The 72,089-nt window shown below is 41.5% G+C and overlaps 1 protein-coding gene across 1 annotated transcript; it reads left to right on the top strand.

Moving 5' to 3' along the window:
* The first annotated feature begins 36,626 nt into the window (after positions 1 to 36,626).
* MTNR1B (melatonin receptor 1B) lies at positions 36,627 to 67,073 on the top strand. The gene is made up of 2 exons (XM_068425209.1): positions 36,627 to 36,837; positions 66,205 to 67,073. Exons 1-2 carry the CDS (start codon positions 36,627 to 36,629, stop codon positions 67,071 to 67,073), a joined length of 1,080 nt encoding a protein of 359 aa, XP_068281310.1.
* The last annotated feature ends 5,016 nt before the right edge of the window (positions 67,074 to 72,089 follow it).

Raw genomic sequence — 72,089 nt, 5'->3', positions numbered from 1 at the left:
CTATAGTAACAATGCTGCTTTTACAATTTTCCAATCTAACGGTTGCCAAATATTTCTTCCCTCAGGACCCGCACCCACAATCACCGGATATGCTTGTGGAATTATAACTCCTAATAACACATCTCGAATGACCCCTTTCCATTTTACTCCTCCCCCCCCCTCCCCTGTATACGCGGGCAGACGCTGACCCTCTCCGCTACCTCCCACATTACCAGATGGACGCAAACCTCCCCCCCCGCCCTGATCTAAAGGTGGAGTAGGGATTTGCAAAGGAGGTTGAGGTGGCCCTAATGCTTGTCCCGAACACAGAGGGGGGTTTGGGGGAGACATAGTCACGTGTCCCGAGGCGTTGGCTGAACGATGCTGCTGCAATTCCGTCTTTAATTCTTCCAGTCATCTACCAAGCTCTGTCACGTCAATTTCGTGTCCGTTTCGTGATGGTAACGGTCCTTTAAATCCTTGTGACTCTGGTACTGCTGACTCCTTAAATGGCAACTTTAACGGTGGTCATTTAGTGCCGGAATGGAAACTTTGTTCAACAGACTCAGGAAACAGCGAATCCGGTAAAGGTGGGTACAAAGCATGTTTACCCTCCTTCTTGTCCTCCTGCTCAGCCTCATCTGTAGAGAGATCAATGAGAGGGAGGGGGTTTCGGAGGGGGTTTCTGCCAAGTCTCCTGTTCAGCGTCTGAATCAATTAGTCCAAATCGAGCTCGTGTTTTAGGGCGCACTATCAGTCCTGATGGATCTGTATCTATTTTACTCGCTCCCCGCTCCTCAGCTTTTTTCGGAGCCGTCCGTACCCACGGTGATAAAGGAGCTGCCACCTGTACAGCCACCGGGGCCGTGGGAGGTGTTGGTCCCGCAAACAGTGAGGGGGTAGTAGACGTCTGCGGTCCTAAAGCCATAAAAGCTGAATGTGTGACTTCTCTCTCTACTTTTATTCCCTTTAACGCTTCACTAACCAGCTTCCATGTAGCAGACAATTTAAAGGCTTCCTTATCACCACTTGACACCGCATTCCAGAGAGAGTCACCAATCTTCTCCCATAAAGGCACTTCAAAGACATCATTAAAGGTTGTAAAATGTCCTTTGTCTTTTGCCCAAAGCAGTAACTGCTTTAACGCAGCTTCGTCATATTTAATTCCTCTCTCGGAGAGTATATGTTGGAGGAGTTTCACCACTGCCACTTCTGTCTTGGTCAGGGTAGACCCCATTCCTCCCCCAGCTGCCTGGGAAGCCCTACCCAGGTTTTCCTTTGCTAGCAACACTCAGGCTTACCGCATCCGTTCCTGCCGGTGCGAAAATCCAGTGCCGGGGCAGCACTCTACAGCTGGCTTCCTCTCACCCTTTCCTTTCGTGCCGTTGTCCGCTGCTTCTCTGCAGTCTCCGGCCGAAGGCCCCTGGTCCGGGGGAAAGTCCCTGTTCGGGCGCCACTTGTTGAGAGGGCGTGGAGTAAATGCACGCAGACCAATATGATCGTTAAGCAGATCTCGTTTATTTACGTATCTGAGGGTACATTTAGATTATTCTGTTTTTGTACACACTCTGTGTACATGTCATTTCTATTATGATTGGTTAGTATGCTTTGTTCACACGCCTCTATATTAGTTCTGATTGGTTTATGCTAAAAAGCTATATCTTGCAGGTGCAGCATTCTTTCTTATTTTTCAACTTCCCCATATCTTATTTTTCTCATAGCCAAAGTCCTTGTTCTTTATTATGATTGGCTAGTTCATTACCACCCCATTACCACCCCCTGGACATGCCTGGACATAGCTCGTTCAGTACCTCGTTCCCACCATTGTCTCGTGGGAATCCCACAGCAAATAAACGTTCATCATCACTTTTTGACTTTCACTGGCATATCTGTCCTACATTAGCATATCAACAGAGTCATAAAGTCTGCTTTGTAGTCCAGGTATTCATTGGCGTGTTCCCTTTTGAAAGTGCTATAATACTAATGAAATATAGCAAATTAAGCTGAAGCAGAAAGTTACAATGACATTTGTGTGGCAGCTTTGATGATCTGCCTCTTCCAGGTTTCAGTGAGTATTCATCTATTCTGACATTTCTCTTTGTAGTACGTAATTGTTAATGAAGTCTGGGAAATTATTTGTGTTGTTGCTTCAGCTGATCATGTCCTGTGGCTCCATTCCTGCCAAGAAGAAACAAAACCCACGGACAGTTCTATCCCACACGCTCTGACCTCTCAAAGGACACAGATGAGTCATAAGCTGATGATGTCTCACTTCCGAACTGCCCATTGTTGCAGCAATTGCATGGTAGATTTTTGATATTTTCCATCAGAATCAATATGTCCTGGCACTTATTTCTCTGAAACCTTTATTTCTGATAAGATTATTACTTTTTTTTTAGCTATTCTTCCGGGACATGTAATAGTTTTATTAGTAATATACAAGCCTCTCAGACTTTAGGAGAACTAGTTATTTTGATTATAGAAAGGCCAAGCACAACTAAGCTCCTCTTTAGTCCTGGAGTTAATACGTACACTTTGTAAAGCTGTATTTACTGGTTTAGGAACATACAGTACCCTTTTTAGTGTGTGTTATATCTCTGCTCTGATTTCACTGGGCCTCATAAGTGTCCTACACTTTCCTGGAAGGGATACTTACAAACTGCCTCTATTCCATAATCTAGTATTTCACAGTGACATTTCCTGGATCTAGTACCTTGTCATGCTAGAACAAATAAACAAATAATGATGACTGCGTACAGCACCAGGTGACTTTTCCAGAGCTGTATATGAATTTTCTTATACATCCTCATCTCCTGGACATGTCTTAATGCTCAGGAAATATTTTTGTGTTGTAGAATGTCTATTCAATTTTTATTTGGCTTGGAGTAGAGTCAGACTTGTTTTTACTTGTTTTCACATCTTTTAGCATCAGCTACACTCAAGGAAATGAGAGCGGAAAGTGCAAATTCAATCATGATTGTTACACTTTTTTATAGAATGTCATTTGAGAAAATAGTTTATCCTTTTTAAACCCACTGAGATGCACCACTTCTCACTTCTTTTCATAAATAAGAAAACATGTATTTTCCAAGAATCTGCACAGCTGTTTTTAAAGAGTAGCACAGGGTTGATTGACATAGGAATGCTACGATAATTTAGGGCATTAACGGTTGGCTGCAGCTTCTCACTGTTTCTCCTTGTTTCTTCAGTAATTAATGGCACTTACCATCAATGAAACCTTGCTAGAAGTCATGGCTCCACCTTTGGGTGTTCCCAATTCTTACATTTGGATCATCTGTGAAAGAAGAAAGATCAGAGATTACATAAAACACCTTTCCAGTTCCCCTCCCTCCAATCCTGGATGAATTTGAATTGCAATAATGTAGTTCTCATAGCTACTGTTCTCGGAAAGTTCCCTCAAGGTGGTATCTGTGGTGTGGACATGACTCCTTAATTGGACATGACTCCTTAAGACATCATGGCACCCTAATCCTCGGTAGTTTTGCAGCGCTGTTTTCCTGCCAGGAAGTAAAGCTCTCAAATATTCTCTTTCAGGAAGGAACACCTCATATCTTCATGCAGAAGCATAACACTATCTGGAAATTACATTTCCCAGGCCAACCTGTGTATGTGTGTGTTCAGCTAAATGTCTTTATGGAGCTGCAGCTGGGTACACTACTGCCTTCATGAGTCTGTTTTACTGCTTTTGTATTATTTTCCTGCTCTTTGTAGTAGCTGTTCCTTTGAAGCTCGTGCTTCTCAGAGTTGCTCTGGAGCTACTCCCTCATTTGCTGTCATTCTGCAGGTGCATTTTTTCCTTCATTGAATTCCTTTATTCTCCTTTATTTCAGCTTCTGCTGTGGCCAGTATATATATATCTTTCCTTCAAGATTGTATAGGAATGTGATTGTTACTCTTTGCTCTTCCAAAATCTTTTTTTTTCCTGTCTCTTATCTGACCGCTGCCATTTTCCCTGCTCTGATCACATTCTTTGTTCTCTTCCCACAGCTCTCCTCTCACTCCCAAGTGTTGTGTCATGAAGCCCAGAGGTGGCTGTCCCCTGCTACCTGCAATCAGATATGAGACAGCAATGTTCTGACCTCTCCAAACCTTTGCATTTTAATTAATGCAAATGTTAGGGGAGAAAGGCAGAGAGATCTTTCCCAATAAGCGACCTTAAAACAAGCTGTGATTCTTTCATCTTGACTAAGCACTGAATGACATTACCCTTCTGCAACCTGCGGTGAGAGAACAGTCATAGAATCACAGAATGGTTTGGGTTGGAAGGGACCTTAAAGATCATCTAGTTCCAATTCCCCTGCCATGGGCAGGCACAACTTCCACTAGACCAGGTTGCTCAAAGCCCCATCCAGCCTGGCCTTGAACACTGCCAGGGAGGGGACAGCCACAACTTCTCTGGGCCACCTGTGCCTCACCACCCTCACAGTCAAGAATTTCTTCCTAATTTCTAATCTAAATCTGCCCTCTTTCAGTTTAAAACCATTCTCCCTCATCCTATCACTCTATGCCCTTGTAAAAAGTCCCTCTCCAGCTTTCCTGTAGGTCCCTTTCAGGTACTGGAAGGCTACTAGAAGGTCTCCCTGGAGCCTTCTCTTCTCCAGGCTGCACAGCCACAACTCTCAGCCTGTCTTCATAGGAGAGGTAGGTTTGGTGACTGCCACTCCTGGGAATTTGCTTGCACACCTTACCTCACAAGAAAATCTTCAAAAGTAAAGGAAGATGAGAAAAACTAAATTGTGGGAAAGGCCTTTAGCAACCTCATTTGACTGTGAAGTCAGGCCTGCTGGGACTGGTGGGTCAGATCAGATGATCTCCAGAGGTCCTTTGCAACCTAAAATATTCTATCATTCTGTGATTCCCATGGCATCAAGCTTTTATCTGAATACCTCACATTTTAAAGCACTGAGCTGGAGTTCACTGCATGTGCCTTCAGCGAAGATGTCTACAGATGAACTAGACCTTCAGTAAGCAAATTTCAGTTATCTGGGAAAAACAGGCATTTTTAAGGTGTAATTTACCTCATCTGCTTTAAAAGACAACTTTAGAATAAGGATCACCCATGCTCTGACCCATTTTTCAGACTTGATCCCATGTTGTTTTGTTAGTACAAATGTGAGTACAAATCAGTACAAATTTTGTCACTACAATGGGGAGGCCATAGTCCACGTTTTACTATTCCCATTGCAAAAAGGTATATTAATCTGTAGAAAAAGACACCAGCAATGCTTTACGACTTATTGAGTAAAAAAAGAAAAGAAAGAGGAATGTGTGATATGATTAGAAAATAATTCAGAAGTATTGACAGAGATAGTATCCCAAGTGAAAATTACCTGCATACCTTATTTTCAGTTCATCAGAAAATGTTTAACTAGCAGAGATTTTGAGCATGTGACACCATACAAACAGGTAACATATCTGTGTTTTGGCTCCATTACCCAGGTTTCACAAAGCCCAGTTGTAGGTCACTGGTATTTCTTCTTAGCTTCCAGGGAGAAGTCCAGAGAGCTGACTACCACACTGAGGTCCACACTTCGTGGTTTCAGCACTCAGAGGGCATATGGTCTATAGGTCAGCCAGTTCCTGAGGTGCGCTGCTGAAATGTGGTTGGTTGGTGGCTGAGTTTTCATGTGTGTTAACATTAAGTTGACACAGGTCACAGAAAAGGGCTGTAGCAATCTAATGGCTGTTTTAACCAGGCAAGATATAATGTAGCAATACTTAAACTGTTGTCAATTTAATTATCCAAATAGAATTTTAGCACAGAAACAAACAGTATATTCTCACCCCAGTTCTGTTCAGGACATCAGTAATCTCGTAGCAGATATACCTGTATTTTGAAATAAAACAGGGAAAGAACTTTTTATTTCTTTTGATTTTGAGTACACAATTACTATGCTGAAAAAATAAAACATGGAGAAACACAAGTCCTATTTCAGTTATTCCTGTTCTTTGTAAATTTTTACTCTGTGTCATCAGTGTAATTTCTTAGTAGCTTCCCACCTGAGGCAATTCCAGCAGCTAAGGTGTGCAGAGATAATTGTTTTGGAGTGTGCTGTTCAGCGCTGCATGTTGCTGTCTGCTTTGTTAGAGAATGCCTGGTTGCAGAAATACCCCTTGCACTGACAGCAGAAGGGGCAGCAGTGTTTCCAAAGGTCATTTGCTTCGATGGGGGATCATTCCACAGCCTGATGGAGTCCCCAAAGAGGCCCTACACCTTGGTGCATGAGCATCCTCCATGGCAAAGGACTGAAGCTGACCACTGAGCAGGTATGAACAGCAGGACTCCACAGGTCATCTGGACTGCCTGGTTCTGGTTCTCCCAAAGCTGCTTCCTCTAGACCAGGAGGCATTCCCTGTGCCCTCCCAGGGCTGACCGCAACCTTTTCTCCTCCCCCCACCAAAGTTTCACTTAAAGGGTATCTGGTGATATATATCAGCCTCTTGATGCTGTCCTGTGCTAGTCGTTCCCACCAGCAGTAAGGGAACAGAAAATAGTTTCAACTCAAAATCTTCCATGTAAACCTTCACTGACTTTGATCAGACTGTTGTTCCTCCATCTACAGAGGAGTCAGCCATAACTGTGGTACAGATCTTACATCTAACTACCCCTATGATTCATAATAAGCCTATATAATTAAGCAGTTATCAACCAAACTTCAGAGCTCAGATTTTTAAGCAAGATTTTGTTAAGTACAGAAAATATCCTACAAGTTGCTCCAAAGACTTGAAGAAGACAGCATGAAGTTCATTGTGGAATATGGAAAGAGTCAACCCAGGGACATTTTACTGGGGAAGAGAGGGTATTCATGTGCCTTAGGTCTTCCTGGTGTCAGAGCTTTCCTGTTGACATGGCACGGAGCCATCCTCTTACCCTTTGCCTCCACCCAAGCCTGACTGCATTGTTTAATGATGGATTTGCATGTTGCTCTAAAATATGTTTCACACTGATACCACTGCACACAATAGTGTTCCTGAGCTCCCTTCCAATCTGAATTATCCTATGATCCTATGATTGCGTGATGACTTTGACTGTCATCAAGCAAAAGACTGCCTGTGGTAAGATTAACTTTGCATGTAACCTGGGGTATTGATAGAGGACAAGTCCCAGTGAAGTACAGCTGCCTCTGTGTGTGTGAGCTCTCCAATTCAGCTGCATTGGCTCATGGCACTTGTACATTTGCATAGGCAAATGGTACTGTCTGGTGCTGTCCCTTTTTACAGGGTTTCAAATATGAACAGCTGGGAAAGCCCATACTTAGTCATCTTTCTGGATGTCTCCTTCCAGGAACTCTACAAAATGGCCATATGTTACCCTGTCAAAAATGGCATTGCTGTTATTCACAGAGAGCAGAGAAATAGCAGGGGGGATGTTCAGAGACTTCAAAGTTGAACAAGATCTTGTTTAAGTAACTCAGGTCTCTCCTAATCTGTGCTATCACTAAATACATTTTTAGCCACTAAAGTGTGATTCAGTTATTTAACAAATGAAACACATACAGTCCTATGAGGCTGTTATGTATTTTTCTTAACAAACACATGCATCTGTTTAAATTTCCCCAAGTAACTGAGCAATATCATGTATCTTTCACACAGTGATTTATTTTCCAGTTATAATAACCAGCCAAGATGTAAATGCATGCCTTTATTTAGGCATAACAAAATGATATGAGCATTTAGATGAGCTAGAATCTGTAAATATTATTTTTACACACTTAGGCCAACAATGCTTACATATAAAGAGCATATAAACTGTAACACACCTAACTGTAAGTGAAAGGTTGTTGTGGCTTTTTAGTGATGCCTATCACTAAATATGAGAGAGAAATATGTTTTGTGTCAGCATCATTACAACCATGGAAGAACTATGAAACTAACTGAAGAACTCTCTGGATTACAGATCCTTTTTTTTCTTAATGGGAACTTTAATCTCCTTGACATCTGCTAGAAAAAAAACACAATGGGATGCAAGTAATCCACAAGATTTCTGGAGGCTGTCAGGTCTCTGGATGAGTCAGCCAGGATGATGAGCAGCTGGATCTGCTATTCACTATCAAGGAAGAACTGCTTGGGGATGTGATACTCAATGGCAATCCTGGCTGCAGTGACAACGAAATGGTGGGTTTCAAAGGCTTGAGGGGACTGAGGAAGGCAAGGAGCAGAGTACAGAGCCTGGACTTCTGGCAAGCAGACTTCAGTCTGTCAAGGAAGGTGGGAGGTGGGATCCCATGGGAGACAGCACTGAGGGGAAAATATGCTCAGGGAAGCTGCCAGGTCTCTAAACAGAGATGTAAACTAGATCAAGTCCAGCACAGGGCAACCAAAATGGTCAGAAGGTGGAGCACTTGACCCATGAGGAGAGGCTGAGCAAGCTGGGCTTGTTCAAGGTGGAGAAGAAACAGCTTCAGGGGGACCTAACAGCAGCCTGCCAGTATCTATGAGCAGGTTTTCAAGAAGATGGAGCCAGGCTCTTCACGTTTGTGTATAGCATGAGGGCAAGAAACAATGGTCATATTCTGCTCTCATATAACTGATTGGTATGATTCTCTATTGATTTTCAAGTCTTTAAAGACCTCTAATGCAATCATAACAATCTCTATATTTTTCTTCTTCAGTAGGATGGTTTGCTATGGCATATCTATTTCAGTAACAGAAGTAATCAATCAGCGGTGCAGTATAACTTGAGGCCTGATTAGAAGCAAATTACGGGAAAAAACTCTTACTGAATTCAGCTTTTTTATAAGCCAGGCCAACTCCTTTTATATTTAATTCAAAAGAGAGTTTATGAAAAAGATATTCACTTGTCAATTATGAAAGCTTGTTGCTATAATTTTCTACAGACCTGCAGGTTCAAAAAGAGGCAACAGATATAACTCCATTTAATGAACTAATATGAAACATCTGTGCCTTATTATACCTGAAGTTTAGAAAAGTTCTGCACCCAGTACATTTTTTTCCAAAGTTAATATCAATCCCTATTTTAAAATTTTGTCATTAATACATTGCTAATTTCTCCTATGGAGCCTAAGCTAACGAATATATCATTTTGTATGCATCCTACTCCCAGCTGATTTTGCATGATCCAACACAGAACATTTCTATGAGGTATGTTAATTTAATGATCTCATAACTGATTAAATGCTGGGACTGAAAGGCATCCTGCAACTCCCCTTGATAGAGTCCAGAGCACACAACACCTGGCTATCTTTTGGTGCTTAGGTATGTCAGTGATCTTAGTGAGTCCCTCAACCCATTCACACGTTCAGCTTTATCAACAAATTCTTTAGTTAAATGAAAGATTTTGGCACAACTTAGCATAGAAAGAGACCTAGAATAAAAAAGGGCTTGAATCTGGACATTTTTATTTCAGTTTCACCTTAATTTCCTTTCAGAATTGATCTTGCCAAGCCCAAGAGCTAAGTCCTTGTCTCAGCTCCTATAAAAATCAGTAGAGATTGTAAGGTTGTGCCATTTTTGTTTATTCAAGTTGTCTAGGACTGAGACATGAATACTCTAATCCTAAGCACTACAAACCAAAAATATTCGGCAAATCACCAGCTGGTATATAAGTCAATTAAGCTGCAACAGTTTTTGCCAGCAGAGGATCTAGCATTCCTCCTGAGATGATAAAAATTAAAGAAGTGGGATCATCTCATAGCTGTGAGTCTTATTATGAGTTTACAGCAGCTCCTGCTGTTTTGAATGCTAAGTGCTAAATGCCTTTAAGACCTCCACAACACTGTGGATTTTCATAATGCCAAATAGTCTAGAGAAGCCCACTAAGCACCAACACATAGTTCATCAGATAAGTGTTATTCGCCTGTTAGAGGGTAATTGCCATTTTAGATGATTGTTGATGGATTAAATGCTAAAAGCAATCTCCTCTCATATCCCTTTGGTAAATGCCTTCCAACACTCTCTTTTGGAAAAAGTATTAATTGTGATTAATTATAAGTTAAACTTTATGGATAAATCAGTTAAGAATAGCTGCAAACAAACATAGTGATTTTCAAAACAGCATTAAAATATGTGCCAGTCTATGAATATTCTATATGGCTTATTGCAGTTCTTTATTTGTGTCTTATTGCAGTTTCTGGAGTTTGAATCATTTTTTTGTGTTCTGGGAAATAACAACAAAAATGTTATCACGACCTCAAAGCACTTAGAAAGTCTAATTAAATCAACATTAAAAACAATTCCAGTGACTAATTCTGGTAACTATCCAGTCAATTTAATTTATTTTATCTAATATATTTATCCTAATATCATTAGGATATTTTAAAATTTAAGTGACATAAGGAAGATTTTTAACAGATTTATCTCATTGATCCTTGAGCAGTGTATTGTTATAGGAACAGCAGGCACATTGGAGAAAAAGTAATAAAAAACTGTACTGAAAAAGTTAAAACTTTGTTTTATTTTCCTAGTATGACCTGACTTAATGTCATAGCAAATGTCCAAATCACTGTGTTGGAGATGGGGAAGCCTGAAGGGGTGTTAGGTCTAGTAAAGTTGATGAATGGCATTCCTGTAGTGTGGGGCTGAATCCCCAGTGACATGAGAGGAAGAAGAGAGTATTCAAAACAGGTATGCAGTTGTCATAACTCACAAAACACTCCAGTGGCTTCAGCGCTGGCTTGGCACATGTTTCCAGCCTGCATCTTGCCTGGGTCGGTCTCTCCACACCCCAGCATGGGAGCGACCACAAGGCACAGCCTTGGCAAAGTGGCCTGGATAGGAGTATCTGATAAAATAGGAATGTGAGCGTAAAAAGTGTGTGCATGAATGGAATACCCATAACTGCTTGAGAGGGTGTTTGCCCAAAAACGGGTGATGCGAAAGAGAAAGGCAGCCATCCACTGAATTAAACAGTAACTGGGGAAGTAGAAAGAAACTTTTGAAACAAAGAAAGAATCAACATGAAAAGAAATATAAAAGAAGCACGATCTTCTTTTATAACAGGGGGAAAAAAATCTGAAACTTGGAGTGGGAACAGAGTAGCAGACAAAGCCTGGTCTGACACTGACAGAAGTCACCCCACTGGCATCACAACCTCTGTAAGGGCCTGAGAGCATCCTCCCCTTGGATGCTATGAGGAGCCTTCATCCAGCTGGTAGACTGACAGCGTGAGGTGCAACAAGTAGGGACCCACACCATGGATATGTCTCCTTGTGGGTTGCTTTCTCACCAGTGTGTGGGTGTGTGGGTTGATGGATTGTTGGGAGCATCACAGGTGCAGATTAAACTAGAGCATCACATCTCCACTAGGGCATCTAACTGTTAGAGGTGGCCAACTCCAGTGGGCTACAAGCCTCAGTGGGCTTCCTCCTGTCCTGGCAGTGTTGATTGATAGAAGTTGCTGCAGCTCTGTGTCCACACCTCACACACAAACACAGCTGGCCACACAGATCAACACAGACAGAATGCGCTGTCTTTGTCAGCCCCCATAGAAATGAACATCATGCTTACACAGACATGAACAGCCCTCGATGGCCCCATCCTCTTTCTCGTCTCTTGTTGACAACATTGAAGGTTTCCGCTGGGACAGACACACACATGCTGCAGGTCTCTCCAGGATCTGATCTGAGACCCTGGGTGTATCCAGGAGCTGCACCCAGCCCTGCTCTCTCCTGGCAGCTGGCACCCAGACCTTGGGGCCCTGCAGGTCCTCAGCATTTCCCCAGCACAGACAGCAAGACCTCTCACCTTCCTCACTCACATCCACACACACCAGTCCAGAATAGAGGGTGCCTCCACCGAGGAGATAGTTAGAGGATTTAATAAGAATGCAGGATACTCTGCAGTGACCAAGCACAAGACTTGGTCAGACAAGCATGCTGACCAGCCCCTGTTTACATCCAACCTTTTAGCTCCTTGTTTTGTCTTTCCCCATGATTTTTCCTCTCCAGTCCATCTTGATCCCTCCCTTTCCTTGTTTTTTATCCTTCCCCTAAACATCCCATAAGATGTTTCACACATTCCCACAATTCTTTTAGAACATCCCATAAGTTTTGCACAGTTCCACCCACATCCCATACTGAACCTTATACCCCTGTTGGCAATAATCCCCTTAGTCTACACAGCCGTGTGGGGAAAGACTTCCTTTGGCTGCCTTGGTTCATGGGATGATGGGCAGATCCTGCTCCTCCAATGGTCCCAGGGGAAGCCAGTTTGGGGTGACCTTCTCCGTGATAAGGTTATTAGGGTTCCTCTGCCTGTCATTCCTCCTCCCACGGTCTTTATGTCCACTGTGATTCCTCTATCATCCCCTAAACGTAGGGGACCCCACACTCCCAAAAAACGGGCTTGTGCTTGTAACCCACTGTTCCTTGTGAATGTGTGTGTCTGGAAAGGGTTAAAACTTCTTAGGATTAGTTATGGAAATATATAGAGAAAGGAGAGTTACCAACTGGATAAGGCAACAGTGGAGCAGAGATTTTGAAGATGACTATAACTTGGATAGATATAAGCATCTAGTGCCAGTTGAGATTTCCAAGTGCATCCTGCCTGGCCTCCAGCTGCCATACCCGCCAGCCCCAAGTACTGATATCTCAGACATCTAGGCCCCTCAAGTGGTACTCAATGCTTATATTTACAGAGCCCCTAAGTGCTAATATTATTTCCTAAATAGAAAGCTAAGTATTTGAGGATTTAGTTGTGTATTGGGTTTGTGTGGCAAGGTTTTGATAGCAGTGGGGCTACAGGGCTGGCTTCTGTGAGATGCTGCTAGAGGTTTCCCCCATGTCCAATAAAGCCAATGCCAGCTGGCTCCAAGACAGACCCGCCGCCGAGGACATCAGCGACAGTGGTAGTGCCTCTGGGATAACAGATTTAAGAAGGGGGGAAAAAAACTGCTGCACAACAGCAATTACAGCCAGAGAGAGGAGTGAGAATATGTGAGAGAAAGAACTCTGCAGACATCAAGGTCAGTGAAGAAGGAGGGGGGGAGGAGGTGCTCCAGGCACCAGAGCAGAGATTCCCCTGCAGCCCATGGTGAAGACCATGGTGAGGCAGGCTGTCCCACTGCAGCCCATGGAGGTTAATGGTGGAGCAGATATCCACCTGCAGCCCATGGAGGACTCCACATTGGAGCAGGTGGATGCCCAAACGAGGCTGTGACCCCATGGAGGGCCCATGCTGGAGCAGGCTCTTGGCAGGACCTGTGGCCTTGTGGAGAGAGAAGCCCACGCTGGAGCAGGTTTGCTGGCAGGACTTTTGACCCTGGGGGGGACCCATGCTGGAGCAGTCTGTTCCTGAAGGACTGCACCCCGTGGAAGGGACCCACTCTGGAGCAGTTTGTGAAGAACTGCAGCCCGTGGGAAGGACTCACGTTGGAGAAGTTCATGAAGGACTGTCGCCCGTGGGAGGGCCCCCATGCTGGAGCAGGGGAAGAGTGTGAGGACTCCTCCCCGTGAGGAGGAAGGAGCAGCAGAGACGTGTGATGAACTCCCACTGGCTCGGGAGGAGGAGGTAGAGAAATTGTAAGTGAAGTTAAGCCTGGTAAGAAGGGAGGAGTGGGGGGAAGGTGTTTTAAGATTTGGTTTTATTTCTCATTTCCCTGCTCTGAATTGTTTGGTAATAAATTAAGGTAATTTCCCCAAGTTGAGTCTGTTTTGCCTGTTACAGTAATTGCTGAGTGATCTCTCTGCCCTTATCTTGACCCACAAGCCTTTTGTTATACTTTCTCTCCCCTGTCCAGCTGAGGACAGGAGTGACAGAGTGGCTTGGTGGGCACCTGGCATCCAGCCAGGGTCAGCCCACCACAGTTAGTTGAGTGAAATCACAGGCTGACTTCCAATCTTAGACACTTCTGTGCATGTCTGCATACAAAGTAAGCTCCCTTTACAGTCTTTGGGCTCCCATGGCTAAAGTTGTTTGTATAAATATAAAGGTCTAGCGCTGTTGCAGATTCCCTGTGGTATTTAAGGGACCTGTGTGGGATTAGCTAATGTAACACAGAACCTGTGGAGAAGCTGTTTCATTCTGGACTGGTAGCTGGTACCAAGCCAGGATACCTTGGATACTCAAAGGAGGTGAGTTGTCTTACAACAACAGAACTGAAGTCCTAGTCAAGGCCATCAACAGTGCCTACTGAATGACTAGCCACTAGATGCCTGCTTTAGGATGAAATGAATTGCTCTATCCAGGCTGCCTTAACTATAATGAAAAGGGGTTCAATTCATCTGCCTAAGAAGATGTGTCTCGCGTCATTTGACGTGGTACAGGGTTCCTCTTTGGAGGTGCTACTCCAAAGGGGCACAGCTTTGCTGTATGACCATTGTCACATCTGCCAGCCCTGAGCAGATGTTTTAGGCAGCCTCATGGATCTCAAATATCACCATGTACTGAAGTGCAGGCAATTGAAAGGAGCCCTGGTTCTCTCCAAACTATCATTGAAGCCTAGAATCATAGCTCACATATAGACATCTACATGAAGACACCTGATTTAAAGAACTTAATTTCAAACTGAATCCTTCACAGTTTTGTCTTATCTCTGGTGTGTACTTTACCAAGCTTGGTGTGCTCAGATACCGTAGATGAGATCAGCCAACTTCAGAAAACTGTAGAATGACCTAAAACAGTCAATGATGCTTAAAGCAAGAGAAAGCAAAACTAGCAGGTGTGTAGGAGAGACAATGAGATTACACTCATGCTCATTATATCGTATAATGAGGAGCAGTGACACTCAATATAATGAGCAGTGGTGACTGCGGTACATGGTCACACTCGCTGACAGTCTGAGGAAGTGTGAAATACATGAACCCTGTGACCTAGTGATCTTGAGTTGAGTAATGTCTCACTCATCATTAACACCTAAATGAGTCATTAGACCATGGTGAAGATATTATATGAACTTTTATTCACTATCTGCTGCAAACTGCATTGTTTAGATATAAAACTCACTTCTACTAAAAGCTATGAAAAGGAGTACAAAAAAGAAAAAAGAGAGTGAGAAACATTTCTGTTTGTCAAGAATAAACTACCAGTCAGATGCCCTCTTCACTGTGATATATATCTGTCACCTTAGTTAATTAGCACATCATCAAAGAAAATAACTTTTCAGCTTCCATATAGCTTGAATTGTAACTATAATTTGACAGGATGGACTTCAGTCATATTTGTGATAAACCCAGTTATGCTGTGTGAGAGATCTTATCATCATTTCAAGGAGTAAATGTTACTGGAGCTCTAACTGCCAAAAATCACATGGATCATGGTTAAAATGCTTACTGGTTTGTGCCAGGTATATATTAACAAATAGTTCTTGCTCTGATGAATCATCCTGGACATACTGCATTTTTCTGGGCTTTTTGTCTACTAAAGGATTTTTGCACCGTGAGAGAGGAATTCTGTGGACAAACCGGGTGCTGTGGGATCTTTTGTGCTTAACAGAAGTTACATGATTGCCCTCAGTTACAGCGGATGGGATTTGATTTGATGACCCCAGTTCTGTGTTCCTACAGAGTCACAGGAAAACATGACTCAAGCTTCCCATGCCACGAGGTTTACATGTGTTCCTAGCTATAAAGCTGATTTAGGCAGATAGATATGCACAGCACAGGTTTTCACAGGAAATTCTCTCCCTTTGAAGTGGCACACTGTCTCATTATCATTATTATTATCACAGAATCACAGAATGGTTGGGGTTGGAAGGGACCTCTGGAGATCATCTAGTCCAACCCCCTGCCAAAGCAGGTTCACCCAGAGCACTTTGCACAGGGTCGTGTCCAGGAGGGTTTTGAATATCTCCAGAGAAGGAGACTCCACAACCTCCCTGGGCAGCCTGGTCCAGTGCTACACAACAGTAGAGCCCCTGCATATGCATTGATCAATGTTTGGGCACTGGCCACAACCTTTTTTAAAACTTCTTTTCTAACTCTTCAAGGTACGCCAGCAAAAACCCTAAATAACCCCTGGCGAGACTTGAGAAGTACGAACAGCCCCTGTGTGAGCACGCCTGAATGCCAGAGTACATGCCATCAGCCTGCCTAAGATACTCTAAGGTTGAGACAGTGGCTGTGGTCTTTAAAACGTGAAAGAGCTGAACTATGCAGAGCTGTGTTGCTGTTTTATTTTACAGAAAAAACCTATGTGGACAGTGACATTTTTCACATGCTGTATTATGTGAAAAAAGAGTCCTGTTTATACTGAGGCAAGATATGTCTGGCACAATATGTTTCCAGAAAGAAACTGCATTAAGAAAGAAGCAAGAAAAAGCCTCCTTGGTGGTGGCTATTTTGTCCTCACATCGGAGAAGGGCTGCAGCTAGAGCACTGGCCTGAGCAAAGGTACATGCATTTTTTTTTTACCCCACTCAGTGGACGTGTGCTTCCCCTCTCAGCCTGGCCAAATGCTGCCTTTCTCACCTCTTCTACTTCATGCCTGCCTTATCTAACTTGAATTTAATCTCTGCAGTCACACAGCTCTTACAAGTTTACAATAATCTCTTAGTACTCTCTGAGCCAGACTCATCTTGCCTAACTTTAGAACTAGGCTTTCCTTAAAGAGAGAAACTGAATTTTCAAGTGTACATGTCAATCTAGGCAAAATATTCTTCACCCTATATTTCTGCTCTATCAGAGACTGGCTATTCTGGGTTTCATATCTAGTACCTGCATAACACAGTTTAAAAGCAGTTAAATGCATATCATTCATTTTAGCAAGATCTGGTATGTAATTATTATTAAAAAGCCAGCCGACTTTCCAGTTTTCCCACTTCGCTGCTGCTGTGAAGGTCTGTGCTGTGGCCAGGATACCTCTTCTTGCATCCAGCTGGAGCAAGCAGTCGGGCATCACGAGGAAGCCATTAAGAATCTAATTCAACTCAACTGTAGAAGTCTATGGTGAAAGCACTCTTGAGATGTGGTTCACTTGAGTTATGTTAAATATCTGTTTCAGAAAAAAAAAAAGGAATTTCACCAAAGAAACGCCTGCTTCACTAGTTCACAGTTAATCGGATTATGAACAAGTAGTTCAAGAGTAGTTGAAAATATCAGTCAGATGAATCAGCCCTAAGTTTCTCTGACACATTGTTTTCAGTGCAGCAGACAGTTACCTGCTATGCTAAAGAATGAACTTATAAAAATGTAGACAAATGGAATTACACAGTTCTCTTAAGCTTTATCCTGGTTTCATTATATTTATGCATACGGCCCTCAAGAAAAGGGTCAGTAAAAGCTATTAGAAACGCATAATTAAGAATTGTGATCTTTTTTATTTTGGAGTTCCACATTGAGGTTGCACAGCGCATACCCTATTCCTTTAGAATTTTAATTTCTAACAGGAGGAACTACGTTTCATGTCTTAAACAACACTAAACACTGTCAGTGCTCAACAGATCCTGTGTAATATTGATAGCCTTTGCAAGACAATAGGGCAGCAAAGAAATTGTACAGTGTCCTTTGGAATAGTAGTGGAGTGGCTGTCATCAGCACATGATGATACAGCAAACTAATCTACTTCTGTCAGCTGTTTAGCATCATCATAATTACAACGAGTAAGACACCTTCTGCAAATATTCATAAATACTCCATATCACCTTGCAGATAGTCTGGAAGAAGAGCCACTCAAGGCATCAAAGAATTAGCATGAGCAAGAGTGCTGAATTAACACAAATACCTTCTGGCTTGGTCTCTATGCTTATGTACAGCCTGCCACCAGTTACCTGTACTTAGGTTAAAGCAGATGGAAAATAAAAAAAGAATGTAATGAAACTGAAGAATCATTCTGCTCCTCAGCTTAACTATTGTCCTGGTTTGGCCCAAACCAGGCCAATTAGTCTTAGAGAAACCAGGGTCACTGCTAAATTCCTCACTGCTTATGAGTGAAGAGCCGAAGCGGGGTCGCAGCTGCAGGGGGGAGCAGACAGGGCAGGTGACCCAAGATTGACCAACGAGGTATTCCATCCCACACACGTCATTCTCACTTTCCTATTTATCACTAACCCACTGCCTCCTGGAGGTGGGGCCCAGGAGGGAGGGGCCCTCCTGTCTCCCACTGATTGGTACCAGCTTTGCCAATTCTCCAGTTAAAAGCCTGCAGGTGTGATGGCAGGGGAGCTACTGCATTTTCCCCTCTGCCCATGCTGGGGGGAGCAACTCTGCCTGAGGAGGATTTCCAAGCTCTCAATCTTGGTTTTGTATATGTTTGTATATATTTGATTATTTCTATTATTATTGTTATTATACTCTTTTTCATTATTATAGTTTATTAAAACTGTTTTAACTTTCCAACCCATAAGTCTCTCTCCCTTTTCCCTTTCCCTTTCCCTTGGGGGGGGGAGAGGGTTAACAGAGAGCATCTGCCACCTGGTTAATAGCCAGCCCAGCTTTAAACTGTGACAACTATGAATTCATAAACTTATCCTTCAGGGAAAAGATTACTCACACTGACCTCAGATTTACTGGTCATCCATTCTGGATGCACGGGCACTCAAGCATGTTGACATTTGTAGATAGACTTCGGGACGTACAAACACACTGGCCTGTTGTAAACTTTCACTGAGATCACAAGGCCTCATCTTCACAGTATAATAAACGCCCCTTCTTAGCTTTTGTTGCCCTATTAATCGAGAAATTATCCATGAACTATTGCCCTCTGGACAAAGGTGTTGATACATCCATTAGAAGAGCAAAAAGGGGGAAAAACCCCACTTTGTTTTAAACACATTATTTCCTTTAGCAGCATAAATTATTTCATGAATTCACTGACAAAATTAGTTGGTTGATGGAGGGACTGAGTTCTGCAGTGCATGAAGATATACTACAATGTACTTTTCATTAAATGAGTAGTTTGGGTGTTTGATTTTTTTTTTGGAAAATGTAGAGATGTGAAATTATACACTCGATTCCCTGCTCTTTACAATAGTTCTTAATGCAGTCTACTCATCAAATAAAACACACTCATATGGATATGCACACCTATAGACACACAGACCAGCTTTAATTCTGGAGGAAATTTTCCTTTGAACGCATCAGAGGCAAGATTCCATAAACCCCGACAATTCTTCAAACAATAACTAAATCCTTTCTGCACATAAGATTCACGTACTTGACTCATGGGGATGTCAGCCTTCCTCATGTAAATCAGAGCTTGAGCTAATTGGTATTTTATCTGTTAGATTTACTTGTATGTCACATTTCACATTTCTGAAGACTCTTCAGGCATGGAGCTGCTCCCCACCGAGCATCAGAGGCCATTATCCATCCTTTTAGAATATTTCACAATACTGTAAACTTCACGCCTTAATTATCTTTTCCAACACCTGCTGTTCTGTTATTACCAAAACCAGCTAACTTTGGTAGACAGAGTGCCTGTCGCCTTCCTTCTTTGCTCCTAGATCCCTCCTTTCCTCAATAAACCCAGGCATCTTTTGTTACATAAACCTCCTTGATAGTAATATTTCTTCCCTACTGGCATTCATAGGCATGTGGAGTAACTACCGGGGGGCAACTTATTGAAACTAATTATTGAAGGCACACTTATTGAGAGTAAAGTTATATCCACATCCTATAGAACTAAGAAAGCATCTAGGGTGGGACCTTCTTTAATTTATACTCAAGAGCCTCCACAAATTCTGCTTTAGAGTACAAATCCACCTTGTTCTTAGGACCTAGCTCTCTGGTAGCAAACCTTAAGCCTTCTCTCTGAGCTTGATTTGCCTTTCTTAATCTAGATTTTTCATTGTCTCCACACAGAAAGTTGTCTCCAACCCCCAGTTAAAAACTTTTCTTAAAATATGAATTCAATTTTCTTTATTGTAATTAATCAGATTTCTTCTTCCTGTCTTTTCCAATCATAGTGAATGTGGAGAACAATTGCTCATTGTCTATTGTATAGCAACTTGTTACAACCAGAATGCTGTCTTTGTACTTTCTCTCATGTTTTCTTTTGTCACTAAACATACTCAATTTGTTTAGACCTTCCTCTTAGGTCATGTTGTCTAATCCTTTAATTACTCTTGGAGAGAGCTCTGACAGCAATCAGAACTTGTCTACATTTTGCTTAAATATGGTGTTCAGACTGTACACAGTATTTCAGTAAGGCTTAGCTTAGCTAAGTGCTTAGTAGATTGAAAAAATATCTGTTTTCATTTCTGCTTCTGCTAATTCATCACAGAACACAACTTGCATTTCTGGAAAAAAACATTGTACTGTGATTCAATTTCTGATTTGTTAACTTGTTGGGTTTGTTTCTGATTTATTGCACCCCTAAATCCTTTTTCTGCAGCTCTTCACCTGAGTTGCCATGTTTATATTTGTACATTTGATTTCCTCTTCCTAATGGTCATTCTCCACGATTGCCTCTATTGAATCTAATCTTGTTGATCTTAAATTTTGCTCTCTGCAGTCTACTGCAGAAATTTTTGCAGGTAACTTTTAATGGTTAAGTTCTTTAATTACTTCAGAATGAATTTCAGTAGATATGAAGAAATTGAATCCATCTAACTTACCCAAATGTCTTTAATGCCTCCCTGCTCTATCTTGCTCTGCACCTCTATACCGTCATTAAAATTAATTTAAGTACCTGGTGGTCGTTGACATTGCCCTTTTTGCGTTGTCTCAAATGAAGCACTGCACACCTCAGTCATTTCTGCAGTATCAAGCATATGTACCTCTTCACTGTTCCCTTTTTTTCACTGTTACCGTGGTGAAAATACAAGACAGGCAGCAAGCAAATGCTCAGACTGTCTTTCCCTTTAAAATGAAATCTAGTTCTGTTATCAAAATGAGACATGAGCCAGCTAAAACACATATTTCTCATGTCCAGCATGCTTAACATGTAACCAAGGTCAGACAAGAAGATATCTAATGTCACTTTCCTACTTAGCAGAGTTGTTCCTCCCATGTTTTTGAAGTGACAGAATACTTACTGGGCAGAAGATCTTCCTTTTCTAATTAAGCTGCATTGGTTCTGGTGTGCTAAGGAAGAAAGCACCACACACAGCTCTCCTAGATTGAAAGCAAAATTCTAATGAAACAATTTTTTTTTTTTGTCAAGATAATGAAATGGTCAAGAATAAAAGAGTCTCTTTTTTTTTTGTAGATTTTGAGTTTGTTGCTGGCTATAGGATACAGATTTTGACATCTGAAAAACATAGCAGAAATATGGAACATCATGCAACTATCATGTTAAATGTTTGGGCTTTTATGCTCATTGCTGTCCTGATTCTGCAATGGACTAATCATGGGTGTGTTTTTGTACTTGAAAAATTTTCATCACAGGGAAAGTAGCCACGGACTAGAACAACAAATCCAAGAATTATCTCTGAGAGGTTCAAAGATAAATGTATGAGAGCCTCATAGAATCACAGAATAATTCAAGTTGAAAGGGACCTCAGGAGGCCCCTTTAAAAAAAAAGGTATTAAAAATTCCAAATAGGAGGGAAAAAAATCAAGGGGTATCAACAGTGTCACACTTAATGCTATCTAGTAATCTTGACTTCATATATTACAACTTCCCAACCTCCCTGAGCTTCATCCAGTATCAGAACTGCTTTAGGAGGTGGGTTCATGGCTCTTTTGCACATCTTACTACGAAGCAGTGACTAGCAGTCATTTCATCTCATATTGTAAAGTACAGCAGGCCTACATTCCTCCATAGCTGCTCCAGACCATTCACTCATCTAATAAATTACCTGTTGGGGTGTCCAGCTGTTCACTGTAATCTTCGGTTCATGGAACGATGTTACCTTTGAACACTTCCATGATTTTACTATGTAAGGTGGCCTTCTTTGGTTTAGGATGATTCACTCTTGCTGATGAGCCTATGCACATTACAGCAGTGGTTCAGGCTCTGTGTAAGAACTGTCCGGCTCTTTGCCTCACATGTTCTGGACTGCACTTGTCTCCAGCCATTCATTCTTTTCTGCAGTTACGTTAAGCCTTTGACAGCTGCTGAATTTGGAAGTAGAGATCTTCATAAGCTCATGCCTTTCCAACTAGTGGCATAAAAGTTGTATCATAGGTGAGGTGTAAAAATTGCATGGTGGCAAAGGAGTGAGTGACAGTGAATACTGTTGAAGGAAGACAATTGAAAGGAGGTTAGAGTGAATAAATACAGACGTGAACACAAAATGAGCTTCTATTAGCAGTGTGGGAGATACCAAGGTATAGATGAACAACTAGGTGACTCTGAGTAACCAAAATAGGATGATCATTGAATGGTACAGAATGGATCTCTGGGTCCCAATCAACGAATGGCAATTTTGTCTGAAAGCTGAGAAGTCATCTACTGGAAGATAATGAAGGAGGTGAAGCTCTGGTTATTCCTCGGCCCCCAGAGGGCCTGAAGAGACTCGGCCCCCAGAGCCTGAAGTTAGGGACGGGGGGCTGTGTGAAACTCCCATGATCCAGGAGGAGACGGTTAGTGACCTGCTGTGCCAGCTGGACACCCACAAGGCTATGGGCCCGGATGGGATTCACCCCAGAGTAATGAAGGAACTGGCAAATGAACTTGCCAAACCACTCTCGATTATCTACCGGCAGTCCTGGTTAACTGGAGAAGTTCCAGCTGACTGGAAATTAGCAAACGTAACGCCCATCTACAAGAAGGGTCGGAAGGACGATCCAGGGAACTATAGGCCTGTCAGCCTGACCTCGGTGCCAGGCAAGGTGATGGAACAGATCATCCTGAGTGCCATTACACAGCACATGCAGGACAATCGGGGCATCGGGGCCAGCCAACATGGATTCATGAAAGGCAGGTCCTGCTTGACCAACCTGGTCTCCTTCTATGACAAAGTGACCCACTTAGTAGATGAGGGCAGGGCTGTGGATGTGGTCTATCTAGACTTCAGTAAGGCATTCGACACTGTCTCCCACAGCATCCTCCTGGACAAACTGGCTGCCCGGGGATTGGATGGGTGGACTCTTAAATGGGTTAAAAACTGGCTGGATGGCCAAGCCCAGAGAGTGGTGGTGAATGGGGCAAAGTCCAACTGGTGGCCGGTCACTAGAGGTGTTCCCCAGGGCTCAGTTCTGGGGCCAGTGCTGTTCAATATCTTTATAGGTGATCTAGACGTAGGGATTGAGTGCACCCTCAGCAAATTTGCAGATGACACCAAGCTGGGTGGGAGTGTCGGTCTGCTGGAGGGTAGGAAGGCCCTACAGAGGGATTTGGACAGGTTAGATAGATGGGCCGAGACCAACGGCATGAGGTTCAACAAGAACAAGTGCCGGGTCTTACACTTCGGCCACAACAACCCCATGCAGCTCTACAGGCTGGGGGAAGAGTGGTTAGAAAGCAGCCCAGTGGAAAGAGACCTGGGTGTGCTGATCGACAGCCGGCTAAACATGAGCCAGCAGTGTGCCCAGGTGCCCAAGAAGGCCAATGGCATCCTGGTCTCTATTAGGAATAGTGTAGCCAGCCGGTCTAGGGAAGTGATCGTCCCTCTGTACTCGGCACTGGTGAGGCCGCATCTTGAGTACTGTGTTCAGTTCTGGGCCCCACACTTCAAGAAAGATGTTGAGGTGCTGGAGCGAGGCCAGAGGAGGGCGACCAAGCTGGTGAAGGGTCTGGAGGGTCTGACCTATGAGGAACGGCTGAGGGAGCTGGGGTTGTTTAGCCTGGAGAAGAGGAGGCTCAGAGGTGACCTTATTGCAGTCTACAACTACCTGAAGGGAGGTTGTAGTGAAGTGGGAGTTGGCCTATTCTCCCGGGCAACTAGCGATAGGACAAGAGGGCACAGCCTCAGGCTTCACCAGGGGAGGTTCAGGTTGGACATCAGGAAGAATTTCTTTTCAGAAAGGGTTATTAGATATTGGAATGGGCTGCCCAGGGAGGTGGTGGAGTCACCATCTCTGGATGTGTTTAAGAAAAGACTGGACATGGCACTTAGTGCCATGGTCTATTTGACAGGGTGGTGTAAGGGCAACGGCTGGACTCGATGATCCCTGAGGTCTCTTCCAACCAGATTGATTCTGTGATTCTGTGATTCCTCAGGATAAACATAAACCACCAAAGTGGAAAAGGTTATCGTACAGTAAATCTGTCCATACAGAGCACGAAGCATTGCATAAGACATAGCTCACCTAGAATGCTGTATACAATCACTATTCACGTTCAAACATGAATCTAGACTTGAAGAGCTATAGTGAAAAGCTGAGATAACGGAGGAGATATGAGGACTCTCAAAAGTAGGTGCTGCGTGTGAAATGAGCTATTAAAGTGTGACTGTAGTGATACAAAAATGAGATTATTTTTGTTTGACTTCAGGTTTTTTCCTACTTTCATTTTCAATATTATGACATTCCCAGTATTAGGAATCACTAGAATTTTTAGTTTTCCAATAACCTGTGGAAAATTTCTTTGAAAGAAAGAAATCTCTGGAAACAATTAATCTTGACTACTCCTCTAAAGTGTTAAAAGGCAAGACAATAAGAAAAGGGGGACGTATATGCTGGGGTGGGAAATGACTAAAACAATTTTTTGCTTATTCAAATCTTTTTGTTATGTGGAGTGAGTGTTTAGTGTCTCCTACTTACTAGTAGTTGGTTGACTTTCTGTAAGAATGGAAATAACCTTTAGAGAAGTTCTTGAATGAAAAGAGATCTGTAGGCTGATAGATAAGCTCAGAAAAGCATTCCTAGGGCAGGAGAGGTAGCACTTTCCAACTGGCTCTGCAATATGAATAGAAAAGGCAAAACTTAGCAATCGAGGAGATGAAATATAAAGAAGTGACAAGATGATGCAAGATCCTAAAGGTATAAAGAAGAATGACAACCTTCATGTAATAAAAGGGAAGAAAGATAAAACAGGATTTCACACATAAAAAGGCAATTATAAATTAGAATATGACTTGTATAACTATCAACAACCACAGATCTGGAATCTGAAAATCACCCATGCTCTTTATTCTACTTCCCTTATTATCAGCAATGAAGATTCAGCACTTAAAATCCCATTGTTTCCTCACTGGCTGACGTGGATGATGAGGATGCAGCTCAGTCTTCCAAAACACTGAAGAGCCAATACAGCTTAACTGGAGTGGGTGATAAAAAGGACATTTGTAAAGTCATCTTTCTGTGTCTTGTTGTAGTCTTGAATTATTTTGTATGTATTTCCCTGTTAGCTACTTTTCCTGCCACCTCTCATCACTCGTGCTTTCTCATGTAAATAACACCAATTTATTAGATTCCAATTTTCTGGCATGTAAAAAATCTCACTACCTTGAATAGCATCTCTGAACCTAACTCTGTCTGACAACACAAAGTTAGGCACACTGCGGGTGGTGGAGACAATAAAAACATATGGCCATAACAGTGTGATATATCACATGGTGATAAAGGAGAGCTAAGAGCTGCTTGAACCCTTCACGACGAAAGCAGAGCTATGGCCTGTCAATTTTCAGGTGACCTTGGGAGCTGTTTTACAATCCATAATCTATATTCCTATAGAGGGCAAATTTTTATCAATTTGGTTTCCCACGGTTTTTGGAAAACCTGAAGCTGTAGAGTGTAGTCTAAGGAAGCCTACAAAACCATATTAAACAGTAAAGTTTATGGACCTGCTGTATGTTGCAATGCTGGGAGCTCACAAGAAAGTCTGAGGTGTCTTCTCAGCTGAGAGTTTGGCAACCACGACTGTAGAATACACAGTCACTCTAATGGAATCTGTACACCATGTGGTGTGAAATAGAAGGCAAGTTTCTTCACCCTATAAATACGAATGGTGTAAGGTGACTAAGTAAATCTCCTAGGATGTTCAATGAGAGGGAGCACAATGAGAGAAGAAGGAAAGACAGTACTAGGGGCCCAGGCTGTAAACATAAATCACAGTAGGCAATTATTGATCTCTGAAGGACTGCAAACTTGTGGGTCAGGCAAAACTGGTTTAGGAAAGAAAAAAAAAAAAATCAGATAAATAAGTTTAAGGTGGATCTGGGAATTAATGAGGGAAGTGCTAGCAGGCTGAGTGGATGTGTTGCACCGTACAAGCTTTAAATGGAAGATTGTAAACTGAATAATTGTATTTCCTGGATGAGCATAAGCCAAGTAAGAGCACAGAGGTATATGTGGGTTGAAAAAGTTGTTAGGCTCTGTCTGTGATCTTCTGAACATCAAGGCAGACAAGCCCCAAGTTATGACTAGGTCACATTTAAAACAACTGTCGTGGATGGCCTGTCCCCAGGGCTAAGGGTCTCCAACTTTAGGGTTTTTAATTGAAGAAGCCAGTATGGAATAAACCAAAAACTTGGTTAAGAGACACAGCAGTTGTATGGATGAAAGTAAATAATAGTAACTTAAGGAAAAAAATCTAGGGACAGGACTAATTTAGAAGCTATATGAACTGTTACCTTTGACAGTATAACTCCCTCAATACCCTTTCTCAGGTTAAGTGGTGAAAGTGTGGTGGTAGAGTGGCAGAATAGCAAAACCCCTAAGGTAATGCTAAGAAATAACACAGCAGAAGATACTCAGCAAGACCAGATATGTAGCAACTGCCTCAGAAGCATGGGGAGGATCTGAATTGCTGGGATAATGCCCCAACAAGCATTTTGCTGTATTGCTTGTAGGACAGGATAAGTGCAAGAAAAGAGGACAGTGGGCCCTGTATCCTCTCCCCCTAATGATAGTCTTGAGACTCCTGTCCCTTATGTTCCCATGGGTGATGGTCAAATTAGAACGGGATCACTGGAGAAGGCCCACCATTCTGGTGAAGCTAAGGAGTGATCAAAAGACAAACTGCCAAGTACTAGCACATCCATCAAAGTAACAAAGAAAGTTTGAATACCAGGGGCAGGCTGGGCCCAATGCAAACAAGACAGCTACTCTGATGGACTAAAAGCAAGAACTGAATGAGGTGCTGAAGGGTTGTTTGTGTTTTTTTTCGAGAAGGAGCATACAAAAGAGAAGTTGAATATTCCATTAGAATCAGCCAGGCTGCTGATCCCTGACATCCTCCTGCAGGGGCTGGCCAAACAGGACAGGATGACAGAAACACAAAGTGGCCCTGTAAGCACAGTTTCAAAGTCATAATGGGTTTGGCACAGCTCTTTGGGAGACCCAGAACACTAGGATGGAGAGAGACAGAGTGATCCAGACCCATCCAGACTAAGGACTGATAATAATAATTGTGCTGGGGAATATGGAAAAGAACATTTACTCACCAAAATATGTGCTATGGCAAAACCAGCTCTGCAATAGACAGCCATGCAGAGAAATACAACTGTTCTTTTAATCATCAAGACTGTGGTAAAAGAGAAGGGATAGAGATGTAAAAGCAAATTGCTATCACAAGGAACTGAAGTCCCAGATAGATTACAGCAATAACAAAAATGACAATGCTCTTAAACAGGGATACCTCTATGGAGTGATGAGTTCAATGAGAGAAAAACATTGGCACAGCAGCATGGGAACCTAGCCTCAGCAGCAGCACCCACTGAATCAGATTGCTATTTCTTTGATTGAATTAGCACAGAGGTTCCAACCAGCAAGGAAAATTTTGAGAGAACACAGAATCATTTTGGTTGGAAAGGACCTTTAAGATCATCGAGTCCAACCATTAATCTAACACTACCAAGTCCACCACTAAACCATATTGGCTTTGCCGATGCAAACATAAATTTTAGACAGACATACTTTATTTCAGGCCAACACTTGATTTTTTTTCCCAAACAAGTAAAGCTTTTAGCAATAGTTTTAAATTTACTATGGGATAATACCAGAAGTACAAACAGGGAGTACATAGCAAAGAGCAGGTTAAGGGTCATAGGCATTATCACTCTCTAAGTGCCTATGTTTTCTACACAGTAATGGTGTAGAAAACTATTAGTATTTCTGCAGGAGTTATAAAACCAGGAAAGTCGTATGATACTGCAGTACAGGAGAAAAGACAGAGGAGGCTTGTCATTTCAACGGTCTCTGAGGAAGCCTTTAAAACAGCTTTCTAAAATTATACTGGTGGGAAAAAAGAAAAACAAAAAAAAAAAAGAAAAGTTTTTATGTTTGGCCCGTGATCAGCTGCTATGCAGCAGAGGTGGCTTTGTGGTTTTCTGCTGTTACAGTTACAGCACCAGCATTGTCTATGGCAAGCTTGATGTTTACCCTCTCTGAAGTCTGGCTACTTTTAGGACAAATAATAAAAAAATAAAGGAAATCCCTGTGAAATTATGAAAGCTTCTTCAAGGATTGAGATGGAAAGTCAGGAATGGTGAAGCTCCCTACTATAAAAATATGGACAGAAAGAGAGTGAAGCCAAGAAAGGGTAATTATAGTTAATAAACTGGCTGAAGAAAAAAAAAAAAGGTCCAGTTTATTTCAAAGGGTAGCAAAAAAAAAAGAGCTTTAAGATGACAGACATAAAAGCACATATGGAAATAAGATTGTAGATCACAGACTATATGGATAGGCAAATATTGCTTCGGAGAGAATGTTCTGGAGCTGCTATTCACTTTCTACCTCCTTTTCCCAGAAGATGCAGTAAACTCAAGGCTCATTAACCCTTCTACTATAGACCCTCAGGAAGACATGCATTAACTGAACCCCACCTTGCCCCCACACCATAAAGAGCTGCTGACACATCCTGTGGAACTGAGCTGCTCAGGCCCAAATTTTAGGTTAATGTCATGCTGTCCCCAAAGTTACAGGGCAACCCTGTCTGTAGCTATTATTCTCCTTGAATATGTATGAGTTTTCTTCAAGTTCTAATGTTGACTAAAAAGTGAATCTCTCAAAACTTGCAGAGATTCTGCACTCTCCCCTCTCTCACTATTGCAAATGCCACCTCAACATATTGACTGAATGTGTTTCATTCCCTCCTGACCACTCACACTGCCCGTACTGTTCACAGCTCAACAGAAGGTTACAAGTTCTTCCAAAGGTCCCCCTTGAAAGCGAGCAGCCATGAAACTCAACAGCCTCAGACTGATTTAATGTTGATGAAAAAAAGAGAATGACAACTAACTGTGGCTAGTCATTATCTCATTAGTTTGAAGGGAAGAGATCTGTAGAGAAGATTTAAATATATAATGTTCACTATCAGTGACAGCCCATACAAAGGTCAATAAATCCTGAATGACAGAATATTCGATTTTCATTTTTCTTTCTTAAAAAAAAATCTAGGACATGACACATAAAAAATTCCAGAAAATTGCAGCTTAAGTTTGCAAGTGAAGAAAGTGTCAGACAAATAGCAAAATTAAGGTTGGTAAAATCTGAATTCAACCCTTTTTGTGTTACCGTATGACACAGCTTTGGACGACCACTTATTACCTGTAAGGGACAGTCTTGTTCCACAAGTGAGTCAAGTTTAGACCACGCCAACAGTGGGGGAAATAATTATTAGGCTTCTCCTGCAAAAAAAATCACTTATTGTCAATTTGCATTTCTCAGTGGCCTACTGGTTTTTTGAATGTGGCCCCTCTGAGATCCTAGACGAAAAAAGACTGTTTATATTCTATTTCTTTTTATATGCTACTTTAAGGACCTTAACTTTTAAAATTCAAATTGTTTTTGTTTTTTCGTCTGTGCTGTGAAACCTTAAATATCTAATAGTTCTAATTGCCTATCCCCTTACGATACTCTAAACCTGTTTACTCCTTCATATTAGCGCATTTTTCAAGTATCTTGTTTTCAGCAATGTACTAATTAAAATTCAAAACTAGAAAAAAGGACAGTCTTGTCATCTCTTCCTTTCCTAATTTTCATTCATGTCCTGTACCATTTCTCTATAACCCATGCAGCCCTCACTTACTGCCAGCCAAGCTTCAATTCATAAAGCTAGACACACTCACTTTCTTCCTTTCTGTTAGTTTTAAACATAGTGCCACCACAGCATGTTCCAAATTGCTTCCTGAATTCTTCACTCGATGTTCTGCTTTCAGTCATATCCTCCATGTCAGCAATACCAAGTCTGGCAGTATTTCATTTCTTATTGTTTGAGTTAATAATCATACTGAGTTAAAAAACAGTTCCGAGCCACTTCCACAAATATACCTCCAGGCATTTTGTCCAGTTAATGAATTCCAGTCAATGCATGAATAGTTAACATTTACCATAAATATAACTTTGTCCTCTAATATGATTTTGTCCTTTGTGCTAGGAGAGTGCCAGAAGAAAAGCGTGATTATTACTGCACCCTAGATGAAAAAGTAGTTGGAGATTCTTTTGAAACCTTTCTCAAACTGACACACTAAAATCCTAAACTAGATGTATAATTTCCACATTAATTAGAAGACTCTAGTGCAGTGAATGATTTAATACCCATAAAACTGCACTTCACCTCAAAGACTTTGATAGATGAAACTCACCTAGAATGAAGACCATCACAAGAGCACTAAAGTATTTCAGGTACCACAATAACGTTTCTCTCTTAAAACAGTATTACAGTAACTGAAGTGATGTTTAGACTTTCTGTTGACTGTCACTGAAGAGAGATACATGGCTCTAAACGTGTTACCCCCAAACAGCAGCTATATCGAGGCTGGCAGATAATTCAGTGGGTCAGCTTTTTTTATTCAGGAAAGGAAACAAGTCCAGACAATACATTCCCCCCCTTCCTCCTTCTTCTCCCATCTTTATATGCTGAGCATGACGCCATATGGTGTGGAATATCGCTTTGGTCAGTTGGGGTCAGCTGTCCCAGCTGTGTCCCCTCCCAACTCCTTGTGCACCCCCAGCCTACTCACTGATGGGGTGATGTGAGGAGCAGCAAAGGCCTTGACTGTGTGTAAGCACTGCTCAGCAATAATGAAAACATCCCTGTGTTATCAACACTGCTTCCAGCACAAATCCAAAACAGCCCCATACTAGTAACTATGAAGAAAATTAACTCTACCCTCACCAAAACCAGCACAGTTCCGAACTTCAGCTCATGTTGAACTCATGGCCAACCCTGTGAAGTAGACCATCTGTTACCGCTGGTATCGGCAGAGAACTACAGGCTGTTTTTTATGCAGCTTAAGCATCCGTGACAGCTTTGCATTAACTTAAACAAAAGACAATAAGCTGCAGAGCAAAATTAAATATATATTAAATCATTAACTAATTAACTCTCAATTTCCTCCCAAGAATTACATAACAGAGTTTCCTTGGCCTCATTTTAATGCAACAAAAGAGACAAAGAAATGCAGTTAGTTATCCCCAGTGCCATGTCAAATCCATGGGGCAGTCACCACTAGGACTTCAGAACCTCCTGATTGCCAGTGCAACGCTCCCTCCCCAGCAGATCTTGGCCTTCTGGCTGTGACAAAACTGGCAGCTGCGTTCAAAACAAGCTGAAGGACAGAGATAACAGCATCTGAATGCTACATGAAGAAGGGATTGTGGTAGCTCCCTTTAATCATATAAAACAATTATTTTCTTCTGGCTTTGTTTTCCATCTTAAAAAGGATTAGTCAAAGGGTTATAGGGTTTTATGCAATTAGCCTTTCACCCCTGAAAAATGCAAGTTCAAATATTAGTTTGGGTGATGAACGAAAATCAGTTTCTTCCATTCCAGCCTAGCGCTTGTATGCTAGAAGAGCACAACACAAATTGGAAGAACAGTCCCAGGAGTGGAATAGCAACAGTATCTTGTATACAAGTACGCACAGAAAGTGTGTGTACATATATATATAGTATAGAAAGTGTGTATACATATATATAAAATACAGAAAGTATATATATGTCTACATACACTAAAGAATAGGGAAGGTGGAACAGGTGATCATGTTTAGAGATAGGATGGCTTTGAAATGTTGACACTGAATCCAAATCAGGAGACTGAGGTTTAGTAATTGTCCTGGTTTGGACTAGGACAGACTTTTCAGTTAAGTTTCTTTTAAGTGACTATACTTTCTGAAGTTGACCACACACACCTGTTGCCATGGGAACTAGGGTCCCTGTTGGGTCTCTTTGTCCCACAGAGAAAAGGACCATAAAGGTCTCGCACCTGTGGGGAGGAGCAAACAGGACAGGTGACCCACACCTGACCGACGGGGTATACCATCCCACCCACATGATATACTCAGATAAAAGCTGGGGGACCACGAGGGTCGCACTCTCTTCCCCTATGGCCAACATCCCGGGAGGACCCTGCCTGTGCTCCTGCTGTTGATCCTGAAACTGGTTCCCGCGTACTGTCCCCTGTGCTCCGGGACTGCCCAGCGCCTGCTCTGCAGCATCAGCGGTGACGTGGTCGTCATCAGGGGGAGCTCAGTAGCGGTTTTGTGTATAGTTCATTATTTATTTATTATACTCTTTCTTTTCCTTGTTCTTGTTTATTAAAACTGTTTTAACTTTCCAACCCATAAGTCTCTCTCCCTTTTCTCTTTTCCTTTTCCCCTCTGGGGAAGGAGAGGTTAATAGAGAGCATCTGCTGTTTGTTTAACCACCTGCCCAGCCTTAAACGGTGACAGTAATCATCAGCAAGCAACAGTTACCTTTAACCACCTAACACTGAAGTATCTGGTCTAAGCTAGTCATCAAAGCTCCTCTTCAGTTTCAGCAGAGACATGCACAAGGTTATCTATTCCACCTACTTATCCAATGATGACAGTACAACGAACATACACTGTCCTTTGGAAGCAGATACCTCTCTCTCTTAGGTCGAGATGTAGCCAACCTAGATCCCTTCCCACTCCCCATCTTTGTTTTGCCCAATCTATTTAGATTAAAGTTTCAAAATCAGATGACTCTTTTCATTGACAGTTCACAGCAAAAGGATCCTGTTATGCGCCATGGAAATCCAATGTGACTAAAATATCAATAAATCATTGAGAAATGGATGACAGATCTCATTTTATGGGCAATTTCCAGCAGGAAAAAAAGGAGCTGGAAAACTATGAACAACAAAATAAGCCTTCCCCAACTAAGACTTTGATTTCTACCTAAAAAATATCAACATTGTGCAGGGAAAAGATGAAACTCAGACTGGAAAATATTACTAAGTGGATCTTCTATATCTGTGGAGAAGATAGACTCTTCTTTATTAAATGAGATACAACTTCTCTGTACAGGCTCATGACAGCAGTGGACAGGCAAACAGGCTTTCATTTAAACAACAATACTTGAGCTCGAGTTGACTCAAAAATATATAGAGAACTATTTTAAAAAAGCAAAATTGGATAGAAATGGAAGAGGTAAAGAAGTCCAAATTCCAGCCTCTGCCATGGTGTGCACTGTGAAAACAGTCAACTTAAACTGAGATAGTTAAAAGTAGGAACATTATTTGGAGACTGTGCATTTTAGCTCTAAGTGCCCTTTGGTCTTGTAGAAATGTGTGAGCCTTGTAGAAATGTGTGAGTCTTGTAGAAATGTGTGCTGACATAACAAACACAGAAGAGAGAATTTCTTCTTCTGTTCTACTGGAATATCCAATATTCAAGAGATTACACCAATAGGAACCTCTGTCCTGAAATTTCATTCATGCTCAAGAAGAGTTTTGACTCTTGTGACCAATTAAAGATAAGTCCCTTCAGAAAATCAAATCAACAAAACACAGAAAACAAAGTGCATGAATGCATTTCTAAGAAGCAGACATTTGTCTTCAGAATTAAAAAAAAAAAAAAAAAAGGCAAATGAGAGGGTACAGCCTCCGGCAGCAGAACAATGCATGGAATATTTGATTGTTCCACCATCCAGGCAATTCCTGGTCTTATCCTGCAACACAAATATAGATTTCCTTAGAAAACTTAGATTGCTTTCAAAAAGAAACACAGAATAGTTACTTTTCCTAGACATAGAATTAGAAGAAAATTTCCCAAAACTTAAAAATAAAAAGGTCTTAAAAATCCAACTGTGAAGAATAAACCCATTTCTTTGAGATGGAGTGCTTTCTGCAATGAGTTATTTCATATTAACTGTAACAATTAATAGGCTTAAACATAGATTTTGCTTTCAAAGAGAATTATTTAATTTGAAATAAGGCTACTAAAAAGCTCAGTAAGAATATCCACAGATTGTTTAATGCAGTTTAATCAATCATTTTAAAAAGCATTTATAACTTATCCTTTTATAGATAACTCTAAGTAAGAATTCAGACCTATGTTACTAATATAAATGAAGAAGAGGGAATTCAGATCAGATAAAGAACCTGCTCTTTATGTGTTGCTAAGGCAGAAAGGTTACCATTTTGATTCCTACCTACTTGTTTTCCCACTGTCAAATGCCAGTGCAGCCACAAAAGACAGACTGTTTGTTACAAAGTTAGCAACACTTAATTTATTTCACTTTTTGTAGCAGGCTCATACTTCAGGCCAAGTTCAGGCTATAGCTTTCTAATTTTTCTCTAAACACTTGGCACGCTTTTGGGAGCTGTAAAACAAAATGAGTAATGATAGATAACAATTGTGTGTGGCAGGGAAAGCGTTCCCCTTGTGTGGATGAACCGCAAACCTGGAGAATGCCAGAAGCAAAGCCTACATTCAAAAGTCACATTTATGCTCAGGGACAGGTTAAGCTTTTGATAAACAGTTAAAAATAAATCCTGTAGTAATAACAGACAACAAAATGGTACATTTCTTCTAAAAGCACTTACACACGCTCTGGAAAGATTCCCAGAAAGAGCTCGAGGCATGAAAATAAATGATAATGTCTGTAAGTTTTCCATAATAAGTCAATAAGACTAGAGCAGTAAGTAGATAACGGGCAGTGAGGATACCAACTTTCTGAAAAGGGAAATTGGAACAGAGGTAGATAAAGGGAGACACTGTAACACAAAAGCTCTTCTTAAAGGTAGATTATTATTCACTTGAGAAAAATCCTTCTTTGCACTGATGAATTCAGAAAATAGGCATTTCATTGGATAAACTTCCTTTTAAACTTCTGGGAAAAGAAAAAGAAAAATCAAGTAAACTTTTGCTTCCATCAAGAATGAGCCTGTTCTGTCAAGTGTGCAATTACTACTTTCCCATGGCAGAACTGCAAAATAACTGTTCAGGAGTGATAATTCTCAGAAGACAGTCCTTCTTTGGTTTAAGCCATGAAGCCACGATAACTCCCTCTGTAGTTTGAAAATTATTGTGGTGCCTTACATATTGCCTACATTAAACAGAAAGCATCTGAGGTATGACTATTTTTTTAAAATCAGTGTAAATAAGACTGGTGCAAAAATCTACATGCGCACTTTTATGTTCATTCCAACCAAGACTACTTTAGTGTATCTAAAACTGATTAGGAATACATTTAAATTCAACAAAAAACTATTTCTAATTTGGAAAAAGAAGTCCACACAATAATTTGTAGTATTTTGATTACAGCAGCGCACATTTGTGTAGAGGTAAGTCTCAAAGAAGCAAGGTGCCATAATAAATTATTTGCTGTTAGAATGGACAGAAACTTGCCCCGTGTTTCCAAATTAACTCAACAAGGTAGGCTATCTCAAGATCTAATTAGTGAAAAACTATGGGGCACACCTTCCTCTGTGCTGAGCAGACACAAAGAGGAAGAATACAGCTGCATAGTAATGTCTTCTGCAGGTGTCGCTCCTGCATCGTCTCAAAAGTGGGGCAAAACCTGGAAGCAGGACAACGATCCAGTGTGGCCTGGTTGCCCTGAAAACAATGCAAAGTAGGACACAAAACCCTTCTGAGTTACGTCTGCTGTGAGCAGCTCTAATTGCCGGCACGTGATACGTGAACCCACTGGTGCCCTATCAGTGGCACCAGGTAACTGTGCCAGCCATGCTGGAAGCCAGGCACCGAGACATGCACGGTCTGTCCTTCTTAGTCGCCTGTATCTTATTTATTTAATGCAAATAAGCGTATGGTATCTGTCACTTTGGGATCCCAAATGAAGCTTTATGTTTCAAAATTTCCAAGCGAAGTCCATCAATTCCCCGCTGTCTGCTCCTGCAGCTTGGAAAGAACAGCCTGTGAAACGCACACATTTTCCGACGTTGACATGGGTTCGGAGCATGTCCTGCCTGTGACTTTTGCAGTTCTCTCCCTACAGGCGTTGTCCTCAGCCTTGATCTCACAGACCGCTTTGGTCAGACGAGAAGAACGAGGCCACGGCAACGTGAGTGCAAAACCTCTCCAGATGTGCAGCCCCGACTCAGGGCAGGAACGTCTCAGACACACCCGCCTGGGCACAGGGAGCCCTGAGGCGATGAGGGGAAGCGGGTTCCTCTGCCGGGAATGCACCGGACCGAGCCTCAGAAATAAAGGCTTCTCCTCGCTACGAAATGTGAAGGCTGGCGGCGGAGCCCGGCTGCGGGAACCCCCCTGCAGCCAGGCGGGGCCGGGGGCTGCTGCGGGGGGAGGCGCTGAGGCGGAGCGGCTTCGCCGCCCGCGCCCGTCCCCGCGGCTCTCCCGGGCGCTCCAGCTACACCAGCCGTCACCGGGGATGACCGAGCACGGCCGCCTCCGCTGCCCCCGCCCTGGCCCCCGGCTGCCGCCGCCTCCCGCCCCTCAGCACCGGAGACGCCCTCCCGCCGGCGGGGATCCCCTCACCCCGCCTACAGTAGCCCCCTCCCTCGCACCGCCGGGGCGGGGCCCAGGTGAAGTGCCCGCCCCCGGGCTTTTCCGCACCGCCGGGAGCGCTAGCCCCGCCCCTGGCCCCGCCCCGGGCAGCGCTCGCGGCGCGGCCCTTAAATGCCTTCCCGCCCTCCCGCGCGGGTAGTCGGCGGGGCCGCCGCGCCGGGGGCGCTGGGCTGGTGCTGGGGCCACGGCCGGAGACGGCGCAGCGCTCCGGGGCTGAGTGTCAGCGATGCTGGAGAATGGCTCCCTGAGGAACTGCTGCGACCCGGGCGGGCGAGGCCGCTTCGGCTTGGCGGAGCGGGAGGCGGCGGGTGCCCCGCGGCCCGCCTGGGTGGTGACGGTGCTCTCCAGCGTGCTGATCTTCACCACCGTGGTGGACATCTTGGGCAACCTGCTGGTCATAGTCTCCGTCTTCAAGAACCGCAAGCTCAGGAACTCAGGTAAGGGCTCGAGCCCCGGCACCCACCCCAGCAGCGGCAGGTGTGGTAATGAGCGCCCAGAGCCCCACGGGTGCCCTGGTCTCTGCTCCTCACTGCCCTGAGGAGACCAGCCTGTTTGTGGAGTCTGGATGGGCCACCTGCTAAAGGCAAGAGACCAGAGTCCCTCTCTATCGGTGCTTGCCCTGTAATGTGTGCAGGGACCTCCAGGTGCTCAGTCCTGTGGCAGTCCCTCCTAGCACACTGTCCCTGCACTCCCCTTAGCCTGTGCTCCGTCCTGCCATAGCCCTTAAGGGGGGAACGCAGGTCACTAAGTGGCTCTTAATGAGGCATTGCGTAGTCTCTGGGAGCCACTGGTGAGGGGAATTGGTGCTATCCGGTTAAAATACTGGGAGACAAAAAGCATGCCCAAAACGGTTGAAGGAAGAAAGAAAGAACTTTAAAACTTGCTTAGGAGAACTTCTGGAGATGAGATGCTGTGAACATGTGGGAAAGAGCTCAACCCACGCTCCTGAGTCTTCATCAGAGTTCATAGAATCATCATAGAATGTCCTGAGTTGGAAGGGACCCACAACAGTCTTTCATGAAATCGTCTTTCTTCTTGTCCCCTCACCAAATAGCCTTCAACCAGAAAGCAGCAAATTAAGTGGGGTGTTTTTCTTGAATTGTCTCTGAAGTTTTTCTTTGCATGTGCTAAAACGTGGCTCTGTGTGATTATTTGTGAAACTTCCTATTTGCTTTCTCTTCTCATCTTTGCTGGGCTATTTGCACACATCTCAAACTACAAAACTCTGTAGATAGGAGCAACTTCCTGGATCCGCCTCCCTCTGGCCAACTTACCTGATTCACATATGTCCCACTGAATGTGGATGCTCTCTTGCTCCCACCCTGCTGGTGCTGCCTGTTGTTACCTGACACACAGAGTGTGGCTGCTGCCCAAATACCTGCACTCGGCTGGCAGTTGGGTAGCGGTGCAGTATAAGGTATAGTGGTGTGCCAACTAAAGTTCTCATGGCACCAAGCAGTTCCCGAAGCTACTCACTTCTCCAGGTCTTGAATAACATCATTTTGCCATGCGCACACAGGTTGGGGTAACAAAACTTTGTTGAGAGCTGAGGGAAGTCAGGTGCACAGCATCCCCTGCGCTCTCGGAGACAACGGGCCCTGTATCATATCAGTCCAGCTTCACACCCAAGAGGCAGCAGGGTGCTTCCTCACCAAGGCGAAGGAGGGAGAACTGCTGACTTGTTTCTCCTGGGTGTGTTTTGTTTGGGTTTGGTGGTTTGTTTCTTTTTTTTAATGGGTGTCGCTGCCTGAGTGCTATCATGTTTCATGTGCAGTGACTAGAGCTCCTGCTAACTGGAAGTAGGCACTCATTCGCCCTCGTTTTAAATTTAATGATGCTTAGGAACAGAAGCGGTTTATAGAGGGGTGAGACTTCCTCCCCCTAACCATTACTAACTGCATGCGAGGGGTGCCAGCAGGTCCCATTTACACGGGCCTGAGCGATCACACCCCACGGAGCAGCGCCGAACTTGAGGGCGTCTGAAAGTGTGGTTTGGGTGAGCAAGGGACGGAATGGGGAGGAGCTGCCCGGGGCGTGGGGCGCGGTGGTCTGGCTTGTACTTAGGCTGCACATTAAAGGGAGCCAAACCATTACCGAGAGTAGCAGAGCCGTACTGAGGTCGGCAAAGCCTTACCCGGTGCCTAGCCGGGGCAGACGGCGCCCCCCGGTAGCCGGAGCCCCCCGCTCGCCGAGCGGGGACCGTGGCTGCTGCGCCGGAGGCTGGGGGCGGCCGCCGCTCCAGCCGAGCGGAGCGGAGCTGGGCGCATCGCTGCGGCGGGGAGGGAGCTCCCCCCGCGCCTCCCTCCCTCGGGAGCCCCCGTGGGTCAGCGGCGCCCTCCCGGCCCCCCCCCGGCTCCGGGGGAAGGCGCGTTCCCGGAGGGGTTCACGCCTGGGCTCTGGGGGGGGGCGAGTGCCCAGGGACCAGGGTCTTGCTGGGGAGAGCGGCCAGCCCCAGGCACCAAATCCCGGCCGGGGGGGGGACAAGCGAGGGGCTCTCTTCTGAACCCCGACAGCAGAGGGGAGGGTTTGGACTGGAAGTGAGTGATGCCTGGAAGAATAAGTTTCAAGATACATATCAAAGTGCTCTGCGGTGTCCTAAGACTGTTGAAATACCAGGTGGTCTTCTTATCTAATTCAAATACCTGCTAATTGATCTCCTTCTAGGTTCACCCTTAACGTGATGTCACTGACCCTGTCCCATGGACCTTTCATCTTTGATAAGCACCGTGAAGAATAGCAGGCAGTTCCTTCACAAAGTTAAATACCTTTTAAATACCTTTTAAGTTGCCAGTTCTTAGTTTTCCATCAGGGAGAGATGGCTCTTGGGGATGAAGCTGAAAGAGGATAGTTTGGTAAATGTCCACAGAGATCTTTTCAGATAAAATTTCTTAAGGAGGGAGAAAAGTGGAAGAGGACTGCAAACTTATGTGGGTGGAGTGATGGAGGGAATGGGGAGACAGTGGAGAGCTAAGGCAGTGCTTGGGAACCCTTAGCCTCCAACAAGGAAAGAAGATGGACAAGCACGTGGACTTACAGGTTTTTCCTTTCTGAGCAAACCAGAAACATGTTTGTACTCACAAGGTGAACAGATGTGGTAGAAAGTGCAGTGGTGAGGAAAAATGGCATGAAAGGAGTTAGACTTGTAACAAGGGATGTCAGAGAGAGACAAAATGAAGTTAGTAGAATGGTTGTGACCAGAGACAGGGGTCTGGATGACCAATTAAAAGGAAGAGCTAGAGCACCATGAGCACTCAGTTCTCTTTGAAGAAGCTAATGAGAGATTTTCTTGGATAGGGATGAGAGTTTGGGACTTCTAATAAGCCACAGGTGTATGAGGAATAAATTAAGCAGCTCTGCCCACTTCTCTAGTACAAATAGTAATCTTCCCTTCAGAAAGCAGAACAGGGCTTTAGAATATTTCCAGGAATTACCAACACTATTCTGTCCTAGGCTTTAGAGAGAAATCTGATAATTGCAAACTATGTAATTATGCATCACTCTCCTTAAAATTAAAGCATGATCAAAAGCAAATCTATTTTAATGCTATTATATAATATGAGGCACAAGAATGGAGTGAAATAAAATGACCTGTTAGCCTTTATGTTGGTAAGTATTATGCTCAGCAGGAGAGAAATGGAGAATGGGTAGGATTGGTGCTTTTAGAGGTTGCTCATTTACTCCTTAAACAGTGGGAACTTTGCCAGCCTTACAACAGAAGGATTGTTTCATAGCATACAGAAGCCTCTTTCCCATGTTTAAATTTGTTTTTGGAGAGGGAGGATAAAATTTGTGAAGGCTCTTCCAAGTAATGCATAGCATAATTGGTATGAATCAACATGCTTGTCTTCTTACATAACTGCACCCAGTCTTCCTGTGAAAGGCTGAGGAACTTCTGATCTCTAAAGTGATTAAATCTAAATTAATGCTTTTGTCATTTCTAACTTGGGAGGGGAGTAACTTTGTCCAGCACACTACAAAATTAAATAAAACTTCTTATATGGAAATAATAAAATAAATTAGCCTGTACTGATTTTGGGTGTCTTCAATTAAGCATGCCCAGTTGAAGGCAGCTTTTAAAGTGCTAAACTTTTGAAGTGCTAAAATTTACATGTGCTCAACAACCACTGCTGAATAGTCAAGTACCCTGAAGGTGCATCAAGTCAATCAAAAACACTAGATGCTTTTAAGAATTTCAGGATACATTTGTATAGCCATAGCTATAACCATAACATTATGGTCTGGGCTAAGAACCCAGTAGGAAGCACTTCGGAAGGTGGAAACTGGCAAGGCGTTTCCCACAGGAGGGAGATAAAGCAAACCATTTGTATTTCATTTGCCTTAAAGCCATCATAAAATCAGGGAGAGGTGAGAATTAGGCACATTAACTCAATATCTTTTCAAAAAGTAGAGAGGACTTGGGACCCTTTGAGTTTTGGCAGAAGGCCTAATATTAAACTTGGTGCACTGCCGAAGAATACATTAGCATTAAGTGATAGTGCATTGTGTCAACCCTCTTCACTCTCTCCACTATTTTCCTTTCTATATATAACAGCTAACATAGCACAATGAGACCCTTGTTTCCATTCGAATGGCAAGGTGCTGTTGCAACACAAATTATATCAAAATTCATGTTTCTTTTACCTGGAAGAACATGGGTGTATTTGCACGTTCAGTTCTATCTAATGTGTGTGTGTGGCTGTAGAGATGGACGTAATCTTCATGTACATCATAGAATCATAGAATTGTTTTGGTTGGAAAGGGCCTTTAAGATCATTGAGTCCAACCATTAACCCAGCACTGCCAAGTCCACCACTAAACCATGTCCCTAAGCATCACATCTACACGGCTTTTAAATACCTCCAGGGATGGTAACTCCACCACTTCCCTGGGCAGCCTGTTCCAATGCTTGATAACCCTTTCAGTGAAGAAATTTTTCCTGATCTCCAATCTAAACCTTCCCTGGTTTAGGAGGCTCTTTCCTCTTGTCCTATCCCTTGTTACCTGGGAGAAGAGACTAACACCCTCCTCGCTACAGCCTCCTCTCAGGTAGTTGTAGACAGCAATAAGGTTTCCCCTGAGCCTCCTTTTCTCCAGCCTAAACAACCCCAGTTCCCTCAGCTGCTCCTCATAAGACTTGTGCTCTAGACCCTTCACCAGCTTCATTGCCCGCCTTTGGATTCTCTCCAGCACCTCAATGTCTTTCTTGTAGTGAGGGGCCCAAAACTGAACACAGGATTCGAGGTATGGCCTCACCAGTACTGACTACAGCAGGAATTGCCGTATTAATATTGTGCCATATTGGTATTGTGCCACATTGTGCCATTTTAATGGAGAATAAACACTTAATTACCTCTGAACCTTTGTTTTCCCATGATAAACAAGCCAAATGCTTTTAGTTTCCTCTAACTAACCAGGCTCTTAATTTCCCTGATTGTTTTAGGCATTTCAGTTCACCTATCCCAGCTAAATTAATCTGTCTTGAACAAGAGAAAACTGAGCTGTTCAAAGTAATGCAGATGAAGCACCACTAATACCTTCAAGAAAATAACATTAACATCCTATTGTGTTCTGTCCTTCCCTGAATGGACAAAATAGACCTGGTATGTCTTGGAGACACATTTTTCTTTTAAGTGATAGCATCATATAGATGTCTCTTTGTGGTGCAGTCACTTGCTAATGCCGCTCTTTTTTTTTTTTTGTCTTTTCATTCCACACAATTATTATTCCTTCAGTACTTGACCTCATACCTCATGCAATTATACTCTATCCACTTTCTTCTCTTTTGTTCTTCAAGGAAAAAAAGATCTTGACATTTTCCTGTGTCAATGTGGGCTCTCAATTTTGTATTATCACAAAATTTCATTAGTTCTCTTTGTGTTTTGTGACATAATACTTCTGAATCAGACAAAATTAGTTCCATGTAGGTTATCATCCTCCAGTCCAACAATTTTCTTTCATCACCACCCAGGTAGTGGTAGCAACAGACTGTGGGTGGTACCCTAGCATATGTACTTCCAAGGCTAGATCAGTTTAGAGAAACCTCCCAGCTACAGAAAGTCCAAGTTCAGCTTTTATTAAATAAAGATGATCACCACCCAGGTAGTGGTAGCAACAGACTGTGGGTGGTACCCTAGCATATGTACTTCCAAGGCTAGATCAGTTTAGAGAAACCTCCCAGCTACAGAAAGTCCAAGTTCAGCTTTTATTAAATAAAGATGATCAGATTAGTTGATAGAACCACTTTGCATAAGCTCACATTGCATTTTGTTCTGTTTGTTTTTACCTGCATCTTTAATTTTCCTTTCCTTCCAAATTTGTTTCTGCAGCCTTGCCTACAATTAAGATGAGATAAGAATCTCGAAGATTTCTTGATTTATTCTTCCTTTGCAGCCAATTCACCACCTTAAATACAAGTGCCATGTTAGCACATACTCTATGGTACACAAATGAATCTTCCAGAGGTGGCAACACTGTTTTAATTTTCTCATTACTCCCTAATTGTTTTTCTGACATATTGCTAGCACCATTCATGCAAAAAGAAACAGCAGTTGTGCCAGCATCATAGCAAGGGAGGAGGAAATGCATAGTAAAGTGTGAGAGCATCAGAGCTGCAGGTGAGTCATGGCAAAACTGCTCTTTGGGTTGCATGTGGGAGCAGAGCTCTGTGCCACGGCCTGAGAGAAATCAGCACTTCCCTACTGGCAGTGAGGACCAAAGAACACATTTGGCCCCTTTTTTCAGGTCCCACACATAGCGCTCTGTCCTTTCAGAACCCGTGACACTATCTCTGAGCTAACAGATGTTAAAAAATTCCTGCCATCAAGTATATTCAATCTCTCTGACATTTTTGCTTTATTGTAGATATGTTAATTCCTCACCTGCCAGGCTGCCTTGTCCCCAGGCCCACCAATATTGTCCCTATTAAAACTTGTAGCAAAATCCCTCTTCAGACCAGCAGCCATTTTAAGTTGATTTTCAGATTCCCCCTCCCCCAGTAGCTCCTCTTTCCTTTTTCCTTTTGTTAATGTGGTGAAAGGGCATTTTATTCATTTTAGAAGTCTTTACAAAGCTAATTAAGTTTAGTTTTTTTCCAGTTCCCATTTTATCAACTTTTGCTCTGCCTAGAAGTTTTCTTTGGTGGCCATATCTTTTCCTGTTCCTCCTAGCCTCATTTCTTGGCCCTGGTATCCTTGCTGAGACAAATTTTTCTCCAGCTAGATCTGGAACTTTTTCTTGTATTTTTTTCCCCTCTTTTGTATGCAAGTTCCAGAGAATATTTTTATATTTTTAATATGAAGAAATACCAAGCTTCCTCCACATTCAAGTCTCTAAGCTCCTCAATATAGCTGACTTCACTTTCCTAATTAGCTTCTTTTATTTATCAAAATGTGCAAAATCCCTTCTTAGTTATGTCTGTTTTGTTTATTCTTCCATTTAATTTAAACAAAATAATCTCATCTGCTTTCAATACAACCTTATTTTCTATGACAGGCTCTTCAGGGATGTCTTTGTTTTTTGTCAAAACAAAGGCTTGGCTATGTTGGCAAATAGACTCTGCATCGAAGAAATCTACTGGGTGTATGTCCAGAACTCAACAGCCATTAGTACGTTTATTATCTCCTTTACATATGAGAAACTGCAGTGTCCCATAGTTAAGTTGTTTTCGTTAGTATCGCCCTACTAAAACACAGGTGATCTCATCCTACCGCAGGTTTCTGTGTACTTCCCTGCACATTGTCTTTACAACTCTTCCCCAATGTCATTTTGGCTTTTACCAGGATATCATCCTCTTTTTTTTTTCCTTCTTTTTTTTTTTTAATGAAGACTATACACCTTTCAGTTAATATTTCTCTTCTCTGATCATTGGTGCAATTGCATTCTAAATTCTAACATAATTATTTCCATAAAGTTGGATTTTAATTTCTCATTGTTTTGAATCCCCTATTTTGCTGCATAGGTTCCTGCCACTCTTTTACTGACTGTACTGCTTTTCTTATTACCACTCCAGTTGAACTCCTCAGTCTTTGAGCTCTTATTTTCAGTATTTGTTGCCACCACCTTCCTGAAGCCAAAATTTCCCCTGCCTTGGGTGTTAAATTAAGAAATTATATGATTCCTTCTCAGGCTCTCTTCCCACCTCTCAATTTCAAGTTCATTTTATTCATTCTGCCAGCTTGGATTGCAAGCTGGCATCCCATATGCTTAGGCGAAGGCTGTCTATGAAGATATGAAACCTCTTCTCAGAGAATACCTCCAAATGATGAATACTCCAAGTCTTTATACATCACTTCTAGAATTACTGAGTCATGTGCTCATGACTAATAACACTTCTATTCTGTTCTTGGAGAGGAAACAGAGTAAGTTCATCACCAATTCCATCCTCTTCTCTATACGATTTAGTTCAAACAGTAACCATCTGAGAAAATAAATCTTCAAAGTTACTTATAAAATAATAACTTTAAACTTTATTAACCTGTTAATAATTCCAGAAGTAGAAGAGCAAAATGAAAAGCTGGTATTGTTCATTTGCAAATTAGGAAAATTACTTTAACAAAGGAAGTATCCTTCAGCAAAAGGAAGTAAACCTTGCAAGCAAATTTGGAAAAAGTGAAAATCAGAGACCTCAGGATGTTCTAGATGAGAAGAAATCTAAACAATATAGAATTTTGAAATATTTTGGAAGTAGAATGTTTGTAAGGAAATTGTTGCCTAAGGGAATTGAAATAAGCATTTAGGAGTACAGAAAGATCATAAAGGAGAAAACTTTCAGTGGTCAAACTCATAATGGCTAATGCTACCAAAAATTGGAGAAAGCATGGAATGTGTTAGTGGCAGGTGTAAAACAAATTCTAGCAACTAAGAATTAGAGTAAAATTCTAATCTGACACAGGTTAGTCTACAGCTATAGGATACTTTGTATCCTCCTTTGAAGCACCTGGCAATACCATATTAATTGATAGTTTTAATTACAATTTTATTTTATCCTGTACCTGAAGTGATCAGTTTTTTAACAAGCAACTAGGAAGCAAATCACCAAGATCAGCTCCAAGACACTTCTATTTTAGAATAAAAGGCCGAGTTCTATTTCACTGGGTAAATGGAGCTATTGATGTGCTTATCTTTAGAGGAAACGGAACAAGCATCTTGTTGGAGATGTGTAAGGGCTTACTTGAACCTGTAACGGAAGAATCTAAGGAGATATTTACATTGTGTATTTCAACTGGCACAAGTCCACTCTACCCATGTTCTGAGCAAAAGGAAAACCAAAGGGTAATGTTAGTGTGATGCTTTGTCTGCAATACCACACCCAGGCTCTCCATAGATCTGACACTGACACAATCACGCATCCTTTTTTTTCAGCTCCAAGCATGGATAAGTTTGCTTTCATCTCCCTGAAATAACTAATGCAAGCACACCCTCAGAGACAGGAAGTTCGAAGGACCTCTTGGCAGCTGTAGTATGGGAATTCCTATGTGTCTTAGCAGCAAACCCTTTGCTGCCAGCTCTCTCCTGGCCTCTGCACTGGTCTTTCCTTCACAAGACTTACTGCCTACATGAGGCATGACCTCTCTGCAGTAAAGCTCTGTTCTTGGATGGACCAACAGAAGCAATTCAAAGATTCATGGTGCTCTTTGACACAATCAGCCAAAGAGCTAAGAGACCAAATCTACTCACAGAAAGCCAGGAGAGTTCATTTTAAAAGACTAATTTTTTCAACTGTTCTTAGAAGATATATCATAGAATACCAGGTTGAAAGGGACCTCAAGGATCATCTGGTCCAAACTTTCTTGGCAAAAGCACGGTTTAGACGAGATGGCCCAACACCTGTTCAGCCAAATCTTGAAAGTGTCCAGTGTTGGGGAATCCACCACCGGGGAATCCACCACCAGTGGGGAAATTATTCCAATGGCTGACTGTTCTCATTATGAAAAATTGCCTTCTTGTGTCCAATCAGAACCTTCCCAGGAGTACCCATTACCCCTCATCTTTTCCACGTGACTCCTTGTAAAAAGGGAGTCTCCATTTTCTTTGTAGCCACCCTTTAAATAGTGGAACATGGTGATATGGTCTCCCCTAAGCCTTCTTTTCTCAAGACTGAACAAACCCAGTTCTCTCAGCCTTTCCTCATATGGCAGGCTTCCCTGTCCTTTGATCATATTTGTGGCCCTTCTCTGGACCCTCTCCAGCCTGTCCACATCTTTTTTGCATTAAAGCTGAACACAGTATTCCAGGTGTGGCCTGACAAGCGCTGAGTGGGATAATGACTTCTTTATCTCTGCTGGTGATACCCTTGTTGATGCAACTCAATGTTGGCTTCCTTTGCTGCTGCAGCACACTGTTCACTCATATTGAGCTTGTTGTCCACCAGGACCCCCAGATCCCTTTCCACAGCTCTGCTCCTCAGCCGGGTAGATCCCAGCCTGTGCTGCACTCCTGGATTATGTTTTCACAGGTGCAAGATCTTACACTTGTCCCTGTTGAAATTCATAAGGTTCTTGTTAGCCCACTCTTGTTATCCAGCCTACCCAGGTCATCCTGCTCTCCCTTCCGAAGCATCCACTTCCCCACTCAGTTTGGTATCATTGGCAAAATTCATCAGGGTACACTTGATCCCATCATCCAGATCACTTATGAAGATATTAAAGTGTTGGGCCCAATATTGATTTCTGGGAGACCCCACTTGTGACAGCTTGCCAGTTTGAAAAGGAGCTATTTACTACCACCCTCTGGGTACGGCCTGTCAGCCAGTTCCCCACCCACTGCATAGACCACTTGTCTAGACCATAACACATCAGTTTCTCTAGGAGGAGGCTGCAGGAAACTGTATCGAAAGCCTTGGAGAAATACAGGTAGACAACGTCCACTGCTCAACCCACATCAACCGAGCAGGCTACTTTGTAGTAGAAGGCGATCAGGTTTGTCAAGCATGATTTGCCCTTGGTGAATCTGTGCTGGCTTTTCTCAATCACATGCTTCACTTGACTTGTGATAGTCCCCAGGAGGATTCGTTCCATAACTTTCCCAGGGACTGAAGCAAGACTGATGGACCTATAATTTCCTGGAACCTCCCATAATTTCCTGGATATGTATTCACCAGGTGACTTGGACTATTCTATGGAGGATGTTATAGGAGACTACATTTATCTCATTAAATCGGTGATAACCTGTTCTTTGCCTCTGGGAATAAATTCTACTCCTACTCCAATTCAGACCTGTTCTGAGTACCAGTATCTTCAGATGTGCTCCAGATTTTAGCTTCTTAGAAATTATCCTTTACAAGTACATACTGGTACCTTGACATAGACTGGCAAATACATTGCCTTGTTGTGAAGAATACATATGAAAACAGCTCTGTTATCCTGGGCTGATAAAACAAAACAATTTTTTTCTTTGCAGAAAGGAAGAAATGTTACAGTAATTTTCATCTTCCAAAAAATCAGTCTGAGTGGTTGATCTAGTTTTTAAACTCCTACCTTGATATGGCCATGAAACAGATTTCCTGAAAGCAACAGCTAACAGAAATATATCTAATGCACTGTGGGTGCAACTCCATTGTCCTCCTTAACAACAATAGCTGCTTTGGAATCTTCTGGTTTACTTTTGGTCTCAATACTGATAAGGACTGAACTATATCATAGAGTCAATATTTTCCTGACATTTCAGCTGCGTATGGGACAGTCACGTCTTGACATGACAACAGATAACAAGAGCCTAAACACATTCATCGCATGACTAGGATTTTGATTGCTGGTATTCTTTTTTAATTATTTATTAATTATAGAGATATTTGATTACACTGTTTAATAAAAGCTGCTTAAATTATGTCTGAAGAAAAAACATAACCCTTCTCACAAAGTTACTAATTTTTTCAGCTGCTTTTTATGGACTTGGCTCATTTTCAATGTTTAAAAACCTGTATGAAGATTGTAATAATATTACATGACACTTCCACAAACATTGTTATCTTTCTGCTACAGAACAACATCTATTAATCTATTGTTTTAGACTGCCATATTTGCAAAACAAGGGCAACAACTGTTGTCAGAAAATATTACATATAGCCGCTGGAGCTAGCAGTTTGACTAACAGGAAAAATATCTGCTTGATTCATCAGCCTTGTAAATATAATTATGTTAGCTAATTATAAGTTCAGAGCTAGCATCGAAGGGTAAAATACACAAAAGACAAAGGAACCTGTAAAAAACACAAAGACCTGTAAAGGACATCCTCGTGTCTCTAAGATTTGCTCAAATCCTGCCTGGAATTCTCAGTGTCCTCTCATACTAAAGTCAGTGCAATTTTTCCAGTTACCTCAGTATACACAGAATTTAATTTGAGTTCAAATAGGGAAAAGGACTTTCAGTCAGATGGGTATCACCTATGAATATGTATTATCTAATAAGTCTAGGTATTTATATTTATTTGCTACTATTCATTCATATAAAAATAATCTACTTGCTGAATATTATCTCCATAGTTTTTTAAAAAAAGTGTCTGTTCAAACTATTCATGCAGATCCTGCCCATGGTGAAGTTCATCAGCATTGTAGTCTTCAGGGCTTATAAAAGCCCAAAAAATGTCCTTAGAAGTAGACAACTCTATTCAGTTTTCCTACTGACAAGTAAAAGGATGTTATATTAAAACATGTTGCTTCACTTCAAGACAGGTAAAGACATGCAGGTGGGGTAGTCACTACGTGCCAACCGGGAGCTATCGCATCCCTCCTTTCTATGAAGGGTTACAATTTATGGTTCGTAAGACATGTACAACTTACAACTTATGGTTCGTGACACTCTTGGAAATATATATTTGAGAGACTGAGCATTCCAGCCAACTCATTTGAAACCAAGCGTTACTCACAGGAATGCACAGGGTGTAATCTTTGGATTGTTACAGAGGAAAAGTTTCACGCAACACCTTAGATGGAATTTCCGTCTTCACTCAGACAAACCTTCTGGTTTGCAAATTCAAGACTGCATGCAACTTTAACACACCTTTGTATTTTCTTCCATATTGTCCTTTAAAAATAGAGGGCCATGCTTTTTAGCCTCTCAGGTAAAAGTTAATTCTGCTGTTTTCTTAAAAGCACCTCAGCACACTCCTTCTGACGTAGTAATCTACACAGTAACTGCTACTGCACTGCTCTGAAGTGAAACCACTCATTGCTGAGGGGGTTTTTAGCCTCATTCATTGAGGCTGTAAACAGTTCTGAGTTCAGGCTTAAGGACTGCATCCTTCATGTACCCAAGAGCTGCTAAGAATGGTGAGTGTTACCCACCGTACTGAATACAGAAACATGCAGAGATATGCAGACGGTTGTGATCAGCAGTGCTGAGTCTAGTTGGAGGCCTGTAGCTAGTGGTGTTCCCCAGGGGTCAGTACTGGGTCCAGTCCTGTTTAACTTATTCATCAGTGATCTGGATGAAGGGACAGAGTGTACCCTCGGCAAGTTTGCTGATGACACAAAACTGTGAGGAGTGGCTGATACACCAGAAGGCTGCGCAGTCGTTCAGAGACACCTAGACAGGCTAGAGAGCTGGGTGAAGAGGAACCTCATGAAGTTCAACAAAGGCAAGTGTAGGGTCCTGCACCTAGAGAGGAATAACCCCATGCAACAGTACAGGCTGGGGGTTGACCTGCTGGAAAGCAGCTCTGCAGAGAAAGACCTGGGAGTTCTGGTGGACAACAAGTTCACCATGAGTCAGCAATGTGCCCTTGTGGCCAAGAAGGCCAATGGTATCCTGGGGTGCACTAGGAAGAGTGTGGCCAGCAGGTCAAGGGAAGTTATCCTTCCCCTCTACACTGCCCTAGTGAGGCCACACCTGGAGCACTGTGTGCAGTTCTGGGCCCCCAAGTTCAAGAAAGATAGGGAACTACTGGAGCATCCAGTGGAGGGCTACAGAGATGATCAGAGGATTGGAGCATCTCTCTTATGAGGAAAGGCTGAGGGAGCTGGGTCTGTTCAGCCTGGAGAAGAGAAGACTGAAGGGGGATCTTAACAATGCTTACAAATACCTTAGGGGTGGGTGTCAAGGGGATGGGGCCAGACTCTTCACAGTGGTGCCCAGCGACAGGACAAGGGGCAAAGGACACAGACTGAAACATGGGAAGTTCTATGTCAATATGAGAAAAAACTTCTTTACTTTGAGGGTGACAGCACACTGGCACAGGCTGCCCAGGGAGGCTGTGGAGTCGCCTTCTCAGGAGATATTCAAAACCTGCCTGGACACAACTCTGTGCAACGTGCTCTAGGGGAACCTGCTTTGGTAGGGGGTTGGACTAGATGATCTCCAGAGGTCCCTTCCAACCCCAACCATTCTGTGATTCTGTGATATGCAGAAAGAGTCAGCATGCCATTATTCTACATAAGCATGAAATAAAAATAACAGAACTCCCAAAGTGTTCACAAGCCAAGGAACTTATTTGGCATCAGACTGTTCGGAAACAGCACCCACTTTACACCTATGTGCAAAATTGCTTAATTTCACAATTTACAGAGTTAGAATTCACAAAAAGCAGATGTCAATTGCTTTATACAAGGAATACTTGTCTACATTCTGAAGCAAAGAGATGACCTTTCCTGAAGCTTTCCCACAGGAACCAGCTAACACAGTTAATGGTGTGTAGCTAACCACCAGATAAAATTGGTATCTTCACTGGTAGCTATACTAAACTAGGTATCTAACCAGGAGACTAACTGGTAACTACACTAAATCAGCTAACTACACTATTCAAAGCTCCACCAAAGCTGATCATACATTCTCTTCTGAGTAAATTGCTATGGTCTTTCAGATCCCCAGTGCTTCATTTATGAAATGTAAATAAAAATCATCTGCAAAGGACTGAGAGATAAGTACTTTGGAAACCATAAGAGATGCAGCTATGCATTCCTTCTTTTACCCCCAAACACTGCCAGTACCACTGAGGCCAAAAGAACTTATTTGAAGAGTTGAAATGCCTTCCACAACACTTCCAGAAATTTCATGTATAATTGATTTTCAAGACAGGATTAAAAGCCTGTGGGTAGTCTCATCCCATGAGAATATGTGGCATGTTTCCAGTTAGTGTCTCATTCTTGGCTATTGCTTTTCAGATTAATTCTATCATAACCTAACCAAAGTTTGACTTAATTAACGGTTGGAAGACAAGCAGTCAACAAAATTGAATTGCATGATGCCATAAGAAGGTACCACTTCTGATTCATTAACAAGGTAATGAATAGTTGATGGAGTAACTAATCCTAGAAACCTTTTCCAGAAACATGAAAGACAAGGTGGTGATTGGTAGTAATCAGCATGGATTTACAAATGGAAAATCATGCTTAACCAACCTGATAGCCTTTTACAATGACATGATTAGCTTGGTGGATCAGAGGAGAGTTCTGGATGTTGTTTACCTTGACTTTAGTGAAGCTTTTGACAGTGTCTCCCATAACACCTTCATAGACTAGCTCGGGGGATTGTGGTCAGTGACACAAAGTAGGAGGGCAAGCCATTAGTGGTGTCCTCAGAGGTCAATACTGGGACCAATATTGTTTAATTTCTTCATTAATAACCTGGTTGATATGGCAGAGTATATCCTCAGCAAGTTCACAGGTGATACAATGGTTGGAGATGGACAAAACCTGACTGGATATGGCCCTGAAGAAACCTGCTGTAGTTGACCTCTCTTTGAACAGCAGGGTTGGACTAGATGATCTCCAGAGATCCATTCCAACATAAATGAGTTTGTGGTTACGTGCATATGCCTATCACCCTTTGTTTAACTATCTCACCAATATCATGACTCACAGGGCCCACCTGAACAGAGCTTTTGTCTAGTCATTTTGCAAGGCTTTTACTGGCTCTCAGAAAAGACCTTAATTCAGGAAATGATCATTACATACTTTGCATGGAGTTGAAACACAAACTGGCTGATGCTTTAGAAAAGAATACAGAATGCACTTCCTGGAAAAGTGTTCTATTTTCTCATGTGTTTACATGCTGTTTACAAACTTATAAGTATCATTATAAGATGAATCATGTCAGTGTACTTTGCTTTAAGACCTTGTTTCCAAAAGAAGCAGAAGGCACAGACTGACAACAGCTTGTGAAGACATTCATCTCCCTATACAGTGATGAGGCCTTCCAAAAGCTCAGAACAAAAAGGGTAAGACTTTTCCTCACTGAAAGGTTATAATCGTTGTTTTCATCAAGTATCATCGATTTTCTTCCTTGGCAAAATAGGTAAGGAAGGGAAGAGAGAGAAGGGAAAAGAAGATCATAATGAAGGGACTCCAGAGAATGTTAGAAGCACTGGCAACTTGTCAGCCTAAATGTTCCCTATATTAGATGTTCCCATATACTATATTTACTTCAGTGTATCAGATCCCATTTTATAGAATTCCAAGACTGTCTTGGACTATGGAAGTCCAAGACTCCCCCACCATGTCTGGGAGGTGAACACAGAAACCCCTAAAACTACATAGCAACATAGTGGACTTAGATTTTATTTCTTTTTGCAGCTGTAACTAGTTTGCATGTACATGCTTTGCATGTATTTGTTTCTGGTTGTGTAGCTGTCACATGCTGCGAGTCCTTCATCTGGAGCCCCGTAGAGCAGTTGAGTAAATCACTGTGGAAACTACCACTTGCACATCTTCATTTCCATTAGAGGATGTCCCAGCATTTGTACTGGTCAAAATGCTTTGTTCTGTTCTGTTTAAATGGGTCTACAAGGCAAAGCTCCAAGATGCGCCTTATCACAGCTAACCAAATCTCTTGGCTAACTGGTGCTGAGTATGTCCCGTAGTCTGCAGTAGTGTCAATTTTATTCACTTGAGATATCTGCTGGATATTTTTAATATCTTCTGTAATATCTTGAGCCTTATATTTCAAAATAGAATTATTTATGTTGTTGGCGTTCTTTTTTTTTTTTAATTCAACTAATCTTCTAGTGAATGTTAAAAAAAAATGCAAACCAACCAGCTTACCAAAACAAAACATGGTTTTTGTTTGCACAAAATTATTTTCGTTCTTCAGTTTCTTGTCCTCCTTTATAAAAGAGGTGGAAGATTAGCCATTCTAAGGACCTGAACATTGTTTTGATGCTGTAAGAGAGAAAAAAAAAAACCAACATAATTTCCTTTAACACAAATTCAGGCTAAAGACGGTAACAAAGATGAAGGTAATAGAAGGTGATAGTGAAGGTAATAGAAGATAAGCTAGCCTTTCACACAATATAAATTAATATCTGCCAGGACACAATAAAATTTTGTCCAGAGTTTTTAGCAGTGAAATGTCCTTACTTTGTTTGCTTCTACACTCCAGTCTTTTACAGTTGATCTGAACCAAGTTTTAGTTGGTTTCTTTTTTTTAACAAAATAACATCCTAAAAAATGCTACATATTTCACTTTTTTCTATGTGCAATATAGTGTTGGGAAACTGAAAAAAATATGTTATTAACAATAATATGTTGCCTAGCTATTCGTAGGATCTGACTAGATTGTACCTGTTGTGTTTTACAGCTTTTCATGTTAGACCCTTTGTCAGCTGTAAATGAGTTTTCATACTTGCAGTTGTTCATGTAGGTTTCCTATTCTTCTTTGGTCGAAGAAATCAACCGTGTGATTACTTGAAGTGAAGAACATTAAGTTGATATGTACTGACAGATACAGGAAACACAACTTCTTTCATGAATTACTGAAAAAACAGACTGATTTTGTTGTTATTCAGTGATTGTGCTCAGCAACTGGATGTTTTGAAGCTGGGCTGTCACTGGTGCCCACAGTGGTAAGCACTCAGAGTAATTAAGTGTCTTGGCTTCATTCCGTGCATGAAAAGCAATAGTACCCTAGACAGAGACATTCTCTCAGAAACAACAGGGGCCTTTTGCCATCCTAGACTACCCTGAAGGCAAGACTTCAGTGTGAGGGCATTGGTATAAGGGATCTTCACCCCTGAGCCTGCTGCAAAATGCAGCTCAGTTGCAGGTTCCTAGACATACAGAACAAGGTTATTGCCCCTTCAAACATTTTGTCAATGAAACTGGGCTGGTTGTGTAGAGGAGTGGCTGGCAAGGACCTGAATGGGAATGTCTCATCATACCACTCAGATCAGCACAACAGGGGCAACAGGGGAGGCCGAGAGGAGCTGTGCTTCTGAATGGTGTCACTGAAACCTACTGTCCTCATCGTACAAGCAGTTTTATTGATACAGACTAAGGGCATAGCTAGCCTCATGCTCTGTCTTTAACTGTAGATGTAAGCAGGCACTCAGGAAAAAAGAAAAGAGCAACCCCATATGATACTTTTCCTGTATTTTCTCAGCTTGTGATTCCTTCCAGCTCAGAGGATTTCCTGAACCTAGTATGTTGTGTCTGTTTAGTAACCTTCAACTGATGTCTCTTTCAAGTACTTTTCCAGCCTTCCCTTGAATACAGGTAAAATTTTTGCATGTGCAACATCTGTTAAGGAGTTCTACAGGTTTACTACCTACCACAGCAACCACCCCCTTTTGATTGCTTTGAATTTGACTAGCTTCACTGAATAGCTCTAGCTCTTCTATTGGCTCCATCCCTCAGTACCAGTGTGACACTATGGTGTCATTTTGGAGCAGGGAGCTGGACAGGTGCTGTCATTTTTTCCAGAGTGTGCATAATAGAGGTGGTATTATCTAACAGAGAAGAGCAAGGCTCATGAACCTAGAGTGTTCTTCATAATCTGTGTCTTGGGAGAGTCCCTGCACTCGTCTATCTGAGTTTCCCACCTGTTCAATCATTAGAAGGATTTTAAAAGTTGTTTTTCCTGCTTTGGGACAGACTGATGAAGAGCACTTACAATGTAAGTGATAACCTATGTGTTCTGGTTCTAGGGTGAAATTCTTGAACATAACCTAGGGAGAGACAAGCAGGCTAACCCCCAGAAGAGCAGCAGGGCTGGTGAGTAGGGCACTCTCTTGGGACTATGGGAGACATAGGCTCAAGTCCTTTTTCAAAGCAAGGCTCTTCTACCATGGAAGTATCCTAACCACTAGGCAATAGTGAATTCTCTAGAAAAGCCTGTCTCACCTCTTTTGCTTCCCCTTTTCTCTCTGAAAACACTCAGTACCAAGAAAGTTCTTGCAATCTCAGAAAGTATCAGAAGTCCAGAAAAGTATTTATCACCTCACAAACGTACTATCTGACTTTTGCTCTGGAAGAACGAACACTTGCTTCTGCCCTTTGCGGTGCTAGACAGTGCAATGTATTGTCTCTGTTGTTACTAGTGCACTAGGTGGCAACAGAGAATCACCACTGTCCCTACTCACACCAGAGGAAGCCACAGGTGAGCAAAATTACATACCTAGGGGTTACGAATTTCAAGCCTTTACTAAATTTTTAACAGCACAGCGTTAGAAATATTTTTTTTTGCACCTGCAGTCTATTACAAAACTCATGGCAGCAAACTCACAACAAGTACAGTGCTCCCATATTTAACCACAGGGAGAAGAAGCCTGAGCACACAGAAAAACCCGAGGCTTTGCTCACTGAGTTATATTCATACCTAGCTGCCAAGCATGCCAAAATCATGAGCTCAGAAACATATTAATCAATGGTGCAACTTAGGTGCCTCTTTTCAGCAAGACTATGTTGACACCTGAGAGCTACATCTTACAAGCCTAAAATTCAGCTCCTGAAAGTGTAGCTTCCAACACCAACTCATAGTTGCAGATGTAGGGCCAGGAACACAAGTCTGTCCCAGTCCAGCAGTCTGGGAGTCACTAAGCCACAGTCTCAAACTCCCTTTTATACGCTGAGCTTCTAGTCCTGTGGATCCTGCATTCTTCGCTTTGCAGGACAGCTTGAAAAAGGGGTGTACAGAGCATTCTCCACTAAACTGTCCCACAGTGGGGTGTTTGTATTGTTTTATCTTAAAATGAGAAGTGCCTATTTTAATCTTATACTTAACAGCATAGTGCTTTCATCCAGAAAGTGGATGACTAATGTTTAATCCCTATTTAGTCTGGATTCCAGACTTTTCTGTGAAAACGCAGACATCTAACTTTCAGGGTGTCTAGGCCTGGATTTCTTCTGAATAGAAAGCTCTCCCAAAGCCTTTGGGAGGCTGCACAATGAAAGGATAACTGCAACAGTGAATACTCCCCTTCTGCTCTGTGTATAGTACTCCCAGAGATGGTAGAGAATTTTCCTTATACATATCACAGGATAATTATACTCACCAAATATTTTAAACAGTTTCATAGAACATACATTCCCTAAAAAGAAAGAACCTGAATGTTCCATAGATCAAAGACCAGCCTTGATTCATTTTCTATGGTGTATTTTTTACCAGAGTCCCTAAATTCTGCGGTTCTAGTGAAAATATATTACCTGTCCCTTTCCATTACATTGATGTCTGCTGTATATCCCACTAATACCTGTAATCATGAAGCATAACTATGAAGGAGCTTATCACCACTTTTAAACTGTCATGTTCAAAGAAAACAAAAACCCATGTGGCACTTGCTTGGAGCATTATGTTAAACTTTCTGTTAGTAACACACTGTTGAACATTATACTAGACTAACATATCTCAGTAAATCAAAGATTACCCTAAGTCTTGGCTTCTAGTGTCACAGGGAATTCAAATGTCAGTGTGTGAAAGACTTAATTCTCTGCTCCACCTGCTGCTAGTGTCCCCTTCTGGTGCCTTCATTTCTGCTGGCATGAATGGAGTTTCATCTGAATTCGGCTAGCAGGATTTATTCTCTCTGATGGATTGTGAGGAAAAAAAAAGAGTTGATACAGGTGATTTTAAACAGATTTAAAAGTTACCTATTTAAACAAAAAATCAAGAACTACAAGAGCTTAAATACTGTAAAAAATTACTAATCAAAGAAGCCAAAACTAGAGACAAAAGTGAGCAGTGAGGAAGTAAGAAGCATCAGCCTTTCTCCAGGAGCATCTAATGTTTCCCTGCATGCCATTTGAGCCAAATACACTGAGCCACTCTGGAAAGAGAAACAAAAACCTACCCAGTCCTTACTTCTGCCTGCCTACCTGGTGCTAGTTCTTCAGTCCCTCAAGAGTCATGTGTTTCTTTCCATATAAAAGAGCAGACCTTAAGAAGAACCGCCACAACCAAGCCTGAAATGAGCTGCAAGAATTATAGGAACTGAAGCCCAGTGGAAAATATGATAAGTCAGAAAATGTAGGTGTCACTGGCAGCATCAAGAACCAGCAATGAAGTGGCCAGGTCTTCCATTTAAAAGCCACCACCTGGAGGTTTAGCAGAAGTTCTGGCTCTGAAAGCATAACCTTCTATCTTATGTAATTCTTTCATAAAATATGCCAAAACTAACTGAAATTTTGGGAAAGATGATCATCTGAGGAAATAGTGAGTATCCCTATGTACATGGATGCACATTTAATGAAGAAGCTCCAGGAGTGGAGCCAGCTACACAGTTCCATCACAGTAATCACCTGTTGCCAAAATCCTGAATGCTGAGCTGGAAAGCCACTCATGTCTTGCTCAGGTTTGCACTCAGGCTGGCCTGTAGAAGAACCTGCTGCTGAAATGGTTTGGCTGAGCAGACTGGTCCTGAGTTTCAGTCTCAGGGCTATTCTTCTACAACCAGGAGTGGAGAAGTCAATTTTATACCAATTTGCTGTTAGTTGAGTATGCTCCTGTTTTATCTGGTCCAGACCCTGACACTCACTCTAATGAGGGTTCAGTAGAGTCTGGAGCCTGGAAGTTATATTTAGGCCTAGTTCTCAAAAGATGATGTTGCACAAGAAATTTAAGACAGTACTTTATCAGAGCTGCATAGTTTCTTTTACTAATTAGTAATTACAGACAAGGGGAGATTAAAGAGAGACAGCTTTCTTGACTGAAAGACTGATTTCTTTCTTCAGCCTGTTGTATATGCCTCTTCAATCTCCATGTTGGTCTAGATTCAAACAATAGATGCAATAAGCCACTTGCTGTAATAAATCCTGGCTAACGTGCCTTGGGATTAATGCACTTCTATTTCTCTTTGACTGAAGGTAAGATCTGCTCTTTTAAAAGTTGTAGAAACTGTGAAAGGGGTTTAGGCTTTGATTTTTGCTCTTTTACATCCAAATATAATTCAAGTGCTTCATTTTTTTCATTGTTGTTGCTCCTATTATATGGACAAAATGCTTTCAGTATTTCACGTTCCTGTTAATAAGAGGTCTTTATTTTCTTGTATCTGATTAATGTCTCCTTTAAGTCTATGGCAATTCTCCTGTTAACTTCAGAAGACATTAAAGAGGCCTAAAAGGCAAATAATTTACATTAATATAATATAATATAATATAATATAATATGGCAATAACTTTAAGATTAAAACTATAAAAATAATGTTTTGTTTCCACAAATTGCTGGTAGTCAGAAACAAAAATTATATGCCACCAACAACTTCCATATCAAGCCTAGTATCAGGATCAAGGTTACCTTTATTAGAGAGAGGTGATGTCACAGCTGAGGAATGATTTTGTATGCAAGCAACATATCACTTGCAGAAATTTGGAATTATGATCAAGACTGTAAACATTTTTTTTCCTTTGATGACTTACAGGAAAGAACTAAAAGATTGAACTCACCTTGTGTATTTTGTGAACATTTTAGAAACTAGAACAAAAAAGCGTTTTGTATGCTTAGTGTTTTTATAAAAGTAACTTACAGAATAGATGACACCATGCATCCCTGAAGTGATATCTTGTGTCTTTGGCTATAAGGCTGTCTAGAAACTGAGCCCAGATTCTGTCTTTATACATCAACCACAACAAGAAAGCTATCAGAATCACACAGAATCACAGAATGGTTAGGGTTGGAAGGGACCTCTGGAGATCATCTAGTCCAACCCCCCTTCCAGAACTCTCCTTTTTAAGTTCATTTTGAGTACATGGGCTACAGGGGTCTATCAGAGAAATAAAAAAGGGGGCTGAAGAAGAAGCTAGCACCAGAGAAAAGTCTGGTGTGTATGGACAGACAGTCTGTCAGTCTAACTTCTTCTTGAGGATGTTTGTTACTGTGAACTCTGCAGGGGAATGATTGGCTTCATTTTATAGAATGATAGGACTCTCATTCACTTCATTAAAGTCAAGATCTTTCTTCTCTTCCTTTACTACAGATAAATACCTATAGGTAGTTGTCAGAGTGATATATCATAGAAAAACTCCAGTTCTCATAATTCTCAGGCAGTATAAAAGGCTATTTAATTATATACATAGTACTGATTATTAGAGGGATTGTTAAGCCTTAAGCCCAAAGAAAGAGCTTTCCCACTTACATTTCAACTGAAGACATAATGAAGTAAGAAACCTGCAAGACTAACTCTGAGTTTTCCTTTAGGGTCAGGATATGGAAATAGCAAATACAATAACTATCCTGAGTAATTTAAAAAAACCTGCCAACACATTATAGTCATATTCATTCACTTTCTGCCTTGCCTGTCTGTACTCTTTATATTTGTTGCTACACAGCTACCCAAGTTCGACAGTAAGAGAGGAGGGGGCAGAGAAAAATGCATCAGTATCACAGAATCACAGAATGTTAGGGATTGGAAGGGACCTCGAAAGATCATCTAGTCCAATCCCCCTGCCGAAGCAGGATTGCCTAGACCATATCACACAGGAACGCGTCCAGGCGGGTTTTGAATGTCTCCAGAGAAGGAGACTCCACAAGCTCTCTGGGCAGCCTGTTCCAGTGTTCGGTCACCCTCACCGTAAAGAAGTTTTTCCTCATATTTATGTGGAACCTCCTGTGTTCCAGCTTGCACCCATTGCCCCTTGTCCTGTCAAGGGATGTCACTGAGAAGAGCCTGGCTCCATCCTCATGACACTTGCCCTTTACATATTTATAAACATTCATGAGGTCACCCCTCAGTCTCCTCTTCTCTAAGCTAAAGAGACACAGCTCCCTCAGCCTCTCCTCATAAGGGAGATGTTCCACTCCCTTAATCATCTTCGTGGCTCTGCGCTGGACTCTCTCTAGCAGTTCCCTGTCCTTCTTGAACTGAGGGGCCCAGAACTGGACACAATACTCCAGATGCGGCCTCACCAGGGCAGAGGAGAGGGGGAGGAGAACCTCTCTCGACCTGCTAACCACACCCCTTCTAATCTACCCCAGGATGCCATTGGCCTTCTTGGCCACAAGGGCACACTGCTGGCTCATGGTCATCCTGGTGTCCACTAGGACCCCCAGCTCCCTTTCCCCTACGCTGCTCTCCAACAGGTCTGTCCCCAACTTGTACTGGTACATGGGGTTGTTCTTGCCCAGATGCAGGACTCTACACTTGCCCTTGTTATATTTCATTAAATTTCTCCCCGCCCAACTCTCCAGCCTGTCCAGGTCTCTCTGAATGGCTGCGCAGCCTTCCGGTGTGTCAGCCACTCCTCCCAGTTTTGTGTCATCAGCGAACTTGCTGACAGTGCACTCTATTCCCTCATCCAAGTCATTAATGAATATATTGAATAGTACTGGTCCCAGTACCGACCCTTGAGGGACTCCGCTAGACACAGGCCTCCAACTGGACTCAGTCCCATTGACCACCACTCTCTGGCTTCTTTCCTTCAGCCAGTTCACAATCCACCTCACTACCCGATCATCCAGACCACACTTCCTCAGTTTAGCTGCGAGGGTGCTGTGGGAGACCGTGTCAAACGCTTTACTGAAATCGAAATAGACCACATCCACAGCTTTACCATCATCTGTCCACTGGGTTATGTCCTCATAAAAGGCTATCAAGTTGGTTAAGCATGACTTTCCCTTGGTGAAGCCATGCTGAGTGCCCCTAATGATCCCCCTATCCTTGATGTGCCTAGAGACAGCACCAAGGACAAGTTGTTCCATCACCTTTCCGGGGATGGAGGTGAGGCTGACCGGTCTATAGTTACCCGGGTCCTCCTTCTTGCCCTTTTTGAAGACTGGAGTGACATTCGCTTTCCTCCAGTCCTCAGGCACCTCTCCCGTTGCCCACGACTTAGCAAAGATGATGGAGAGTGGCCTAGCAATGACTTCCGCCAGCTCCCTCAGCACCCGCGGGTGCATCCCATCAGGGCCCATGGATTTATGGACGTCCAGATTGCTTAATTGGTCCCTGACCCAGCCCTCATCTACCAAGACAGATTCCTCCTCTATCCTGACTTCTTCTGGGGCCGCAGGGATCCGGGGCTCCTCAGGACAGCCTCCAGCAGTATAGAGAGAGGCAAAGAAGGCATTCAGTAACTCCGCCTTCTTTTTATCCTCTGTCTCCAGGGCCCCCACCTCATTCATCAGTGGGCCTACATTGCCTCTAGTGTTGGTTTTACCTGCAATGTATTTGAAGAAGCCCTTTCTGTTGTCCTTGACCTCTCTTGCAAGGTTTAATTCCAAGGAGGCCTTAGCTTTCCTAGTTGCCTCCCTACATCCTCTGACAACAGACTTATATTCCTCCCAAGTGGCCAGCCCCTCCTTCCATGATCTGTACACCCTCTTCTTCCACTTGAGTATGCCCAGCAGTTCCCTGTTTAACCATGTAGGTCTCCTGGTATCCTTCCTTGACTTCCTACTTGTTGGGATGCTCTGATCTTGAGCTCGGAAGAAGCAGTCCTTGAATGCTAACCAACTATCTTGGGCCCCCTTACCTTCTAGTACCCTGTCCCATGGGATTTCCCCTAGCAATTGCTTGAAAAAGCCAAAGTTGGCCCTCCTGAAGTCCAGGGTTGTGATTCTGCTAGCTATTCTGTTCCTGCCACATGAGATCCTGAACTCTACCATCTCATGGTCGCTACAACCAAGGCTGCCCTCAACCTTCACCTCTTCAACCAGACCCTCCTTGTTACTGAGGATAAGATCCAGCAGCGCTCCTCTCCTAGTTGGCTCATCCACCATTTGCACAATAGACTGCGTAGAAACAATTTTCCTGTCTTGAAGCTAGGCCTTTGTATGCTAAAGACAAGAGTAATGGATGCAAGAGAAGAGTACACAAGGACGAACATGACTGTAGCTAGGGGGAAATAGAGCTATAAGAGGGAGATGTCTGTATGCAATGTATAGCAGCTTGTTAAACAAATGTGTAAGAACCAAAACACCATCCAATAAAAAATAAAACATCATGATATATAATCATTTTAGCCAGTTTGAAACCAAAGAAAGAATCAAAACCTTAAACAAAATGGTTATTGATTGCAATTACTTCTGGTTTTGGTAGAGATGTTAGAACTCAATAGTGTTTTCAGAAGGCAGATGCTTAACCCTTAGAAGTCCAGACCTTTCCAAAAAGTTTGTCTTGTGATTAAATTCCTACAATATCAAGTCATATCAAGATGGCAAGAAGGTGTGAATGTTTCCTTTTTCGTATTAATTGGGGTAGCAAGATCAATATGCAAGAACGCTTCATTAAATATCAGTCTACTTCCATTGCACCCAAAGTCAATATCAGAACTTATTTTCTTTTCTATGCACCCAATTATCAATGTTTATAACAGTGCAGATGTGCACCTTTGTGAGTCCCTGGCCAGATATTTGGCTTTAGTAGCTACTGCTTGTAATTAAGGAGTCTTTCCATTCCAGTGAGCAAATGTGTTTCTTATAAATGAATATAATCTTCTGTCTGATGAAACTGAAACCTAGAAACAAAGTCCATTGGGTAAATTATGGAAATAAAGATAATAATTCCAACTAGATGAGCATTCTGTAGTTTCTATATTGTTACAGACAGCAAAAAGTTACCTCTTTGGTTATCTTATGAATGTAATTATAGCCACTCAAAATGCTGTGTCTTAGGTGTATCAAGGAACATTTACTTTCTCCAAGTACTTAAAAGACATCTAAGATCTTTGATCTCTCAAAATGTTTATTATGTGTTTTTATGAATTAGAAAAGTTTCTCTCTACTTTTGTAGATTATTCATTGCAGTAATATAGTATTAAACTTTATGCTGCAGTCAGCAAAATAGACAGAAAAAAACATTGGACCTTACTTTTCAGGGCACAGTGTGAACACCTGACCCTGTAAACAGCCATACAAGTGACAAATCATTTGAGGTCTTTATAGATATTGCACCATTTTTCTTCTCTGTCGTAAAAAGGTATATTTCGTTTTTGACAAGTTCATTGCTAACTGTCTTTATTCATTGCAGCCGGAATTTTCAAGAATTCCTAAATTACACACACACTTTTTGAAATTCTCTTGCCAAATGTACTTTACAGTAAATTTCCAAATATGATTGAAAGATCTGAATGCCCACTTGATTTTAACTGAACAATTTAATTTTAGGTATAAACTGATGCTGGGAGGCCTTAGAGATTAGATTAATCTTAGCACACACCCTGGACTAAACTCTTATCTTCCTCCAAAAGGCATTCTAAAGCAAAAAAAAAAAAAAGTATTTTTTCTTTCTTTCTTTCTCCTGATTTCTCTATCTTCTAATGTCAGATACAGTGATGAAAAAACATAAGAGAAATTCATGTTGCCATAGTGTAAATATATTCTGATAAAGATGCCCCTGCTCCTTTGTTAGTCTTGTCTTTTATCCTATTTATTCTATGGCTAGAAAAGGCCTTCGAAGTCATCTCATCCTTTCTATGCTCAAAACAGGCATCAGCTGTATCTAGGCCAATACTGACAAATGTTTATTTTTTTTCTTACAACCACCAATGGCAGACTCAAAGCAAGATGTTCCAGCACTTCCATCTTCTTGCCATTAAAATGTTTTTCTCAATGTCTAATCTGAAACTTCCTTGTTGTAACTGAAGCTTGTTTATGTTCACCACAGTCATGGGAATGGATTATATCTTTCCTGCTTCGTTTATTTGAAGGTTGTTACCATGCCCCCCCTCAGTCCTCTCCCTAGTTTGTTCAGTCTTTCCTCACAAATCATAAAACTAGTAGATATTTGCTTTGCTCTAGATTAGCTCTAATTAGAGTTTACTTCTTTCTTGAAGTGCAAAGCCCCAACCTGGAGACATTGCCTTAGCAATCCTGAGTAAGACGGAACAATTACTTTATGTGGTTTTGCGTCTGAAAATTATATTTACCTTTTTCACAACAGCATGACATTACTGAATTATATTCAGTATAGTGCATATAAAGCCAGCAGGAAATGACTCTTTGTGCAGGTCCAACAACATACTCAAATAGACCCACCTCAACCTAAAGCAGGAAGTAACTGCTCAGGAGGGCACAGAAACCAACACAGTACTATTGGTTTTGCATCCTACTTCTAAGACAACTAGCACGGAATTGCTTTACATCCAGTACCATGTCAGTGAACTGTAGCTATGAAAACACTTGAGTGACCTTCAAAGTATAAAGAGAGTGTGAGACAGGCTGCTACATGTATTACAAGGAACCATCTAAAATAAATTGTACACCACTCTTGAGATGAGCCATGTTTCTGTAGCTACAGATGGATAATTATGATTTCTGTTAAGTTCACTAGCTGTTGTGCAAATTCTGATCAGCATGGTCTTCCCCTAAAGTGTATGGGAGGAAGAGAGCTCCCCATGCCTTAATTCAGATCAAGCAAGTTACAGATACAGAGCAGGTGGAGCAAACAGTATACAGGTGAACTCCTGCCATTTTTGGAGGAGTTTATTATTACAAGGTTGTTGGTTCTGTGGCTCCCAGCTAATTACATCATTATCCACAGCATTATTTCTGTGCTTAAAATTAAATGGAGAACTGCTTTCCTAGATGAGCAAGCACTAGAAAGCTCAGAATTTGTAGGATTGAGCATCTAATTGCTCTTTCAAAAAAAATAATTATGTTCCGAACACAATTTTAAAAGCTACTTGGGTCTTTTGCACATCTGTTCACGCTGTGAAGGACTTTAGGCAAAAAAAGTGAGCATACAAACCAGAAATGTGTTTTATGCTACGTAAATACCAAGAATCTAAAGTTAGTGCCTCTATTTTCTGTCTCTGGGGAAGTTCCTAGAGAGTGATTTCACATTTTCATTAAAAAGCAAGGAAGACACTACTTATCATGGTAAGAATCTCATTTTTCAGGAATATGATTTACTATCTCACTATTTTATTAAAGTATCCTTAGATATAATGCCAGAAATTTGAAACTGATGAAAATGACACTGTTTAAAGACAGACAATAAGTCTCAACCATATCACTAAAACGCCTTTAAATATCATCAGTAGAAAAGGATCTAAAGTCTCCTCTCACGAATTTGAATACTTTCTCTTGCATTCATGCATTTTTCCTTTGTATAATTAAATAGGCCTTTCTACAGAGGGTCGTGAAGGCAATTCAGTTTTCCTTAGTCAATCTAATGGGAAAATAACTACAGTATGGGTAGGCCATTCATGCGGAAAATATCTATACTACAGACTATTGTGTAGCAATTTAGCCATAAACCAACACATCCTTCTAATCCCTACAGACCTAGTTTTGTATATCCTTCCCCTTGATACCTGTCGAGCCTGTTGTACTCCAGTGACAGGTTAGAATGGCATAACAGCCATTTCTTTTTCACCTTATTTGATCCAGCTATGGAGTTAGCTACACTGAAACAATTCAACACATGCCTATGTAATGTCTCACTGATGATTACGTTTATTAAAGGTTAAAATAGAAAGGAGGGTAATATCGAGTTAATATTAACAGATTTGAAACATCATGTTGCTGCAGGTATTTCCATGGTGCTGTAAGTTGAATTGTAAAGTTATTTCTCATACAGACTTACTGGTCATATATACCTGCTGCTTGCTGACATCATCAATAATTTAGCATTGCAAATATCTAAAATAATATATCATATTTTCTTCTAGTTCACAGCTATGCTTGCTTTCAGACTTATGTCTATGTATTTTTCTTTTTCCCCAGGTAATGCATTTGTGGTGAGCCTGGCTTTTGCTGATCTGGTAGTGGCCTTGTATCCATACCCACTGGTGCTCTTAGCTATTTTCCACAATGGATGGACTTTGGGTGAAATGCACTGTAAATTGAGTGGCTTTGTGATGGGACTAAGTGTAATAGGCTCTATTTTCAACATCACTGCAATTGCGATAAACCGATATTGCTATATATGTCATAGTTTTGCCTATGACAAAGTGTACAGCTCTTGGAACACGATGCTGTACGTCTCCTTAGTCTGGGTATTAACAGTAATTGCAACTGTGCCAAATTTTTTTGTTGGCTCTTTAAAGTATGATCCACGCATCTATTCATGCACATTTGTTCAGACTGCAAGCTCCTACTATACCATAGCTGTTGTAGTAATTCACTTCATCATCCCTATCACCATTGTGAGCTTCTGCTATCTTCGAATTTGGGTTTTAGTGCTTCAAGTTAAAAGACGAGTCAAGTCAGAAATAAAGCCCAGACTGAAGCCAAGTGACTTCAGAAACTTTCTTACCATGTTTGTGGTTTTTGTGATTTTTGCCTTTTGCTGGGCACCTCTGAACTTCATTGGGCTGGCTGTAGCCATCGATCCTATGGAAATGGCACCAAAAGTTCCTGAATGGTTGTTCATTATAAGCTACTTCATGGCCTATTTCAACAGCTGCCTTAATGCAATAATATACGGACTTCTTAACCAGAATTTTCGGAATGAATACAAGCGAATTTTAATGTCACTGTGGATGCCAAGGCTTTTCTTCCAGGACACATCCAAAGGAGGAACTGATGGTCAGAAGAGCAAGCCTTCTCCTGCTTTAAACAACAATGACCAAGTGAAAACTGATACCTTGTAAATGTGTAATAGTCAGTGCAAGGGTTTGTCATGGAGAAACCCAAAAATATAGTTGTAATGTTCTGGTCATTCTTGCTTACTTTTGGGGGCTTTCCATTTGGATGGCACTTTGTGACTAGAATACTGTCTTCTTGTTAAAGCACATTGTTCTCTATTCATGATTTATAGAAGATATCAATTGAAAATGCATTTCAGAATTAAGGAGCAGGTGAGTGCAAGCTGTTTTAGTTCTGAGAGCTGAATTCTGCTCCCAAATATATGAATGAGGTATTTTTTTTACTTCAGTGTGAATTTTGCATTCTTTATACAACGGCAGGGTTCATTTCTTAGAAGATGTAGTGAAGGTACTTGTCTACGAGCAAAGCAGCTCATCAAGGCTGCAGAGTGATATTTTCCTCCCTCCTGTATTTGAACACAGAAGGTGAAGCAGGCACTCTCTTTTCCACACATAAGCCAAGCATCACATTTCTGTACAGGTACTGATGGAGGTAGTAGTATCTTTGAATCAAACGTGTAAATTAGAGAGAAGAATGTTTGTGTAAAAGCAAATATTAATATTAGAGCTTTTCCTCACAGGTTTTTCCTACTTACATACACTGAGATTGGGAATACAGTGTATTTACTCTTTTCATCTTCTGTGGTTGATTTTACAGTAGATAATATAACACAAATGATTGGTTTCTTACACATTTACTTTACGTAATATTCTTCCTTTAGAGAAGATTGAATTTTCATTGTGCTCCATTTATTTAGCTAAATATATACATCCAATGCCGTTTAATGCACTTTAGCACACCTTACACATTTGCAATAGGCTGGAAATTATGACATATGACCTGTGATCATCTGGAGTGGCAACTAGGCACAAGGCAGGATATCCTAGATCATCTCAAATGACAGCAGACGAAAAGAAGAAGCACTTTCGACTATAATGGTAGCTGAGATACTTGCCTCACATGTCTACATCTAATCTTGAACCAAATCCACTGTTGGTGTCTAATCTAAAATAATCTTCAAGGTTCCCCATAGTGGAGATATGTTTCCTTCCACCTGTTATAAACGCACATCCAAGGATGAGATTAATTGCTTTGTGGAGGTACTGGTCTCCTTTCATTGACTTTAGAAGAAGCTTTGATTACTAGTTCAAACATCACACTTTGGATTGCTAGACTGGGATTAATCTTGCCTAGTTTGGGACGTCTCCAGTGTAGGTGTTTGCACATGATATATTTTCTAAATTCCCACTGTAGTCCATGGAGTTCTAGGAAATGATTCATTTTATCTTGAAACAAGCATCTTGATTAGTCAGGGGAACTGATCAACAGACCGCACTAACTGTCTTCATTGACAGTAATGGAGATCAGGCAGCCCATGTGGACACATTTCAGGCAAAGACAGATGAACTCAATCCCATAATTAGTATACCTACAGTTCATATTTGCACAGTTCATAAAATAAAAGGATGATTTTCCATTTGTTTTCAAACTCAACTGAAATTCAAACTGGATTTCTTCTTTTTCAGCTAACACATTGTAACAATGACCATACAGATCAGATTATAATCTGGGTTATACCCCACAGCATCACAGTAATTTATACAATGTGATTTGCATTATCTCTAAATCAGATTAGGGATCTGTGTGCAGACACACAGTCAATGAAGATATTTTGTGATTAGACCTGAAATGTACATTACTCTTAGTAGCGCTGTTCAGGTGAGAGGAGATAGGCCAATTAGCTTTTCTCTGGTAAATCCATGTCAGGTATTGAAATAAGAGAAGGAGGAATTCAGGTTGCTATTACATTCCAGTTTGGGTTTCCTTACCTGGTTATTATGAAAAATATTTCTGTAGTAATTTTAATTTGTACAGCCAATATAGTGCTCCTGAAGCCATAAAGACATATTGAACATCATCCTTGTGTTGCTATACTTATAGAAAAACATCAAAGAACCACAATATTTTAAATGTTTTATTTGCTTGCCAGAAGTCTATGTAAAGAATGGCAAAGTGATATGTGATAATTTTTCTAGCTTCTTTCATGTTCTTCAGATAATTTCTGATAATGTTTGAAGTTCAGTACCCAAGGACTCATACAGTAGTAGCTTGATGAAAGCTGAAAACTTTGTGAACAGGGGTAAGAAAGAGATGGGAAAAATTTAACCTGGTGGTAGATAATAAAAGCAGTGTAGCTAAAAGTAGCAATCATTAATATGTAGGTTCTACTTGGAACATAATTTTGTAAGTCTAACACAGTTTCAATATGTGTTGTCTTTCTTCATTACTTCCATACCAAGGTACTGAGCACAGAACTAATACACATGTATGTCTACATGTGAAACTTCCCTCAGAGGAAATATGGAGTTTCAAGTATCTGGGAAACTTGCAGGAAAGGACTTCAAATTGTTTCATTGACAGTCCTGCTTCTTCTGACTTCTATGAGTACTCAAAGTTGTGACTTGAAAGTCAAATTTTGTTGTCTGACTTGTAGATGAACTAGTATTAGAAGTAAATTGATTGACCTTGGTTTACCACTTGCTGACACAGGTCAGAATAGAGTCCAGAATTTGGATCAAATTCCCATTACTATTTGATCTCCATAAAACAAATCTAAACATTGTAACCACCTGCTTGGCCATAAAAGTGAGCAGCTATCATTCTGCATACTTATGGGAAGAAGATTTGAAATCTTTATGAAGTCATTTTACAAATTATCTCTGCACATTAAAGATCATTTTTAAGAATCCTTGTACTGGTATCTCCTCAACTATCCTAAATGAAGCTCACGTGAGTAATGCATTGTTCAAAGAAAGAAGTGTTGCAAAATTCAATCCTTCCTCACAAATGATGGAAAAATTTTGGAACACTGCTAAATTATTAGGTGTGGATTCTAACACCACATTTTCTGAATGGGATCCTGCTCTGCTTGGTGTCTGCAAAGCCAAAGGAGCTATTTAGTGTGCCAGGTACTGCTACTTGTTGAGTCCTGATGTACAGACAATAACTTATGCCTGTTACAGTATTTATACCATGTATTACTACAAAGCATTGAGTTTTATTTGACCTGGAAGTCAATCAAATACATGAAATTTATATTAATTTAGACGACTAAATACAGATTGTGCATGGTGAAACCTCTTTATGTAGCAATATTTTATTTTTCCATATAGTAATGTACCCATCTACCTGCATCAAATGCTTTAAATTAATTTTCTCTCTTCTCTTATTACAATTCTAAATCCATTTTCCCTCAATTTACATTTGAAGAAATACAAATACATTTAAATACAATTTAAGATGTAACTAACCATCAAGATAGGTGATATCGTTCTAACATGATTTGAAAGTATACTCAGGAAGAACATATCAGCTCTGTACAGATTTACACATCTTTGAGGAAATTATTATTTCTGTTATATAGAAGTATTTATACCAGCATATCAGATAAAGATACTTTAAGAAAAAGGAGGAAGAAAGTCAGGTAGACCCTGTGTTCTGCACAAGGTAACTAGGGCCTCTGGGATAAAGTATCTTTCCAGAAAATTTGGAGTGTTTTCAAGCATTTAATGTTATCTTGGTTTAAAAGTGTTGTATTTTCTGTTTATTAAAAGAAATAAATGTATCCTAGAATTGTTCTTACAATAGAACTCTGATTAGAAAAAAGCATACCCTCACACAGATGGGTGAAGACCACTTGTAAATTCTGTTTCAGTAAAGAGGGAAGTGGAGGTGTGGTAAAGTCTAAATGAGACTGAAGCGATGCATTAACCTTATCCTGTCTTTCCATGCAAGTGAAAATTTCACTCCAAGGAAGAATTAAAACTAAAAATTCAATCCTATTACTGTTGACTTCAGTGAGATCAGGTTTTCAGACCAAATTATTGACTGAATAGAATAATTATGCTTGGCTCATTCTCAGGGGCAGAAATGCAATTCTGTCTCTCCCCTTCTTCCTTTAAGAATACATTTAGATAAAAATGATTACTTTTATTTCCCAACTGTATTTTTAAAGAACTGCACAAGTCTGGGAATTTCCCAATGAATAAATATCTGTGGAAGATTGTATATATTTCTTAATATGTATGTATCACAGCTTTGGTCATCTGAACAATTTCTTGCATTTAAAAACATTTACAGATTTAATGGAAAATGTGGAAGACAATTTATTTTCAGTCATCTATTGATATGTTACTATTTTAACTAGATCTTGCACACCTGATCCATAATAATAAATCCATATTTTTCCTCAAGCTATAATGAGCGTGCAAAGAGATTGCTATGGATGTCAGTTGTAGAACACATAACTGATTCCTGTTCGTCTTGTTAGTAACATCTCCAGGTGTAGTAAGAAAAAAATTACTAAAACCATTTTTTAAATCTGTATTTTTATAAATATTTTTGTGGTATAAATTTACTCTGGGGTAAGAACCACATTAAACGCATTGTCAAAAAACAGATACTCTGAATTTAGCAACTGGAGTTGGAGACTGAAACCACAAAGAATGTGACCCACTGGGTGTTCCACTGGACCTGGTCACAGAGGTGGGACAAGATAGATTTTGCATGTTGTAATGCATTCACCAGTCCCACACACCTTAGTTTATATGGGATAATTCATAAAGCCTAGAGCCAATGCTTTTCAAATAGTAAGCCCTAATTCAGTCTTTAATCAACTTCAACATTTTTGTTGTGCTTTAATTGCTATGTCATTGGAAATTAATGCAAATTTTGTGTTCATAGAGCTAGATTCCTGCAAGGGTTAATCAGTCTTAGTCCATCACTTTACACAATAGCACAGAAGGAAATAGGAATTTCAAGCAACTTTACATCACTAAACACAGTGCATCAAAAGATTTTTCCCTGTATTCTGCAGTGGCACTAATCTTAAATTGGGTGTCACTGCAACACCATGAAAACCTGTTCTGCTACAAAATTTCAAGCAGACATTTAGTATTTTAGAGTATTTTATATAATTAGCAGATATGAACTATCAAAAAGCTACTGCAGTGATTGATCTG

This window comes from Nyctibius grandis, chromosome 2 (assembly GCF_013368605.1).
Source record: "Nyctibius grandis isolate bNycGra1 chromosome 2, bNycGra1.pri, whole genome shotgun sequence".
Taxonomy (NCBI): Eukaryota; Metazoa; Chordata; class Aves; order Nyctibiiformes; family Nyctibiidae; genus Nyctibius; species Nyctibius grandis.
The sequence above is the reverse complement of the archived record's forward strand: the minus strand, read 5'-3'. Positions and strand labels throughout refer to the sequence as shown.

Bases quoted from the DNA above. Each gene is read 5' to 3' on its own strand.
- MTNR1B (XM_068425209.1), top strand. From the start codon at position 36,627: ATGCTGGAGAATGGCTCCCTGAGGAACTGCTGCGACCCGGGCGGGCGA. The intron at 36,838-66,204 runs GTAAGGGCTCGA...CTTTTTCCCCAG, and splicing joins CCGCAAGCTCAGGAACTCAG to GTAATGCATTTGTGGTGAGC.